Source organism: Pollicipes pollicipes, unplaced genomic scaffold (genome assembly GCF_011947565.3).
Source record: "Pollicipes pollicipes isolate AB1234 unplaced genomic scaffold, Ppol_2.1 Scaffold_6686;HRSCAF=7923_pilon_pilon_pilon, whole genome shotgun sequence".
Lineage (NCBI taxonomy): Eukaryota > Metazoa > Arthropoda > Thecostraca > Pollicipedomorpha > Pollicipedidae > Pollicipes > Pollicipes pollicipes.
This window is the reverse complement of record NW_023596921.1, coordinates 16,089,089-16,160,893: the sequence shown is the minus strand read 5'-3', so window position 1 is coordinate 16,160,893 and position 71,805 is coordinate 16,089,089. Positions and strand designations below refer to the sequence as shown.

The 71,805-nt window shown below is 50.1% G+C and overlaps 3 protein-coding genes across 3 annotated transcripts in view; 2 read left to right on the top strand and 1 right to left on the bottom strand.

Moving 5' to 3' along the window:
* Positions 1 to 26,733: 26,733 nt before the first annotated feature.
* LOC119108531 (uricase) lies at positions 26,734 to 28,124 on the bottom strand. Its single transcript, XM_037232114.1, has one exon. The coding sequence runs from the start codon at positions 28,025 to 28,027 to the stop codon at positions 27,140 to 27,142; it is 888 nt and encodes a 295-aa protein (XP_037088009.1). The 5' UTR covers positions 28,028 to 28,124; the 3' UTR covers positions 26,734 to 27,139.
* Positions 28,125 to 36,318: 8,194 nt separating this feature from the next.
* LOC119107544 (ubiquitin-fold modifier 1) lies at positions 36,319 to 41,660 on the top strand. Its single transcript, XM_037231026.1, has 4 exons — positions 36,319 to 36,449; positions 38,961 to 39,017; positions 39,285 to 39,415; positions 41,303 to 41,660. The coding sequence occupies exons 1-4, from the start codon at positions 36,445 to 36,447 to the stop codon at positions 41,365 to 41,367; spliced, it is 258 nt and encodes an 85-aa protein (XP_037086921.1). The 5' UTR covers positions 36,319 to 36,444; the 3' UTR covers positions 41,368 to 41,660.
* A 17,282-nt stretch (positions 41,661 to 58,942) lies between these two features.
* The window catches only part of LOC119107976 (protein O-mannosyl-transferase Tmtc3), a 146,276-nt gene continuing 133,413 nt past the window's right edge, over positions 58,943 to 71,805 (top strand). The window contains exon 1 of the mRNA XM_037231564.1: positions 58,943 to 59,345. The gene's annotated coding sequence lies outside the window, so the exon portion shown is untranslated. The remainder of the gene's footprint in view (positions 59,346 to 71,805) is intronic.

Below are 71,805 nucleotides of genomic sequence, written 5' to 3'. Positions count from 1 at the left end.
AGTTCAGAAACTGCTTCACAGTGTTCCGAAATTCTTAAGTGCACCGATATCATTAACCTTCAAGTAAACGACACCCAGAGGCAGGTATTAAATGCGTTAACATCATTGAGAACACCTATTTGCACCACACCTTCAGTGAGTTCAGCAGAAGTAGAAACATCGGTGTGACGGGTGTCGGTAGCCAACATCCACCATTCCATGAGATGAGCCCATTGAAACAACAGTCGTAACATCTGCCTCTCGACTGCGCGCTCGGTAGATCTTGGTATCTCGATATTGGTAGATCTCCGTTCCTGCGGCCGCCACCTCCACTTCGACCGAAAATTGCCAGCCATCACTTGCGTGCGTCGTCAGATGACGCCAGGGGTTATGATAAATTCCGGGTTATGGCACAATGGTATGGTATTCCGGGTTATGGTACGGTTTTGGTACAATGCGTTATGATACAGTAAAAGTTGTAGGGCATTAGGAGTTATGAAGCATCAGTTGTTTTGATACATTAGGTGTCGCAGAACATTGGGTGTTTTGTCGCATTAGATGTTGTGGAGCATTAGATGTTGTGATGTCTGGGTTTTATGAAGCAATAAGTGTCTTGCCACGTTGGAAGTTGCGAAACATTGGCTGTTTTAACGCCTTAGAGCATGCGAGGTATTATAGGCCTTGTGACACATTAGGGGCTATGATAGCTTAAAGGGAGGTCCCACCTTTGGGGCATGTTTGAAAACGTACTCTAGTGAAACTTCAGGGCTGATTACCTTTAATAATGGCAATGGATAGTGCCACTGTAACACCGCCAAGGCACAATAAGGATATCAATTTGCATTATTTCCGAGTCCAAATTACTCTGTCAACGCTTTGTAACAGCACCACGCTTCTTTTTAGCAGTCGTGACCACCGTCGTCATGATAACCACCGTCGGCACCTCTACTGATACGAATAAAAACACATTTGTAACTGGTCCAGTCCAGCCAGTGACCTGTTACCGAGACGTCGGTTGGTTGAAATCTGAACCACTGCGTCACATCGATCATGCGATGCCTCCATTCTCTAGTCAAAGTGCGCCTCAAAAAGAGTCACTGTGGTGAACGCCACAGGGGCCAAATCAAAGCCATTGCATAACATTTCGTTGAGTTTGCGGGATAATAGCTTCATGTTTGCACACATTTTTGTCTTAGCAATGTTTCAAGCTCTCGTAACATTAATTTCACAAATATATGGACACATGAGTGTGTCGAGGCATTCGTGAGTGTCGCAAACATTACAGGGCACACACGTTAGAAAAAGTTAGGAAAATGAAATGCGTTGCTTTCATAATGATAGGCATGGATTTAAATTTTAAAAAATCCTGCAAGATAGGCTACTTCCAATCGAAATTATGAGCTATTCAGGAAGATTTCAAGAAAATTGGTATTGCTGATCGAATTGTACACGTCTGATGTAGCAATAAGTACAAAAGTACAAAAAAGGTGCGATGGCCTTTGAGGACCTTTAAAGGCCTTGAACTTAATGCGCTTTTTAAAAAAAGTGCAAAAGTTGTGTAAAAAAGTACAAAAAGGTGGTATGCTCCCTTTAAAGGCCTCGAACTTTATGCGCTATTATAGGTTAGATATTTCAACATTAGGTGCCACAAGCATGAAGGGCTATTACTTCAGAGTTTTCGGTGCATGAAATATTTTGGATATTGAGTGTTATGATACTTTAAGAGTTATGTACCTTAGTGGTTGCGATATACCTCTGCTGGGGTCGCTCCGGGTGCTCGCTATTTGCCCCTGGCACATGGCCTGCAGCCGATGGCGAGGCCACGCTAAAAGGTCAGGTGATGTCAGATGATGAAACAGACCATGCCGAGCGTTGAGGAACGCTAAGCGCTCGCCGCAAAACTGCTTTGATGATAAGATGATGAAACCAGGGCTTACGCAACAAGCGCTGCTTAGGGTGGGCGCTGATTCCAGAAAACCATCCATTCGCAGGGTTCGAGCTAAATCCCAAACAGCGGCTTTCATATTTGTTCTTGGAACGGATGTTCCATGCTGTCCACCGCTGAGGCCATTTGTACGGAGGCTGGCTGATGTGACTTGTGTTTTAAGCTGCTACACTCCTGTGCCCAGCCACATCTGATAAAAGAAATACCTTCAGCTGATGGTTTTCGGGTATTATGAGTTCACAGTGTTGATGTAGTGCTGATGTTGAGATGATGCCCTTCAATTTACCAGGGTATACTCGTTGAGCAGCGTTGTAGTGCATTACAACGATTATATTGACGGTACTCAATATTTAGAGCTGATCATTTTTAAAAGCGGATCAGCACATCATTGACGACTCAGTCAGCCCATCACCCTTAAGAATGTGCTCATCACTCTTGAAGAGAAGCACAGCTCTAAATATTGAGTAGCGTTAATATGATCCTCAGTTGGTCCTATAGCGGCGTTAATCCAGCACATCATAGTGCATTCAAGATTGCTGGCTCAACATGAACACTTTGGACACAGCCATTCTCTGCGCTCAAGACGCTGCCGTCTGCTTTCATCGGCTCGCGGCCGGCCACATTGGCAAGTGAGCGCCGGTCGAGCCGCAAGCCGATGGGCCACGCCGCCCCGGGCCGACTTGGTCCGCACGGAGATCAAAGGTCAGAGAGGTGAGCGTCTCGGGTTCAGATCCAGAGGCGGCAGCCGCAGAACGCGTCACCGATCTCAGCCGTCATCCATCATCAATCCTCTCCTATCGATAACGAAAAGGACATGAGGGAGTCATTCCGGCACTAAATGTCTGCCAAGGTTGGCAGAGAAGTGGCCTTGGGTGACGTTAAGAAAGCTCGAGGATTCCAGAAAGATCTCAGCCGCTGTGTTGAGTACCGCTCCTTACTTTCTTACTGGCATGCTGTCATTTCGTTCGCCTCGGGATTTCAGAGCACCACTTAGTTGGGAAAATAAGGATTCACGTTATTTGCGTAGAGCAATCAGTGATGTATTACATTATGGTACCTATCCATTGGCTATGCCAGCTGATATGTCCCAGAACTGCATTTACAAGGACCCTGCAGATCTCTTTTCAGTTAGAAGTAGCGTCCCTTTTCAACGCAAAGGTTGCATGAAAGCGGTGATGATTTTGGAAGGCGAATAGAACAGGAATGATTATGATGGGCCTGAGGACTGGGATTTTTAGATAATTATTTAAACTTTAAACACATCTCACAAAAGCTGTCAGTTTATTTCCTCGCATTTGCGGGATTATCTCAAACTCTTAACAGACAAGGGAGTGGGTCTTGACCAGGGGCGAGGTTGGAATCTAGCCGGGACTAGGTTTGGCAATCCCACGGTGGAATTCCCATGAGGATGCTCCAGGACATGTATGTGTTGAAGGCACCACAATACGGGTCTTTCAATAATCATTTCAAGTATTGCTGAGCATTTTTTCAATAAAGTGAACCTCAAGACGTGTGTAAGTGCGTCTGCTAGCCATACCCGTGGTTAAAACAGTTGTGGGTAGTCATATACTCCAACACCAGTCCGTATCCCTGCACCATGTCTTGCATCCAATATGGGCGACTTTTGTCATCGTGCGATGAGACCACCGTAACTTGCGGTCCAGGTCGCCCTAACTTCCACTGACCGTTTCGGGCTCACGGTCAGGGACGGTTACGTCCTGTCGGTGAAATGTATAAAAGCACGGCCAGCTCAATGAAAGGGAAATTTTAGAGTGTGCAACCAATACGAAGGCGGCAGCAGTTGAAGAGAGGCACCAGAATTTTTCTGGTCGGATGAAGCATCAAGACAGATGAAATGTTATTTGGATGGTGCCGGCAAGAGCAATGGCTGGAACACTTTTTACCGTATGCATTGGCTCCGAACTAAAACTTTGCAACATTTGTTAAGGGTCCAAATCCAAGTTTTGAGCATCCGTTCTACGCAAAGACATGGACATAACCAACGTTATTTTGTTTGCGATCTTGGGCCGGTGCAGCTACTTCCTTAAAATAACGGTTTTAAGGTTCACCCGTGTGGACTTTCAAATGCAGGTCAAAAAACGACAGCAAGGCTTTGGCAAGTCTTAATGAGTTTTAGGTTTTTTAAGAGACCTTTTAAGAGGTTTTTGCAATTCACTAAGCAAGTGATGGCCTATGGGTTTAAATAAATGGACTTTGAGCGGGGGCAACGGGAGTTCTCCAAAGCTGGGGGGGCGGCACCTGTTTGGGCCATTTCTTTCCAGTCAAAGTCCATAGGAACAAGGCGAGATTTACAGAAAGTTGAAACATCAGCCCCTGCTCTAACAGCTTGATGATGGTTAAGAACAAGATGAAAGACAAAGAAATACTGATATTTCCGACGCAACGCTTTGCCGAGAGAGTACAATAAATGCTTAAGCCCTGAATTTCCATGCAGTACGGTGCGCACTGCATAGCAGCTTATGTACATCAAGGTACACTTTATGTACATCTTTATGTACATGCACATCAATTTACTGCACGGTTTTCATGAAGGCTTGTGGCCGAAAGATCAGTATGTCTATATTTTTCACCTTTCATTTATCCAACAGCGCAACTAAAAGTCAATAGACCTGCTCTCACAGATTGGAGTAGATCATAACCTGCGCCATAATCCGCCCCCAATGTTCCGTCACCAAATGGAAGCAGTTAAACGCGGTCTCCATCTTACATCAGTGCGGTGAGGCGTGGTACCTTGGATTTATATTAATGCTTGAATCAGCTCTGCAGAACTCTGCTAACCTCAGTCAAACCTGTTGACTTGCATAAGTGCGTTCCTTTAATCAGACTTGTTCCTTCGAGATACAACTTGGAAAGACCAGGCTGAAAACCGTGTCCGTTCTTCTTCACTATCACGGTGGCAATCCATGCAGGGCGACACCTCTCCATAGGTGTGATTTTCGTCAGAATAATGCGCTCGGGAATTATGGTTCAGAGCTCGCAGCGATCAGCCCCGGCCGTGGTTCGCCTGGCGTGGACTGATGGTGAGTCGCCGCAAACCCCCTACCGTCTCTCATCTAAGATAGATAGACCCTTCCAGAAAAACTTATTGGCTGGTCTTTATGGGATCTCGTCATTGGTCGTTGTTTTATGCCTCTAGGTTATTAATTCACCCCGGTAGGTCAGATCAAAGGTCAAACTGTCATAACAATTGCACTATGTCAGATTTACGCATCAATAGTTACGAAATCATGCCACAGAACAGCATAGAACTTTCATAGACAGATTCCATGTCTAATTCTGAGCACACCGATATGCTATATTGCTTTTTAGTATATGTTTATGATGAAGGTGTCCGTTAATGCAGCAGGTTCGGCCCACCGCGGGCGACCAGCGGAGTTGCTCGGATGCCCCCTGACGCCCACACCGGCCGTCGATCCCCGTGCAGTGTCCCTAAACAAACGTCCCTTCTCAGAAACCAGAAATTCTAGAGACCATTTTGTGTCAAAACACGTGCAATGAATGCCCTAGAGGATATCGAAAAGTTGGGCGCGATTTTGCGACGTGCCGTAGAGCTACCCTTAGAAAATCTTGGGGCACATGGATCCTTCGAGAAGGTAATTGCTAACTATTCAATAAAAATAACTTTATTCGCCCTGTGGGCAATGCGCTGGGATGGTGGCTGCCTGACCAAAGATCATGTGAGTGTACCGGTAAGCCGGGAGCCGGCCATATGGGATAAAGCACTGCACAAAAGACCAAGATGGCACTAAATAAACACGGCTCGATAAAGCAAAGCGGGGCACAGAGCACGCGGCGCGAAAAAAGATCACTGCGTCATCTCACCTATCAAACAAGTTAAGGCCAAATGGATCCGCCCGACTGGAGTGGTATGAGCTATGAAGGGAAATAAATGGATGAGCAGCAAAGAACCTCTTCTTTCTTTCTGCTTTCTGAAAAAAGCTTTCTGAGCACATTCCCAGTCACCCATGGCTTTCAAAAAGCGTGAGGCGAGATTAAGTTGAAAGCTCAGGCCTTCGGCGAAAAGGCTAAGCTTGCCTTTGAAGCGTGAAGTCCCGGAATAATTATTTACGAAAGTGCTCAGAAAAGCGGAAGTGGGGCGCACAAATTACTCTCTTGCCACTGAATCACAGCACATGGCAGTTCACAGGCGACACGAACAACTGCGGATTTGACAACTAATTTATGACAGCCAGAAACGCAAAATGCACGATTCCCAGATAAAACGGCCGTCAAATAGCTCTCAATCAATGTTTTCCAACGTGCGGTGACATAATCAAACAATGACGTATTGCGGAGCACATTTATACAAGTAATGAACTTGTGTTGTCCGAAGTAGCCATTTTCAGGCAAAAACAAACTAAAAGTTATGCGTGAGCTTATTCCGTTATATCTGATGCTTGCTTCAATATCGTGAGTGGGGAATATTTGCTTTAAAAGTATGTTTACAGGCCACCGTGTTGGTTACGTTTGGGATACTAGGTTGCACCATAAGAGGCCAAACCAGGCGTTTGCTACATATGGTAAACGCATTACTTGCCATCAGATTAAAGCTGGGTCATTTCCGCTTGTATGGTGAGGGGCCATGCCGTAGAGAGCTACCTCGATCGACTGCAAAAGGTGGCCAACTTGGGGTACTAAGTACTAGAACAAGGTACTAAAGAAGGCTACGCAGACGTGACGCCACCATGAGACCAAAGTTTGGTAGCCCGCAGTATGGTTTTTGGCTGATACTACGAAAAGGTTGGTGGATAATAGTCATTCGATTAAACACGGAGATTTCACCATTTCACAGGATGGCAACTCTGTTCTACATCTTTTTTTTAATGTTTTGTGAGTTGATACTGCAATTCTGCATTTTAAACCTTCTAAAGTCAAGTCATAATGCTAGGATCCGATTCCAAACACAAATCCTACTAAACCACGTTTTGTAGTTCCAGCACCCGCGCCATTTACGCCGAGGCCAACGCGCGTGATTATTTTTATGTAATTTAATTTAAAAATAAATCATATATAAATAAATGGATATCATATGAAATGTAAACGTTACATTAATTAATGAGTAATTATTGCGCATAGATCTTCGTGCTGCACTATCCATTTGGAGTGAAATGTGAAAATAAGGTAATGTGAGGGGGGCAGGTGCCAAGAATTTCGCTGTTGCTGTGATATAATGTTCCTAGGTGCTGGTTAAATTGCAGATCTATAGTGTTGGATGGGTCAGATAAAATGGTACGCATAGAATAATATCCCCATCGCCCTAATATATCCCTATTAAGCTATTTTTGAGATGATATATGGGCCTCGACTCTTTGACTGGCAGAAATTGTAAAACTCGCCAGAAATCGGCCATTTTACAGGAAAATTGTGCTATCTTGAACTGAAATGGCGTGCGCTGTATTTACGCCCCACCCCCACCCCCGAGTTCACTACTACTCACCCCGCATCCACCCTGGCAACGCTCCCCCTAAGACTACATGATGTACATTCCAACTTTTCAATGCGCGTCCCAGGGTGCTGCGAGCCTATCTGGCCCGCCGTATCTCATTTCCATCCTACTTTGCTGTTTTTGTTGCATGTTGTACTCTTTTACACAGACTGTTTCCAAGTACATCCGGCTAGAGTTCTTCGGGATAAATCACTGGTGGATGGGTAACCCCATCTGTCTGTCGGGAGCAGGCTGGAAGCACATGTTGGCAACAATTTGGCTCTGGTGCAAACCAACGCCATTTCGCAGCTGGAAATTGTTCATTGGATGCGCAAGGTCCACATAAATTTGGCTCATGGAAATATTTATATTTAAACCAGTCCACAAAGAACAGCGCTTTCACGCTGTCATTGTGTTGGTGCCATATGACTTATTCCCATGAGGACGTCGCGCCATCGCTACCCAAAATGTAAAAATGCGGGGGGCTTGGGGCCAGGGTTGTTTCAAGGGTTCTTCATCACACCTGGCTCTTTTTCCGATACCACATCGGCGCTTGCAGATATCTGAATGACCCCTGGCTCCCCGAGGAATCAGGCCTTGTTTACCGTGTCTCAGCACGCCGCCCCTGTGTTGGTGGGTGGGAGAGAGCTGCAGGGCTCCGGCTTTCCACCTCTCCGTCACGCACTGGCTGTTCTCGTACCGCGCGGCCCTTTCCTGGCATCGCCAGCCCCGGCCAGAACAACCTCTGGTTCTCGGCGAGATTTTATTTCAAGCTAGATGAGACTTTCAGACGACATCGTGAACGTATGGCTGTGCAAGTTTTTGCTATGTAGTTTACTTCTTATCATGTACTTGACTGGAATTGATAGCAACGGACAGCGCTGATAATTCCTAATACACTGAAACTGAGGCAAACGCTTTTGAAGGTTTGCTTGTGGTCATCAGGTTGCGATGCAATGCCATGAACTTTGATGTTATTTGGCGCGGTGTTGATTTATATGCCGTCTTTCCGTATAAGTCTTCTTTCGGACTAGTGCACGCCGGTGCCCGGACGTGCATCATTGGATCGCAGCAGTAGTTAACAGGGAGATATTGAGTTGGCACGCCATTTTCACATTGATTGAAATTATCTGGTTTATTAGAAGGGCGGAAGGTATCCCATTTTTTCAATTGTCTCTAAGGTAAGGCTGTCGTCGTAGTAGCAGCATTAAGAACGAAGTCGAATAGATCAAATAATAATAACTTATCCACAAGATCGTACAAGTGGTGCGCCTTTTCATGCAGGGAAAATGCTGTATTTCTTTTTTATTATATAGCCGTTTTCTCATAGAGGGTAAAGCATGTTACGGCCTCAGAAATCGACTTCCAGAACTTAAAACAATCCGCGGAAAAGGCATAAATTATAGTCGTAACAAGCGTATACAGCATGTTGATGGATGAATGCGCCGTGTCCACTGGCGAGGCTCACTTTAACTCACAAGTGCCGTGGCCATTTACAATCACTCAGTGGCTCGTTCGTGCGCTACTCGTGGCTGAAGTCATGGGGTAATTGACCGGCATGGGGCGTGGTCACGAAAGCGTCGGGGCCACACTCATTGCAGGGTTATGCGCGGCCACCATTGCAGTGCTCGTGTGGCTTATAAAGCATTTTCAAGAGGGCACGTCGCCTTTTTACTTCCCACCTAGTTTGTGCGAGTGTGCGAGAAACAGTATGAACAGGACCTGACGAAGCAAGCAGCGCATCCACTATGACATACATCAGACAATCACTCACACAACACATAACACCACAGCCCGATGTCTACCCGTCCAGCAATGGCTCCTTGGCTACAGTCACGAAGCAATGCAGTGACAAAGGATGGAATTAACAATATAACAGCGGTCAAATCACTAGAGCAGAGTTTTGACCGAACGCATATCATGGATAAAGCAGAGAGTTGTCGGCCTCCTCACCTCCGAAGGCAACTTACATCACCTCTGCAACCAGCAAACGTGCAGTGTGGCAAGCCCTGAACAGCGTGGGACAAGCCAGACTATAACGTGTGGGATTGTCCGCTGTTACATGAAGATGCTGCCAGAAAATAAGCCTATGGCGTCAGACATCTTCTGTAGCTGATATGAATAGGCTTCACTAAGGCGCTGGACAAACTAGCGTTGATAAAAAATTAACAGACTGAGGCCTACTTATGTAAAATGTGCGCGCTTCGTAACAACAGCATTGCTCAAAAAACGGCCGGCTGAAGGGTGACAAGTTTTGTTCAAGAATTCTAGTAAGCTGGAACGGTTTACGGTTTTGGTGACTGTGACCAAACTATTGCGAGCAACTCAATTAGTGTGCATGGACACTTATGGCAATAAACAGAGATAAACATCATCGTACTTATCATGGTCCGATATTTCTCGGCTCAAAAGATATTGTGCAGGTTTTTTCAGAAAATGCAATGCAGTCTTAGATATTAATTTCTACTGAAAAAAATTCAGAGCGCTATTAGGCATACGCCACTGTTCATATCGGAATGTATGTGTATACATCCATTTATTTCTTCATATTGGGCTGCCTTCTCCCTTTGAGTGTATACATGTATAGATGCATACATATATATATATATATATATATATATATATATATATATATATATATATATAAGAAAATGTTGTTTCGAATCTTGGCGTAAATGCATTCAATAAGCTTTTCCTACATATTTTCTAGCTTTCTTATTACGGATTTCTGTACATCATTCAGACTGAAAAGTAGCTCACCAATGTTTGACATCTAATGGTTGGCCTGATGTTTCAGAATTATACATTCCATTTTCAAAGGCACATACATGCAACATACAAGCGATGAATATCTTATCGCATGTTACAGTTAGGTATTACTAGTTCAGTAAAGCAATCAGGTAAAACAAAGTTACTTTTGATCGTCGACTTGGACGAAGTCTAAAATAGGTGGCTGATATTTTTGGGAGCATAAGAATTTAACGGACAACACTGATGCTGAAGAGTAAGACATACCATATATCTATAATGATGGCAACGATTGGTTTTAAATAGGATGAACGGTGAATGAGGGGTTGGTTTGTTTGTTCAGCTCCGGTGATGATGTTTTGATCGTGGCAGCTGCCAGAACACAAAGCTTCCTCCTAATCGATGATAATGTTATGATGCTGGTGTTTCTGGTGAGGTAGTTTTGGGTCATATTTCGGTCGTGCTCTTTTCTCATGCATTCTTTCAGAGCGCCGTCAGCAAAGTGGCCGCCAACTGCCTTGAAAGTGTGGTGGTAGTGACACCAACGAAGGTTAATTTTTTAGTAGTCTGCAATCTCCTACGACACAACAAATCTGCTTAACTACGTTGGTTCTTTTCAGTGGCTCAGATTTGGTCGTGAGGCTATTTCTCATGATGACTTGGGTGACCTCTCTGTTGTCTTGGCCAGCTGGCTTGACTCCAATGCAGTTTTTAGTTCGATCAGTTGGCTTTTGCCTGCGACGTCTACGGAAACGTCGTCCACTTATCGTGCTTGTGGTGGTGGACGGAAGGATACATTTGGAATGACTTTGTATCGCACGGGCACTGTGAACTGGTCGGGCGAAGCGGGTTTCTTGCTTTTGAATTTTGACGTTGCAATAGACGAAGTCTGACAGTATTCTCAAGTAATCTTTTGGAAATGAACACTATCTCTGACTCTATTGGCACAGTTGATCAGTTTGCTTACTTTAGTTTTTAAACTAGATGTGGGGTATTGCTTGCTATGTTCAAACTTAGCGTCATCTGAAAGTATTTCGTTGATCTTTTCATGGCAATCAGACATGTCGACAACTGCGTCTGACGAGGTTTTCTCAGCTCCCCTACCGTGATCACGTCGCTCCTTCTAAGGGTTTTCGCGGCTGCTCCGAGTTCTTTGGTCAGGTTCTTGCTTTTAGAAATGCCTCGTCTGATGGCACTTTCTCCAACGAGGCGACTTTGTAGCTCCGGGTCCACCTCAACTTTACTACTATCGCATTATTTCATAATGTCTTCGTATAATAACTCTAACGCCACTTTTATGTCTGTTGCACTGAAGTTGGGCTGTAGATGACAAGTTAAACCCAAATTTCAGACTCCTTTCTCTTTCTCTGTAAGTTCATGTGTAGGTAGGTTGGAAAGCCTTCCCTTTTCTCTGAAAAAACAAAACTTCACCATACGGGCTGAAATTTACCGCAATCTCAGAATTAAATGTGTGGTAGTTATAAGACAAAGGAGCATATCCTCGACAAAATAACAGCTGGCAATATAAAGCCAGTCAATCAAGATAAGAAGACAACGCTCACCATCCGATACAAGAATGGAAACGTTACCCAACTCATCATGAGACATAACCTCACGACCAAATCTGGCCCCTTGCACCGAGCCAATGTAGCTTATCCCTTCTGTTGACACGTGGGAGGTTGCAGACTCCTAAAACAATCAAACTACGCTGGTGTCACTGCCACCACACTTTCAAGGTGGGTATGTATGCACGTGGTTGACGGCGCTCCAAAAGAGTGCATGGGAAAAGAACACGGCCGGAACATCACCCAAGGCAACCCCCACCAGAAATACCAGCATCAGAATACGGTCGGAACATCACCCGAAGCAACCCCACCAGAAATACCAGCATCAGAATACGGCCGGAACATCACCCGAGGCAACCTCACCAGAAACACCAGCATCAGAATTCGGCCGGAACATCACCCGAGGCAACCCCACCAGAAACACCAGCATCAGAATTCGGCCGGAACATCACCCGAGGCAACCCCACCAGAAATACCATCATCAGAACACGGCCGGAACATCACCCGAGGCAACCCCACCAGAAACACCAGCATCAGAACACGGCCGGAACATCACCCGAGGCAATCCCACCAGAGGTACCAGCATCATAGCATCATCATGAAACAGAAGGTGGCTTTATGTTCTGGAGACTGTCATCATCAAAACATCATCACCGGAACTGAACAAACAGGCCAACCCCTCCGTCACCCTTTACCTCATTTGTAAGCGACCGATACCATCAGTGTAGATGGTATATCTCACTTTTTAGCTCATGTTTTGTCGCTTGAATTTTTATTCCCCCAAAAATAGCACCCATCTTATCTAGGCTCCACCATTTGACGAGCGACCTTTAATTGGTTACACCTAATTGGTATGCTTAACTGGTTATACGTGCCTGTAACATGTTATAATATATTCGTCGCTTGTACGTTGGGTGGGTGTACCTGTGAAAATGGCAAATGTAATCCCCAAACGTCAGGACAACCAATAGATGCCAAACATTGGCGAGTTGCTTTTTAGCCTGAATGATAAACAGAAAACTGTAGCAAGAAACTAGAATAAGTGCAGAAGAAGCTTATTCATTGCACCTACGCCAAGGTCTTTAACAACACTCAAGAAGACAGTTCGCTGCCTACATGTACCAATATACGTATATATATATATATATATATATATATATATATTATTATATATATATATATATATATATATATACATTGTGTTTCTGTTCATTCGTGGTGTAAATGCGTGCGTGCGTGCGTGCGTGCGTATGTGTGTGTGTGTGTGTGTGTGTGTGTGTGTGTGTGTGTGTGTGTGTGTGTGTGTGGTGTGTGTGTGTGTTTGTGTGGTGTGTGTGTGTGTGTGTGTGTGTGTGTGTGTGTGTGGGGTGTGGGTGTGGGTGTGGGTGTGGGGTGTGGGTGTGGGTGTGGGGGTGTGGTGTGGGTGTGGGTGTGTGGGTGTGGGTGTGGGGTGTGGGTGTGTGGTGGGTGTGGGTGTGTGTGGTGTGTGTGTGTGTGTGTGGTGTGTGTGTGTGTGTGTGTGTGTGTGTGTGTGTGTGGGTGTGTGGGTGTGTGTGTGGTGTGGGTGGTGTGTGTGTGTGTGTGTGTGTGTGTGGGTGGGTGTGGGGTGTGGGTGTGTGTGTGTGGGTGGGTGTGGGGTGTGGATGTGGGTGTGGGTGTGTGTGTGGGTGTGGGTGTGGGTGGGTGTGTGTGGTGCGGTGTGTGGGTGTGTGGGTGTGGATGTGTGTGTGTGTGGGGGGGGGGGGGCGGTCGGGTATGTCCAAACCGCCGTCCCGTGACGGGAAGTGAGACGGACGAGGGCGCGTGCCGTGACATGCGATCCTCACACGCGGCTCGGAGCAGCTCTGACACAACACAGAGCCCCGACTGGTCCCGTCAGCCACAGCCGTGCGGCGTCCATTAACTGATGAAACAGCTCCAGGCATCCGGTGGGGTCGGTTCAGCAAAACCTTTCGGTCAATTGCGACACTCGACACTCATTAGATAATGGCTTGTTGTCCAGCGTCCGGGTTCTCTGACCAAACTTTGTCTGGTTTAACGTTTTACTGACAAGGTTCCAATTTTTTTTTAGGTATCATACCGTGTTTGAGAAGCGTTCTTTGGATTTGGTTACCTCATGCAGCCCTGGCGAGCTCATGTGGCTCTGACCTGTCCTTCTCGGGCGCTTTCAAACATTCCCAGTAGATGGCAGCGTCGCGAAAGCTGCACTCAGTTTTTACCTCGGCTTTGTCACGCTGATGAGCCCCAGTATCAGTTCACCCCTTCACAGCAGGTGGGCGAAGGTTTGGTGAGGCGGTTTGTCCGCTGACCAGCCGCCTCCGCCGCCGCTGCCGCCGCCGCCGCCGCCGCCGCCGGCGCGGCGGTGGCGGCGGCGGCGGTGGCGGCGGCGGCGGAGGCGGTCGCGCACGTCTGGCTCGGTCAGGTTCGCCCGGTTGTCGGGGTGACTACCCCACCCCGGGCCGGGCGGATGGCCCGTGGCTGGCTCGGTCAGGGTTGTCAGGATGTCGGGGTGACTACCCCACCCCGGGCCAGACGGATGGCCCGTCGCTGGTTCTCCCAGGCTTGCTTGGTAGGCGTAGTGACTGCCCCACTTGGGGCTGGACGGGTAACCCGTGGCTGGCATGATCTTATGTAGGAAAATAAAATGCCTATATGACAATTAAGATGTCAAAGAGTTTAAATAGCAGCTCGAATAGTTTAATGTACGCGCTTCGTAACAACAGCATTGCTAAAAAACGGCTGACTGAAGGGTGGCAAGTTTTGTTGATGAATTCTAGTAATTCTAGTGGCTGGCATGACCCCATGTAGGAAAATAAAATGCCTATATGACAATACTCACCTTAGCACCTTAACATGGATGTTAAGAGCCTCAACTGGCGTCTTTGCAACGTAGCATTAATGTTAGCATATGGGTGGGACGTTGTCTTGTTGATAGCTTGTGGTGAAATCCAGTCACATGCTCTTAAAACGCTAAAGAAAATAGATAAGACAGTATGGGTAGCCTTATTCATCGCAGAAGAACCAGGATAACACAGCAACACTTTTCTCCATTTAGTAAATATGCTCTGTAGTACATCATTGTTAAATTGCGTTATGGAACGTTTGTGTGACAGCACTCTTGTAGTTCTGTAATCTCCCGAGAGATGACAGCACGGGCTGCTATCGTTATGTGCTCGTGTTTTGGCCGTTTCTCGTGGTGTTCTTGCATGTCTAACCATGGGTTTAAATCTGTTAACTTGCTTTCACATGTTCAGCTTTAGTTCTATTATTAAGTTTCCCGACTATAAGTTTTAGCTGCGTAACAACTTGGGAGAATGCATATAACTTATCTTATATCCTAAACACACTAACGCATGAAATGCACGCCGACGTCGACGACCAAGTGCTACCATTTGGAACTAAATTTGAACTTAGACACCTTCATACCATCCTTTTTTACAACGAATGACAAGCCAGCTACGATCTTAATAGTTCGCAATTACTCCTCGCTCAGCGGCGGCGGGAACCGGGCCGGCGCAGCACAGCCGCCGCCGCAGACGCCACCACTTGCGACGGGACGAAAACATCCGCAGTGCGTGCATGTGTGCGTGCGTGCGTGCGTGCGTGCGTGTGTTTAAGAGAGAGAGAGAGAGAGAGAGAGAGAGAGAGAGAGAGAGAGAGAGGGAGAGAGAGAGAGAGAGAGAGAGAGAGAGAGAGAGAGAGGAGAGAGAGAGAGGAGAGAGAGAGAGAGAGAGAGAGAGAGAGAGAGAGAGAGAGAGAGAGAGAGAGAGAGAGAGAGAGAGAGAGAGAGAGAGAGAGAGAGAGAGAGAGAGAGAGAGAGAGAAGGGGGGAGGGAAATTCCGGAGAGAGGAAAGCAGGTAGCTACGATGAAAAAAGGGATGGGGTATGCAATCCGCATTTGTTCAACAACGGAAATGAGTCGGGTAGGTCGGAGTCGAATGTAATGAACAAGCTATTGAATGAACACAAAATGGTAAAATAGAACCTGGACGCATGGACAGTTTACCGCAGTATATATATATATATATATATATATATATATATATATATATATATATATATATATATATATATTATATATATATATACGTGTGTGTGTGTGTGTGTGTGTGTGTGTGTGTGTGTGTGTGTGTGTGTGTGTGTGGTGTGTGTGTGTGTGTGTGTGTGTGTGTGTGTGTGTGTGTGTGTGTGTGTGTGTGTGTGTGTGTGTGTGTGTGTGTGTGAGAGTGTGTGAGCATCTGTGCACCGAAGGTAACGCGGGCTGCGGTTCACGCATTCCACGTGGTCGGTGTACTGCCGTGGCAGACTGCCCATGTCTGCGAGAGCCAGACGTCCCTGACTGCGGGTCGGCCTTCCCACACAGCAGGCAGCGGGCGGTCGCAGCTGCCGGCCGTTTTTCCCAGCATGAGCCGCTGTTTACGGCCGTTTTTATGAGGTAACTCCCGGTGCGATCCATCGGGCCTCAGTTCCAGACTCGGTGGGGGCTCCCGGCCGGCCTGCACTCCCAACACACGCGGGGGCTAGAGCACGCCCGCCGTTCGGCCCTCCTGGCACGCTAACGGTGTATAGTTTAATATATATATATATATATATATATATATATATATATGCATACATATTATTTTCGACATGGAAGTATCGATATACAGCATACCCTGCACTGTTTTTGCAGGCTACGTTTGTCTGTATACGGCATACCCTGCACTGTTTTATGCCAGGCTACTTTTGTCGGTATACGGCATAACCTGCACTGTTTTATGCCAGACTACGTTTGGCGGTATTTTTCATGTGCGGCGTGGGCGCCAGCGATTGGTGAAAAGTATCGAGAACAGATGCATGCCATTTGGTTTTTGGTGGACACAGATGCGTATTCTGTGTATGGTTGAGGCAAACAAACCTGCCATGCCGCACATGATTGAAAAACATTCACGACAACCACCAGATTCCTATAACGCACCCGTCATCGCTTTAAAGCATGCCTGCAACATGAATAATGAATTGATAAGAGCTTCTCATGCAACACGGTAATGCTACTTAAAAGTAGGAAAGAACAACAGTATAAGGATTATAGAGTAAAACAATGCATATACTGCAGATCATCATGCCGAATGAAATCGGATCGCAATGAACTGAGAAGGCTAATAATGCAGCTCGTGGGCGCTCGACAACTAAGTGCAAAACAAACAGATACAAATCAAGAATCACTGCAAAAGCTGGACGACCGGCGTGTCCAACAGTACAAGGAAGTTGTCACAGTCTTTAGCAGGATGGTCATTTGCGGAGACTACAGAGTGCATGGCATGGCATGCTCTGACTCATGCTTGTAAAACTTGGTACTGTAAACATCTAATGTCCGTTACGTAGTAGTAGTAGTAGTAGTATTGTCTCCGTGTGTAGTAGTATTGTCTCCGAACTTCGGTCAATTTTAGAAGTTCGTATGAACCATTACGTACTTTCACACTCCAAAATAGCGTACGTATGATTTGGCAATAGTTATACTCAAGTGTTTTATGGGGCTCAGTCCCATTTTGGTTACAGTAACGGTCTTTTAACCGCAAATATATGTTACGGGAGATGAAAGTGAGCCATTTTGTTTTGTCTTCGGGCGTGCGTGCGTGGGTACGTGCGTGTGCGTGTGCGCGTGTGTGTATGTTGTGTGTGTGTGTGTGTGTGTGTGTGTGTGTGTGTGTGTGCGTCATTCTAATACCTGTCTATTTACTGCAATTGGTGTTGTGTTCTCGGTGCATTCTGGTATGTCGGCATGCAGAGGAAAACCATAGTGTTTGCATGATTCATAAAACAACTATGCCAGTATATGCGAAGCGGGCAGTGAGCAAACAACTGCGTTGATATCAATGATGCGTACCTGTAAGTTTAAATACCCAGCCAGCGCCTTTAGTGAACTCCTCCTGTATCGATTCAACCGAGTCCGCCCAGTCGGCTTATTCCCGGTCGCTGGCCTACGTACGCTTTCAAGTTTGTAAGCCTCTGATGAGCAGTGAAAATTTCGGCCCAGTACCCCCGAGCGCTGTGTCATGAATACTGCGCCGCAATGGCATTCCGTCTGTTAGATACTATTGTTCAATCAAGCCCATGCTACATTGTTCATACATATGGCAGGACAGATGTGAACTAGCGAACAGTAAGAAACCGTGCGAACCCCCGCAAAAAAATTCATATGTATGAAACCGCGATAGCGTTTCGGTTGACTCAGTGGCCAAATAACTCGACAATCCTGGGTCGATTCACTTCTATCCAGCGCGCGGTGCGCCCTGTTCACGTGGCCTGTCGTCCTAGAGCCTTCCCGCGCACTCACAATCTGCATACCTCGCTCAGCGGGAGACGGCCGCATTCGCGAACTGACGCCCGTGGAGCATCCGGACTAAGCAGTGGTGAAATGCGATGGGTGAATCAACAGAGCCGACCCCGTCTGCATAAATTTACACTCGGGGTATTTGCATAATACGCTCCAAAACAAGATGCAATTTTAGACCAGCCGGCGGCCAGCTGGCGGGGGACGTTTGCATATGGAAAGCGATCTCAACACGGGGCTGAGCTGGCGCGTGCGGGGTGTCGGGTGGCGAGCCACTGCGGAGAAGGTTGGTCAACCGGGATCTTGACGGACGCAGCAAGATAGTGCTGCTAGTGTTCCTGGTGCTGCTGGTGCTGCTGGTGCTGCTAGTGCTCGGTGCTGCTGGTGGTGTCTGTGCTGAGGCGGGTGCTGCTGGTGCTGCTAGTGCTGCTGGTGCTGAGAGGGGTGCTGCTGGCGCTGCTGGTGCTGAGGCGAGTGCTGCTGGTGCTGATGCTAGTGCTGCTGTCGCTTTAGCTGTCGCCGTCGATTTTTGCACACTTTCATCGAGCAAACCTCTAAAAACGAGGGTCGCATATCAGTGGCCTGCAAGGGAATAAATGTAACTTTAAGATCTGGTCGAAAAAGGTGGCAAACACAGCAAGGCTCAGGTTGGGATCATCCACCGAATGGCCCGGGAGATACCCCAGAAAACCGGAGGAGTTTACGTGCCCGTATGTCATACTTTAGCAGATGTCTGTACACCAGCACTCAGAGTCATGCTTTGTTGGGGTGTTAATTATATAGTTGTCCCTGGGAATTCGAGCGAAGCGTGATGCTGCCCCCGGCTACATCAGAGGGTGAGTGAAGGGTTACCCCATTAACACCCTCTTCTCACATGTTTCGTATGCAGTGCGGCCGTCCCCTGGTCTGGTCGGGTGGCTGGTGCGGCTGCCCGGCTCTATCACTTGCCGTGGAGCGCCGGCTCGTCACCGACCGAGCAGCGGCCGACCCGGGCGACAGCTGCCGGCCTGCGCGCACCATTGTGGGGCTCGCTCCCCCGCCGCCGGCCTGGGGCCGCAGAGGGGCGGCGCGCCGCGGGCGTCCGCCGCGCATAAAGACACAGCGGCGCCGACCCGACCGGCGCGATCCAGCGTCGATTCATCGGCGAGATAACCGGCGACTCTGCCGTCACTCGCATGATAATGAGGAGAGCACCGCGCGGCCGGGTGTCACTGACTGATTGCAGCGGCGGCTGGCAGCTCCCGGGGGGCGTCACCCCCAGCGGCCGCCGACGGCCAGCTGCAGCTGCCAGCGACCGCCGACGGCCAGCTGCAGCTGCCAACGACCGCCGACGGCCGGCTACAGCTGCCAGCCACCACCGACGGCCAGCTGCAACTGCTAGCAACCGCCGAGACTTGCTGCAGCTGTCAGCAACCGCTGAGACCAGCTGCAGCTGTCAACAGCCGCCGAAACCAGCTGCAGCTGCCAGCGACCTCCGACGGCTAGCTGCAGCTGCCAGCAACCGCCGATAACCAGCTGCAACTGCCAGCGAGCACCGACGGCCAGCTTCGGCTGCCAGCGACCACCAACGGCCAATTGCAGCTGCCAGCGACCGCCGACGGCCAGTTGCAGCTGCCAGCAACCGCCGACAAGCAGCTACAACTGCCAGCGGCGATGCGGGCGGCAGGCCGCCACTGCATTTCAGAATGATGCGGAGTTCCACAAGGGTCATCCACATGCGTGCGCACATGCAGTGGAGCCACACATTTATATCAAAGGACACTACACCAATGGACCCTTGATTAGCTACTGTTTTGTCGGAGGCCGACGTCATAAAAACTCCATATTCACTAAACCTGATATGACACATCCGCTCTGAAACATAGACCGCACACACTTTGTGCTAATGTGTTTATCTTTCCCCACTCAGCTAAGTAGTTACTTCAGTACATCACTGCATATACTGATTGGTATACAGCACTTGCAATGCGTAATAATGTTTTGCACCATATACATATATATATATATATATATATATATATATATATATATATATATATATATATATATATAGATACATATATACGGTGCCAGTCAAAGGAGGCGGAGAGGCCAAATACGGCAAGGAAGCGATCCTGGCCGTCCCTGACCGAAGCATAGAATTTATCCGCTGGCAGTGCCAGCGGGAGGCGGTACTGCGTAGCACACGTCACGCTGCGTATATATATATATATATATATATATATATATATATATATATATATATATATATGATAGAAGATGAGCATCAGAAGGTTTAAGGACACGATCAGCGTTACCAAGGCCGGCAATTGTGGTCGTGGTTAGTATATGGGGTAGTGTGAAGACCACATTGGGTAATGTCTGGGTCATTTTCACATAACTGCGATCAGCAACGTAACCCTTTCCCTCGCCGCTCTGCCACGTTCGTCCCAGTAGTTCCCGGTGTGGTGACGGCCTCATGTAGCCGCATTCCTCCTGTCGGTCTTAACAGCGTTTGGAAAAGATCAGCTCTGGTGCAAATTGAGCCCTGTCCTCCTCCCAAGAGGTGATGCTGTCCGTCTGGCCGCGAGATAAGGGTCATATAAATATTTTATGCAAGCAATCTGGGCTCAGAGGCCGCGGTGGACCGTCTGCGCCCGTCCAGCGGTCTTTAGGAGACCAATGGAGACGAGGGCAGCCTCGTTTTCGCCATATGTAGCATGCGGTGGCAGTGACAGTGAGCTGCGGCACTTGTCACATACAACTGGGTGTGAACTGATGCTTTTCGGCTCCGACAGCTGTTTTAGTGTAGCGTCGTTGGCGTAGCACGGGAAGCGTGGCGCACGCAAGTGTGGGTCGTTCGACACCATTGGACAAGTGGCGGCAGGCGTGGCTGAGACCGATGTCACAGCTAGAGGGAGACAGTGACAGCATGGGGCACCGGCTTTCGAGCGTCTCCAGCTGGGCTTCGTTCGCCCTAGCCTTGTTCCTGTGGGACTCCCGGAAGACTTTCGGGTCTGCCGGCTGTGGCTTATTAGAATGCTTCATATAGAAAAGCTGCACTCGCTTACTGTTCCTCGCCACCGTTTTCACACCATCTCGGCAAGGTGTCATTAGCGGTCACTGTAGAAGACTGGCACCAGGTGCAGTTGGACCTTCCCGATCCCTGGCGTCCATAGACGGTATTGGCGTCCGCTTCAGTCTCTACAGAAGCTCCACCGACCTCTTCAACTTGAGGCACTCAGGACCCGCCATCGCAGCTAACACAGTCAGGCACTCACCGCTGGCATGGGAAGAGCTACCAATGCTTGCTAAATAGTAACATGTATGCAGGCATGAGCCTGGCTGCTAAAGGAAGATCCAGAAGCCACGTGAAACCCTGGAAGAAGCGTTTCGAATTTCCTTTGCTGAGACAGAAGAGTAGGATTCTTAGCACATGCGTGCTGCCACGCGATGCTTAAGAGGCCTGAGTGGCGTCACCATGAAAGGGATGCAAGCTACCATCCTGCACCCAACTCATGGCTTTCCCCGTCGCAGGCACCGGTTCGCTGGTGTCAACGACACTTTTGTGCGCTGACCTTCCTGGCTTCGGCAAGCTATTCGCGTCTTGTGACCATAGCACATGACCTGGTGACTTTGTTAACCCCTGCCTGTCGTGGAACATCATCTGCCTACCACATGGATAGCGCGAGCCGGTGACCTCTACTGCCCCTGACAGACCATTCGCTGACCTCTGTCGGCCTGCGCCGACCTCGGCGGATCATCTCTTGATCTCTATTACTCAGGCGAGGTCACGTCTGTGCCCCGGGGAACGGCTGCAGGCGCACATTTCTGCCGTGTCGGCGCGGGTAATGTGAGGATTCGGACGTTATCACTCGGCCGGGTCCTCGACGCTCGTTAAGGGGCCGCGCTGAGCCCGATATAGCCGTCCAGGCGACGTCCGGGTCCGACCATGTGGACGGAACTTCGTCACAGGTGGGGTGGAAATCCAGCCGCGGCTGGCGGAATACGCAGTAAATGTAGTCCCGCGCCGCTCCGGAATTGTCAAGAAGCGCTTGATTGGTGCGAGGCGGGCCGCGCTGTCTCCCTGAGATCTCTCGACAGACTGCGGCTGCGTGGAGGCCCAAAGCCTTAGGCGGTCTCCACTGTTCCCTTACGGACTGTCGGTGGAGTGAGCCTGGGTGGAAGGTCGCAAGATGGCATCATTACCGGGAAGCATTGGAGGCGAAGCGAACGGCAGACAGACACATATCAACTTGCTGAACGGAAGTGTTTATAACATCCACTAGCCGAAGGAGAGGGAGAGGCCCAACAAGGCAAGGAAGCGATCCTGGATGTTCCTGACCCGAGGACAGAAAGTTTTCCGCTGGCGGTGTTAACGAGAAGCGGTACTGTGCAGCCTATGCCACGCTGCGTGACGTGCCGACGATTGTCCATTAGTGGATGGCGTCCGTGATAACAAGCAGGTGGCCAGAATGGTCAAGTACGAAGCAGCGGGGTAGGCGGAGAATCACGATAGTTGCATTCTGTGACCTGTAAAAACGTGAAGCACAGTTGTATTTTCTAGTGTTACTTTTAACTTTTCAAGCGAAAGTAGGGTCTAGTTTGAAAAGCTTAGAACTACCGTGATATCTTCTCAACGAGGGTCTCACAAGATGATAGATCCGCCGTTTTCTGGGTGGGAATGCAATCCGATGAATTATGTGATAAATGAAAAGCGACGCAATAAAAGGCGTAAAAATATTTTCAATAAAACACAAGTTTTATCTTATGCTAACAACTCGCTCAACAATATACGATCGTCTTCAGAGAAAGCAGCTTTGCAGCCGTCGTTTTTTCCCGTAGCAGGCACTTTTCTGCCTGTGAATAATACAGTAATACAGTATAATACAGTTCAGGAGAAATGCCGTGTGAGTGCGCTTGAAGGAACAGCCGGCCCGCAGAAAACGGGGATAGCTGGACCGTGGATTCTGGCATCAGTGGATATTTTGTCCACAGCCTGCGTCTTAGACGAGAAATAGCTGGTAATTACCAATCGCCAATCAACGAGACCTATCGCGGCCCAAGAAGGAACTGTATGACGTAAACACCAACGGATTGGGTCTGTCGACCAGGCAGGGGCGCTGCCGGTTCAAGGCATGGTGCTCTGTGAGTATGGTCATCGGGTCGACTTTTAACGCTTTGTCGGAAGTGATCGGCAGTGAAAAAAACGGAAAAATAAAGGTAAAATGCATCGCACTCTCATGGCGGCGCCACTGTTTGCGCATCAATGGTAAGAACTCGTGACAGGCTGGGCTCCGTCTAAATCTAAAACATGAAAATAAAATAAAACCTGGTGTATGCAGCGCCTTGCTTGGATCTGTAAGGTAGGCTGAACCACATCAACTTGCCTCGCCAGCATGACAAATTCTTATCAAGAACAATAAGCATGCGCATAAAAAATGTGTGCATTAATTTACATGCTTCTCTCATACACTCCACCTACGACCCATGGTTAATGCACACTACCATTGCAACTTACGTTTCTTATACACGGAGGGTCTCTGGCATGATTGTAGACATTTTAATGAGGGCAAAATTGATCGACCGTGAGTCAGTTATTACATTTTGAATATAGGAAACAAGTCTGAATAAGCAGTGAGCTTTCGACCTTCAGTCAGCCACAACCCTGAATCAGGCAGCAGCATGGCAAGAGGCATACACCGCGCAGTCTCTTCGTGCGTCTATACACGTGACTCCGTCCAAACAAGTCCAAACTATTTTCCACCCACCATTCAACGTGCTACTCTCCGTCCACGCCTATCAGACCCTTTTTTGTAGCATGAGTGTCACGAGAGAGAGCCGGGCTAAATCACTCATTTCCCGATGAATTGAAGCGTCGGTGAAGCGAGGGAGCTGATCAATGATAAGGTCTGCCTCGTTCTAGTAGCTTCTCTCTCTTTTTTATGCATTGAAGTGGTGCGGGGTGTGAGCCCCAGGCTCGGCCCGTTGTTTTGCCCTACTGTCGAAGAAAGGTCTCCTGGCCCTGACCAAACGCGCTCAAACTGGCCCCGGCCGACCGTGATGGAGTTTTGCACGGCTCGTAAATCTCACGCTGTCCGGTCTGGCAGCAAGCTGATAGGACAGGCACAGTCCCTACACTGTGAAAGGCCTTCGCTGAATCATCCATGCATGTGTCCACTCTGTCATGGACGGTGCCAGCGGCGTAGAGCGGCTCCCACCCGGCGAGCAGCGAACTAAGCTGGAGCGTGTCCCCTTCGACGCGCCTCCGCGGTCGTGAGGTGGTGACGGCTGGCCGCCGGCCCGCCCTGGGGACGGGAACGCAGAGCGGCGCCATTGCCGCGGCTCAGCGCCTTGCGTGCGCTGATGAACGTGCTCGGGCGGAACAGTGTCGTGACGTGCCAGAATGCTGGCCTGCCGCGACAACCATTCACGGGCTGAGCCAGTGACCAACTGTATTAACGACCTTATGGCCACCAATAATGCATGAGTAGCTGAGTGACGTTTATTACCGCGTGATCAGGAACAACCTAAACGTTTCGTCGAGGCGTGTGCCATGCAAGTGATACTGCTCCCTTCGTCAGCGCCCTTTACACTTGTGGTCGTAGATTTCCAAGTGATATTTACGCAGATATTCGCACTTCGGTAACCTGTGTGGACCATTGCACCCCGGTGGTGTTCTGCGTTCTTCTGGGCGCATTTTTTTTCACGCAATTGACACGTGCCACGGGCGTAACGCCGCAAAATGAGTGGGTGGCTGAGCATTGGAAAATTACGCAAACCACCCGACAATGCCTTAACCAAGTGGCTTCAACCCGAATTCGGCCCTTTTCATTCTCTAAATTAGGGTGGGCCGAAGCTCCCTCTAATTCAATGGCGAACTACGCACCTGACCTACACGGTAAGCCCTAACCCCAGACGGACATTCCGTAGTCTCTAGGGCTGATAGAACTGGCATGGACTTAAGACTAGCGCCGCCAGTCCACACTTTTCTCAGACCGTGTAAGCCACTGGAGGGAACGGCAACATTCACCTGTTTGTGCAGCTTGCCACTCATAAACTAGAGTTTGACGCACAGACAATTTGTTTGCTCCACCAGTATGTAACTTCAACGCGATCCTAATGCATTGTTAAATAGGAGCGTGCGTTAGATTTTACAGTTGGACGGGGAGAACAACAATTCCAGCGGAGCCGAAAAGAAAGTCGAGGCAAGCGCACCGCAAACACGCGCAATTTTACGTGCGTCGCAAAACACCGTTCTGATCTAGATTTTTTGAATCAGAGATCGTGCTAAGCAGCACTAAGTTGTTGTGTGATCCCTGACCCTTACCAGTCAAGCGTAAAATCTCTGGTTAACGGCAAAATTTTGTGGCAAAAGTAAATAACCGCAATGCCCGGCATGGTTTGCTATACCCTCTGAATTGACAAGATCCTTAACGCGGCCACTGCCCCCGGCCGCAGGCGATATCTGCCGGGGAATAACAGGAATCGCCTAAAGCGACTCGAACCCACCCCGCACGAGCGGGTGAAAGGAAGGCAGGTGTTGTAGCCAGCTGATCTGTCGGGAAGGACCTGAGCTATCGGAACGGACGTCTGATTTTCCACGGATCATCTTGCCTGATCATGTCTCCCTTAGCTTTTGCTCTTGCTTTTATCTAGCTGATCTTCTTGGATCTTCCAGAGTATTGCATCACAGATAGGATATTAAGGAACGAAATCGAGTCAGTTGTGTTGTGGTATTTGAGAGGGAAAACAACTTTTTGGTGCGGTATGAATTAGTTTTTGCGAAGAGACCTGAAATCTGAAATCTCAAAACGTAACAGAGAACCTCAAGAAAGACAGCAAAGATATAAATGCCTTTAGCTGCTACTGCCTGCGGGGGGGGGGCATGATACTTTTTTCGGATGTACCTAGAGCTCGGACCGCCCCTTGACAAAAACCCTTTGTGCTCTCTTGAGGCGTGTTTGGTCCAGTAAAAACTCTTTAACGTATCATTCTCTGTCTAATATGCATCCACGGAGATTTGCGTTCGGCACGCCCAGGACTTATCCGCCCATCACGTCCCTGTTCACGGCACTAGAATGAGGCAACGAACCACCAATTTCGCAAGTGGGTTGAAAATGAGCATGCGTGTTTAGAAAGCTGCGTTTATGTGTGAGGAGGCGTGTGCTGTCACCAGTTTGAACAGCTGGAATACCTCTGTTGTTTCAGTACCATGTCCGCCCGCTGCGCCTCCGGCCCGTCTGGCACTGGTCGGCCAAGTGCGACGTCGAACAGCGGCGCCTGCTTACCAACGCGCTGTGCGAGCCGACACCCCTCCCCCTTCCTCCTCTGCGCTTTGGCGCGGCTGGTGCGCCCCACCGGCTTGTTTGGGTTCGCTTGCGCTGGCTACGTCGCGGTCAGGCCGCAGGGGCCAAGGCGTGCGCCCTCCCCCCTCCCCCCCCCCCCGCCAGCTGCGTCATGCTGAAGCGCTGGAGAGAGCCCTAGGCATAACGCCAGTTAGAGTTAACCCTGATGAAGCTGACAATTACACCGACGGATTCGGAACATCAGGAAGCTCTGCAAGCAAATGCAATGGCAATCGAAGGGGTGGGAGTGTCCACACGTCGTGGGAAGTACCACTCAAATGAAGTATTGAGTATTTTGTCATAGGTGAGCAAACATGATTACTTACGTTTTCGCAGCCCGACGTGAAATGTGATACTCATCGGTGACAAAGTCAAAGCCCGGTAGATCTGCCGCCTCAGAACGATTAACATCAAATGATTCATATATATTTGATTTCTAGATCATGCAGGAAAGGTTCTCATCACTAAAAAGGTGACATGGTTCTCAATGGGCTCGCGCGCGATGTCCTTTTTTGCATTCGTCCCACCGGCAGGCAAGTACAAACATGTCATCTAAGGAACACGATTAAAATAGACATGGGCCCATGTGTATATTGGGATCTGATTCTATCGTCGTTTAATGTAACGGATAGAAAGCTAGACATGTTTGACATTTGTGCAACGAATGTTTGCATGTGCGAAGATGACCAGTTCCGTCATGCATCCTTGTCATTCAAATATCTTAACCGACCTTATTTCCATGCAAACGTCTCCCTTGGCGGATAAACTGCACTGGCAGACCCGGTATCAGTCTGATCGATCGCCGTGCCTCCTGGCTCAGAGTCTGGCGCGGGACCTGGCCAGCACGGCGCGAATGTTGCCCGACGGCTTGTCGACCGGCAGGAACACCTCGTTGTTGGTTGCGCTGCCCACGCCTGGGAATTTGGACAAATCCACTGCGAAGTAGTGCTTGTTGGGCATCACCATCTCCACTTCGCCGACGGCGGGCAGCTGGTTCAGGATCTTCACCTGCGCCAGGTACAGTGTATTCTGCACGGAGGGCGAGAACACGCCGCCCTTGGCCGGTCCGGCGAACAGGTCCAGCACGATCTCCCGCACCGTGGCCCAGCTGGCGTCGTAGTCGACGTCCCGCAGCGCGTCGTACCGCCAATTGGCCCCCACCACCGTCGAAAAGACGCGGTCGGCCATGTCTGGCAGCGAGCGGTATTCGTCGCGCACGAAGTTGACGAACGCCGACTGCGTTGTCTTCAGCACCTGCAGACCCTTGAGTCCGGCCCACACGACCGGCAGTGCGCCGCGCTCCTGGCGCACCTGGCACGTTCGCACGGCCTCTCGACAGGTCACGAAGGCATGCTCGTGCGGCTGACCCCCTGCCTCGATGCGCCGCCATGGGTGCACTTCCACCAGGATGTTGACCCGATTCGCGTGCGAGTACTTGGCGAGGAAGTGCGAGCAGAGCAGGAGGCCGAACGCCTCGGGCGTGGTCAGGCCATGGTTCTTGGCCAGCAGATAGATGGTGTTCTTCTGCGAATCGGTGGCAACAATGTCCGAGTTGTCTCCGTTGATATAGTCCTTTTTGGAGTCGAGAGTCAGCTCACTGCACACCTCCCACTCGCGGATCGTGTGCACGGACCCCTGCCGGTGCACGTGCAGCAGCTTCACCCAGTTCTTGCCGTAGTTGCTGTCCACGATCTCGTAGGCCATGGCGGCGGCGGTCGGTCGGCGCTATCGCACTGCTGGTGGGACTTCGTTTGTGACTGTCCTGTGAGCCGCGTTGTGAGGTCTGGCCTCTGTCGCCAGGCGGCCAGATGTCCCCGTCCGGGGACGGGGGACCAGATGTTTATCGAAGCCTCCGGGCCAGGGGTGACGTGGGCGAAGCAGGGCGCCAGGCATAACTGGTTGTATAATGCGCGGCCCAGATTGTCTCCCTCTCACCAAATTATCACGCTTGTCCATCGAGGAAAATTGGCATTTCATTTCGTGTTATCGTCGTACGAGTGAGAAAGTGATGTAACGAACCGAAGCTAGCGAACGGTGTAACGAGCCGAAAAGTCACCGCGTGGATGGCTTCCGAGCAAACAAATACAAATGCAAATACCTGAATGAGATTTCACCGGGCTTGTTTACGATTTTACGCTGTTTTTGTTTCTGCACCCAGCTGCGTTGGTCTAGCTGTATTTCGGCCTACACGGTTTCTCAGACGGCAGACAGTCTACCTTCAAACAAAAATCACTATGAGGGTATTAAAAAAGTTTTGGAGAATTGCGATATGGGCCCACTAAGGCTTTCTTGTTTCGTCTTTCTTACGCCTCGATGTATAGTTAAAGTAACATGGTTTGTGGGCTAAGAGATCACGTTTAGAATCGTGTGCAGATAGAAAACTGATGGAGGGCCAGCTAGTTCAATACACGGGGAAAACTAACGGCACCGACGATTGCAGCACCGTCCAATACGTCTTGAGATGACAATGTTCGAGATGATACCAAGATGTACTGTATTTTTGCCAAGATGGAGGTGGCACAGGGGGCTTCGTGACGCAGGACATGGCAAAACGCTGAAGAGGATTTCGCGCCGGACAGCAGGCAGTCTCGCATCACGTCTCCTCAGATCCAGTTCGATTTGGACGCCTGCCAAGGCCAAAGCTGGGAAACGCGGAAACAGCCAAGATCTGGTCTGGTTGTGAGATTCATCATCACTGATGACACGAACTGCCGCTCTTGTGTCGATCTTACGACCCTCCCATACCATGATGCATCAAGAACGGCCAATGAAATTGTGGCACTCTTGAAACTGAAAGGGCAGCTGAGGTAGCGCACGTCATCTGCCTTGAAGCTATGGAGCGTTTTTGTTTTGTCGGTGTTGTAAACTGTTAACTGTAGATTGTTGATTAACACGCGTTCGGGTGGGGAGGGGGTCAACTTGACCCTCCCAAAGGTTTTCTAGAATCGTTTCCGAACGGCGCGGCGCAGCCGCACCAAATTTTGCAAAGCTATATATAATTTAATAGCGGATCGTTTGACATCAAAACGTTAGACGTACCTTGTTAGGTTGCTGACCTATGGCAGGTCAAAGTTAGCGTAGCCATGGTTTTAGCGTAGGCAATATCTAGGGAATCCTTCAATTTGATCCAACAACGGAGTGTTAGACGAAGCCATACATCTCTGAGATGCTTTCTCAGGCAACACAACAGTTGAATGAGCAAATTGCATCGACCTAAGTTCAGGTATAAAGGTCATACCAAGGTCAAAACCAACCTGTTCTGTTGCTCCAGGGCTTGCTGCACGGGATAGTTTCTGGTGCTCATTTCGAGTTTATTGATAGCAGGAACCGCATTATACATCTTCCATGGACCTGTTAGAGGTCAGAATAAGTAACTGACCTAAAATAACCCAGGTAAACATTTTGTTTTAGGAACAAGCTGCCTAGCGTAATCTTTGTCGAGTTGTCAAATGCCAAACTTAAAGCAATCTTGTATGATTTTGGACACCTTGACCTTCAAAATGTCAAAAAAAGGTCACTGACCTTGAATAAGAATGTGAACTTTTGCTTAGAAACGGTTATCTAGGTGCTGGGTGCACTTTGGAGACCAACCTGATACTTGGCCTTGTTTGACCTTTTTTGACCCAAAGGTCATGACCTAGGAACCTGAAAATTTTACCCAAGTACTTTCACGTACAGGTTAACATACCCTGTAAATTTGGTGTATCTGACTTTCTTAGTTCCCGAGATCTCAAGGGGGTCAATTTGACCCCCCACCCGAACGAAGGATATCTAGCCGGTCACCCGGGCGCGTGTTAAACGACCAAACAAGTTACACACATGTGAAAGGCTTTGAAACTCTCCACGGACGATGTATTCACTCCCAGCCTCAGAGAGCGCTGCAATTATATCGTATGCTTGGTGTCGTGTGAGCCATTTCATCCTGGTTTAATGACCAAAATACAACATCAGTCAAATGGCCCAAAACTACCGGGCCTCTGAGCCTCCCGACCCTACTGGGGATTACTCCCGCGGTGGAAGGCGGCTTACGCATAGCTAAGCTGCTTGCCAATGCATATATACAATACGAAAAGGGGAAACAGTGAACGTCACTAATTTTGTCCCTCAGGAATTTATCAATGTGTTTATGCACAAAGCCTCCCTGCGGCAACCGAGGTGAGGTCGCCATGTTTCATCATTGGCTGGTCGACGTCAGGTTCTCTGAGTTTGGTGTGTGTCCCTACATCCAACCCGTTGGACGTTACAACTGAACGCGCTACCCCTTGGTGGTCTGCGGCTCTGTAGCAAAGGCAGCATACACCGGCCTGCTGCAGCTGGGCAGTCAGCTATACATTCAGCAGGCAGGTCCCTTGGTGGTCTGCGGCTCTGTAGCAAAGGCAGCATACACCGGCCTGCTGCAGCCGGGCAGTCAGCTGTGCGTTCAGCAGGCAGGTCACGTGGTTGGCATCGGAAGGTGCTCAGGTACGGCGCGGAGTCGTCCTCGGTCGGGCTGCGCTCACCTTCGGGGGTTGTTGGTGCTAACCCAAGAGCCTTCAGCATGTCCTCCGTTTGCAGCAGCCTCATCACAGGCGAGGCGGCAGGCAGGCGTACCCGAGGAGGGCAGCGATATGACGGCTCGTGGAACGGCCGCTCAAGGTCGGTGGTGGCCCGATGTTATGTTGCGAGCTTCATTCGCACTAAAACAACAGGCTGGAAATGACTCCAGCCTAAAAACAACCGTAGCTGGCCTTGAACACGCCCTGGCTGGTTACTTCATGCAGTCATAGTGAAACCAAGTCTCCCTTTAAATCGCTTGATTTGATGTAAGTTCGTGTCCTCCGAAAATTACAATATGCTCGAGTAATGCGCCAAACAGCTCTTGATTTACGCCGCCGGAACGAGAGACGTTCGGTTCAAGTTGTTGATGCCTCCAGCACTTGTTTTTGCAAACATAGTATTTTGCTTGTGTTTGCGATGCACCCTTGCCAGAGGCCTAGTGACAACTTACAAAATGAATTCAACATATTTCCACGAAACTGAGCTTTCCTTCTGATCTCCAGAAAAGCACAGAAAGTGTTCTACAGAGGATTCGGGTTGCCTGCCGTTTTAAATTTGTTGGCGTTTGTTGTCGCTGCTCAGCTTGCATGCAGACGAGCCCAGCCTGGCAGCGGAGCAGCCCAGCAGACGAGCCCCGCCTGGCAGGCGGAGCACCAGCAGACGAGCACAGGCCGGCAGGCGGAGCAGCCCAGCAGCCGAGCCCGGGCCGGCAGGCGGAGCAGCCCAGCAGACGAGCACAGCCGGCAGGCGGAGCAGCCAGCCATGTAGACGACCCGAACCGGCAGGCGGAGCAGCCCCGCAGGCGGAGCACCAGCCGAGTCCTGGCCGGTAGGCGGAGCAGCCATGCAGACGAGCCCAGCTTGGCGGGCGGAGCAACCCAGCAGATGGCTCAAAACACGGCCGACGTGTTGCCGCCTCGCCGTGAAATGCAAATCCAGCGAATTCAATTTACTAATGGACAAGGCTGCAACCTGCGGCAAACATTCGCTTGGAAATCGGAATTTACATTCTGCCGTCTCTTGGAGCGTCATTCTGCCGTCACTGGGAGCGGCATTCTGCCGTCACTGGGAGTGTCATTCTGCCGTCACTGGGAGCGGCACTCCGCCGTCACTGGGAGTGTCATTCTGCCGTCACTGGGAGCGGCACTCCGCCGTCACTGGGAGCGTCATTCTGCCGTCACTGGGAGCGGCATTCTGCCGTCACTGGGAGCGGCATTCTGCCGTCACTGGGAGTGTCATACTGCCGTCACTGGGAGTGTTATTCCGCCATCACTGGGAGCGGCACTTTCCCGTCAATGGGAGTGTCATTCCGCCGTCACTGGGAGCGGCATTCTTTGAAGTTGGCCGTTCTGAATAACGTCATCACGGCGGGGTGTCGCACCGAGCGCTGGATCATTGCGGGGCGTCGCACCGGGCTCTGGATGAGAAATCAGTGGGCAAATGGTGCCTGCTTCAGTTCTAATAACACCTGTTTCTTCCCACAGATCACAGTTAGGTCCGGAATGTAAATGAGCATACAACAGTCGTAGACGTACGAAGATATCAAATCTAGAAGCATGTCCACGGAGAAGCTGACATTGATAACGTTAATGCTTGCATTTCAACGTGCAGTTTCTGAAGCCGAAGAAATGAAGGTATCTGTAAGGGGCTTCATATGTAAAATTACAACAACCGACCCTAACAAGCATAATGTTTGTGTTGGTACCGTACCCAAGTGTTATGGTGTCGTAGTCGGAAACGGAAAGGACTCAACAAGATCAGTATTTCGAGCTCAGCATACACGTGTCCTGAATTATAATCACTTTAGTATGATCTCTCCAGGAACAGGGAGATGATTTATGTTGGTGTAGTTACCATGCGCCCAGATATAGCTTGGTTGCACTTAATGCCGGCTTTTTGTATCCTGACTTGTACAGGTTGCATCGGCAGGCTGCATTACACTCTGCGGGCTGAGTGTGGTGTGCGGATTGTGCCGGATTTGTACATGTGTTGTACGTTGATTGTGTACTTTTCGGATTGCTTGAACTGTAGCTTGTTAGCCGAACCCGCACCTCACTTTGCTTACCGGAAGCGGTCTGAGTTCTTGAGTAGGTACTACATTTGTGCCTGGTGCCTCACATTCACGGCTGGGCACAGCACCCTCACCCGCGTGGCTCTCTCATGCAAATCAGCGTTGTATGTCGTTAGTTTGTAAGCCGTCTCGGTGCCAGACATTTCAATTTTGGCCCACACAAAGTCGTCAGAAGTTGCAGTGCTGTCTCAGACCCAAGACGCGTGACCCAGTAACCTCGACGCTTTTCACCAGGGTCTCTTGCGCCGTGACTGGAGTGCTGTTTATTGATCTGGACGTGTCGACACGACGTGATCCTGCCGGGCAGCGTCACTGTGTTGCTGTCAGGCTCTCTAACAGATAGCGCCAGCTATCTAAGGGAGGGGGTTGGGGGAAGGGAGCGGATAATGAGTCGTGCCGACGCGAAGTGTGGCATTGCGCACATGGTGGGCCCACGCGGACCGTGGCCAGAGAGTCAAAATATCCGGCACACCATAAACGGCAATAATCCGATTGTTGTGTGGCCGCGCCTGCCAGCTTTGATATCTTGGAAGCTATTCTTTATAAAGGTTTAATGGTGGCGGATGATGAGGTAGCTATACGACCTAGCGAATTTACCTGTTCGACTGTCTCGTGTTTGGAACTGTGCATTCTAAGTCATCCGCGTCGACTCCGATGGTCTGTGCACCAAGTTTTCAAAAATGTTCTCATTCCATCGGTTTCATACTTTTACGCATCGTTAGCACGCGTCGTACGGGGGAGGGAGAAGGGCTTAAAGACCCCACTAAGGTGTTTTTGGAATACATCCGGAATAGTCAGGTCATTGAACCTCAAGCTAGATCAAACCGCGACGCTTGTGGTCAGGTATAATTATTTACAGCGTATAATATTGAAATCATGATTGTGGAGTACAGAACAACGGCACATTTTAAAGCGTCGGTGTTGAGACAGTCTTGATGCGCATCTGTCATCAAGAGCATTTTTAGTCCAGGTTGCTGAATTTTTCAAGAGTTGAGGATTCCGGCGAATATGTGCTGCGTAAGTGAAATTGCACGACAGAAAGGGTAAGAGGCCGTCCATATGTTACTCTGCGCATTTTGGGCATTTTCAACGCTACTTCCCTCCCCCCTGGTTATGGAATCGGGGTATTAACACGCGCATTATCAACTTTTATTCCAGACAATATTAGTCCTTTGACTTTTTGTATTCGTCTTTGTTCATTCGACTTTTTGTCCGAACACCGTCCTTACCCACGCGTGCTTGCACAGGTGGCCACCGCCTGCCCATATTCCCCATGTCGCTCTGCCCTGCCCATATCATGTGCGCGCGAATGATGTCTTAGGCATCCTCGGCTGTGCAGCCGTGGTACTGCGCAGACACCACTTCAGTTATTCGCACTGTGTCTGAACACGCATGAACTTATCAAAATGGTGTCTTTAGGTATCCTCGGTTGTGCAGCCGTGGTACTGCACAGACACCACTTCAGTTATTCGCACTGTGCCTGAACACGCACGGACATATACAAATGGAAGTTTGTGCTATTCGTTCACTACAACAATATTCGATTGCCTCAGCTAAGTCGAGAAGAGAGCTGTAACTTCTGCATCTTCGGTGTGGTTTGGCCCAGCCTACCCCAGTCACGCTATTCCTGGGCGTATATGTTTTTTTCAGTAATTAACTGTGCTGCTGAGCGTTTGTCAGCAAAACTCAACACAGTTCCTTGGAAGCCATTCTCAAACATGCCCAAGGAATTAAATGCGAGGTGGGGCTGAGCTTAATAATTTGATGAAAATGCACTTAAGCATACATTTTCCGTGACGCTGAAACATCACCAGATGTATGCTTCACCCGTTCGATTATATTGTAGGCATGGGCTATTTATCCGCAAAAGGCGATGTGAAATGAAGCTCAGTCTTATGAGACCCAAAGTAGTAACGGAGCAAAATCAATTCTGATTGACGAGCCAGGAAACAGTAAATCGTAGCGGCAGAGACGGGCAACGACATGGCGGCCAGTTACGTGTCACTGACGAACAAGCATGGAGTTATTGAGCGCTCGAGGACATGCGGCTTATGTGAAAGGTTTCATGATTTCATGTGAAGCATGCCGCATCGTGCAGGCAAATGCACCGTTCAGGAACCAAGAAGTTAGCTCAGCACGTTCCGACCCCATAGCCATATCAACAATCGGCTGGGAAGCAAACCGTATCGTCATTCTTAGAGCTGGCTTCGAATGCAGTGTTTCCCGGCTTAAGCAGGGAGATTGGTCGCGCGAGAGGTGTACGCGACCAGCTTTCGGCCATACAGCTCATATGTTTATTTTTGGCCACTTTGCGTTTTTGATGTCATTTGATTAATCTTTTCAAATTGAATTATTTTATGTTCACCACTAGTTAAAATTTTTGCAAGCTTTTAGCTAAAGAAAGGGTTGATAGTTTTGAAAATTTCAACCGATAGCTTAGATCTACGAATGACTTATGGCTTAAAAGTAAAAAATAGGAATGACCGAACTTTTGGGAAAGCAGCTGGAAGAGAGCTCAGTTGTGAGCTTAAGCTGGCTTCCATGCCATTGCGAATGCAATCCAGCAGTGGAGCGGGTTCTCTCACATATATGCTCGGATTGGCCCAAGAACAGGTCGGAGTTAGTCCAAATACAAGTCCGAGCTATCTTAACCGCGCAACGTGGATTAACAGCAGCAAACCAAGTGCGAGATCAGATCATTTAAACGTACGTCATTTGCTACACTTTCTCGCCATAGCCCGAAGGTTGGCACGGATTATCACTGTCGGCCTCTTTGGGCTTGCCCATGGGAAGCCTGCACGGATTAATATTTTCTTGAGCAATACAATCTGCTCAGCACTGGTGTGGTTTCGCAAATATGGTGGAGGTTGCAATAAAAATGACGAAATCTTCTCCCAAAGTACGCCAACAAACAGCTTTCTCCGCAAGTCGGCTTCTGTCTTCTGTTTTCTTTTTTTAGGGGAGAGGCGGCTGGATTCAAAGAAGTACGTGCCTGCTGCTTAGGCATCCCGGGAGCACCGATTCCAAAAAGCCCACGAGGAAGCACTACCAGAGTACTCCTTTGCTTAGATCAGGAAGACGCACAAATCATATTTGTATCCGTAACGTGTCATTAAAACCTTGCCCTGCATATGACATTGGTTCCGCGTACAGCCTATTGTCCATCATCCACACTTGGTTTTTGGAATACCACGCGTAGGTGTGTGGTTCGCAGTTAACAGGCTGACGCGCGTACTTCATGGGTACGACACGTGCACGTGGTGTCCTCGCAGAGGAAGAAGTATTACCTTGATATGGTAGCATCCTACCGATTTGTTGTCCAGGACATACATGACGCAGCTCGGACGATCTTGACGCTATTCATTTGACTGCTTAAGGCTTTCCAACACTGCGCATGGTGCAGGGTGTTAGGTTGGGCCGGGAGTATTGCACGCATATAGTGTTGATATTCCCGGCGTTTAGTGACTTGACTGTCATCGCTTGTTTTTAAATCTTAGCGTTTTGTGAAAAAAGATATGAGGTAAGTTCTCAACAGTCCTTCAATTTCCTGAGTGCAGTCATAACGTAGATGGCTGAAACGTGTTGACCATATGGTCCAGTGCTAGGTGGCCACCCAATTGACCGGTCGTATGCTTTCAAATGGCTTTCTCACTATTAGGTTACCCTCATGCTGGCTTATACCTATGCTCGTAATTTGTTATATGCATTATTTTCAATATTTGAGTAGTTGTCAAAGTGGGATCTGGGAATGAAGGTTGCTCCTGAAACTGCTCCCAGGATGCGTGTGTAAAAGTTGACTTTCAAGAAGTCAGTAGTGATAAGCAGTACATACCATTGCTGTGCAGTTGGTTATATAGTGTATCATGCAATGCTATTAAAGATAGATTGCCTGTTTCTATCATCTTAATTTGTAAAACATCTGCCACCTTAGTTTTTCAAAATTTAAACATGTGGTACATTTTCTCTATGCTTCATTGAACAGTATTGTGAAACAACATTGCAGACAAGTGATAGTGTTCCTCTGAGAGGGGCATCATACTATTATTTGTCTGGTAACCACAGAACATTGTCAGGGCTGATGGTCAATGTGTTTGCAGAAATCTTGGGCTATTATGTTCAGAATAGCATCAACTCACAAAGAAGCAGCCCAATTTCTATTTCATAACAGGTATAAGGAGACCATATGTAACACATTGGCTTTTGGACACAAATATGAGCATCATATGAAAACACAGTTGATGCCAATTTTAAATGGTAGCATTATAATTCCAGTACACAAAATAGACTGGAGATGCTGTGCTAGTTCTTTGATTTGGCCTATTGCCACAAGCTGTATTGCAAGTATTATATATATATATATATATATATATATATATATATATATATATATATAAGCTGTATATAGTGATAAGACATATAATAATATGTATATTAAGTATATAAGCTGTATTGCAACCTGTAGTATTGGCATATTGTTGTTGATGCCATCCCTGTATGAAGGGAATGATAACATGTGATTATTAAGCAATAATACTGTACTTATGTTGCTTTGTGGTACATAGGCTTGTTTGTGTGGTATAAAACTTTGTATAAAACCTCCCTTTTAGAAGTTAATTCTTGTGTAATATTGAGCCAACAAATATTGTTTTTTGTTTAATCATCAGTCCTTTTCAGTATCATGTGCAGGAAGTTACATCATGGCTTTTGTGATAAGTGTGTGCACTCTTGAGAATGACTGTCTTTTTGAGAACTTTACTCCTAGGATGAACATCAAGGCACTTCAGCAACACTCTGTGCTCATTGAGTTGTCATTTCCATATGTTTTTCATTGGATCAAAGATTATCCATGTTGAGTTCCCTTGCATAATATTCTTCTATCACCTGAGTTGCCTGGTAAAATGTGTAGTGCGTAGGAAATATTACCAGTAGCTGAATGACAAGTTCTGCTTGGAAATTTGCTGAACTTTCCATTGAAGTGATCATCTGGATTATTACCATGTTCCTGTATCAGTATATCTATGCACTAGATTTGCAATCACAGTGAACAGGTTATTTTTATTTATTGGACATCTTCTAATGCCAATGGTGTATGTACACCAAAGGTCGATGGTGTATACACAGTGGATGAGGATGCCTTTTTAGCTGCCAATCAAAGATCAGTGGCATTGCAATCATAGGTATTGATTTTGTCCTCAAAATAATGATGTTTGCATTGCCTTGCCAGAAGTCCTGAATGTATTAGAAAACTGAAGTAAAAGAAGCATGCTTTCTGGCTTCATTGCTGAAGTTTTCAAAGCTACTTGAAGTAAGGAGGTAACTGCATACAATTACCATTACCTGATTGCCTACCAATGTAAGAGGAATCAGACTTGCTCCCCCCCCCCCCAAATCAGTCCAGAATTGCATGCAAAGAAAATGGGTATGCTCACCTTATTTTGATGGCCTTCAGTTTTGCTTTTTGCTGTGCATCACCATGATTGAATTTGTACTTTAACATGGACCTAGTGAGGAGTGAGAGCCTCCTTGTCATGCTTCCATTGTGGCGATGGCGGTCTGAGTTTGCACTGTTATGGCTGCAGACAAAACTCAGAAGTGGCATATTTCAAAGCACTCCATACAAGCTGCAGTTTAAAACATTTTGTTGAATATGAATTATTGCATATGAACATCATTTTCACATTGCATTCATGCTACAGGCACTTTGCATTACACCAGGCACACTGTGTGACAATATAGGCAGCATGGGCACACATTGTATGGCAGTGTAGGCTGTGTATGGCAGTCAATGCAAATGATCAGCTGAGAGCCATGCTATAGAGAATAAGGGGGTGGGGGCGTTAGGGTTAGTGTTGGCCAATTGATGTACTGAACTGCAAACCTTATTCATAAATAGTTGAATATCCATTAAAAGAGGTTGAGCCTTTTATTTACAACTTCTAATTTTCTTTTCAGCAGCTTGTTGGTAGGGGTGTTATTTTCGTGGGTTATGCCATCTGAGCTCAAACCTTTTCTAACCTTTTCTCCTTTTCAGCTCGAAGGTGTCCTTCAAGATTACCCTTACTTCAGATCCGAAGCTGCCGTACAAAGTGTAGGTTGCATTCAAAATGCTATTGGTGTTTATGTTTATCTGGCATTGCTTAGCTTTAAGTGAACTGATGGATGAATGCAGCCAACCTAATCCATGAATGAATCAACTATGAATCAACCTAAAACTCGAGTAAACACAAGTGCTTTGTTTACAAGTGTTTATAAGTGTATCACGGCACTTCACACTTGGAGGCCATGTGTACGAGTGACCGTGCTGGACGCTCTGATGCTGTGCACGCCTTGGTCAGCACTGCCTTGTGTCCTGCAGCCTCAGCGTGCCGGAGAGCACGCCGTTCACGGCCGTGCTTAAGTTCGCCGCCGAGGAGTTCAAGGTGCCTCCGGCCACGTCCGCCATAATCACCGACGATGGCGTGGGCATCAACCCCCAGCAGACGGCAGGTGTGTAGGGTAACACTGTCCTCATCAACCCGCAAGCGGCAGGTTGTGGGTACACTGTCCTCATCAACCCCCCAGCAGACAGCAGGTGTGTGGATAACATGTCCCCATCAGTCACGCCCCAGCCAAGCATTTGGGGTAGGTAACATGTCCTCATCAACCCCCAGATTCCAGGTGCAGTGTGTGGTAACACTGTCCTCATCAACCCCCAGCAGCGCAGGTGTGTGGGTAACACTGTCATCAACCCCCCAGCGGCGGTGCATGGGTAACAGTTCATCACCCAGCAACGGCAGTTGTATGGGTAACATGTCTTCATCAACCCCCAGCACAGGGCAGGTGGCTGGGTAACACTGTCCGCATTAACCCCCAGCAGACAGCGGGTGCGTAGGTAGCACTGTCCCCATCAACCCCCAGCAGATGGCAAGTGAGTAGGTAACGTCCTCGTCAACCCCCAGTAGCTGACAGGTGCGTGGATAACACTATCCTCAATGGCGAGAGAGGGGAGCATATCTGAAAAACTAAATAGAGCAATGCCGCAGGTCATCGGTTCAGGAGCGGTCTGACTCGTCCTGTGCCATGTTTTTTATATACCGTTGCCCAGGAACAGGTAGCCAGGAATGTCCCTTCCTCTATCCCAGCGACGCAATAAACAGTGCGTTAACACTAGAACACATTAAATCAAGTCGCAGCACTCCCAGCTGAGAAAAAAAAGCAGGCGAAAAGGTGGTGCAGACCCAGCGGTTTTGGTGTCATGCAATAGCTAAGGACAAATCAAACATTAGAAGGCTTGAAATAGCCATAGCCAAAGTCATCTGATGACAGCCCGCTGAAACCACTCAATAAACTACTAGCACTCATTCACAATGCTGCTAAAGGTGATCTGTCACACAAGTCGGAGGGCCATTATCTGGTCACTGTCATGCTGGGTCTTGGGGTGGATCTCCAGGGAGTCCACTCAGCTATGTGGAGCCCGTCACTGAGAGAACTCCTGTAGTCAGCGTCTTGAATTTGGCTGCAAGTGCATGCACACGGATAAATAATAATGTGACCATGAAACATGAGGGGGGTGAAGTGGGCAGCGAGTTACATACCTACAGGGCAAAGCCAATCAATCACTGCAATGGCTCCAAAGGTGTTCGTTATGTTAAAGGGAATGTTTCACATTTGAAGACATTGAAGCAAACAGATATGATGGAACAAGCTCACTTATAACCAGTGCTATGCATGCGGGGTGGAAAAGACTGCTCTGGACAGCACAATTCTCTGTTTAATAAATATTTTCCTCAACATTGATTGAGAGCCAATTGACGGCCGTTAAATGTGGAAATCGTGCTCACGGACGCCAGATATGAACGCCTGAATATTTATTATATGTTTGTTGGCCTTGATCGCCACGTGGCGTACGGAATGGCAGGATTTGAATGACATTATCATGACGTCGTGAATGCCAAGGTAACTTTGAAATACTCTTCCCGATATACCTTTTCTCATTTTCGTGGACGTATGGCTCAGAAGCCAGAGGGGCTTTGGTCTCAAGAAATGCATGTTTGTGAACGGCAATAAAAGGTCTTTAAGGTTGCTATTTTGGTTCAAAATTCCGTATGAATGTGGAACATTCCCTTTAATATATAGTGGCGAAAAGCTTGCAGATGGTGTTTTCAACGATGATTTTTTATCCACGGATATCAGCTATTCGTGGAAAATGTGAAATCGTAACAGCGTTCCACAGCTTAGGGGCAATGAAATATTTTGTAAGTAGCCTATAATTACGCCTTGAGAATGTTAAACCATGTCGCCCCGTATGCTTTGGTGGTGCGCCGACCTCTGGAGCAGTGTGAAATAGTGCCGCGCCTGTGCCACTCCTCACCGAGCCCGGCCCCCTCTCGACAGGCACGGTGTTCCTGAAGCACGGCTCGGAGCTGCGCCTCATACCGCGCGACCGCGTGGGATGCTGACCCCGTACCTGTCGGGCGGTGTCGAGCTGGCGGCGGCCGGACAGCGTCCAGCGGGCGGCGGCGCCGACAGCACCGCCGCTCTCTGGTGGCAGCGCTGCCGACACTCTGTCAGACGTTCGTGCTGTCGACACCATTCCCCAATGAACGTGACTCGCTTGTGTTTTGTGGTGGCTGCTGTTGAATTTTCATTATTTTACTAGCATAAATAAGCGGTCGCACCGAGCGCTGTAGCATGTACGTACCGGTGCGAACCCGTTTGCCCACTTTTCCAAATTAATAAACGGATTTTGTAGCGGGGTCTTTTTGGTCCGCGGGTAACAGGAGCGGTGTGGGGGGAGGGGAGGGGGAGTAGCTCCGATGCGGGCAGTGGACGGCCGTCGGTCGACTGGTAATGGTGCGTCGGCCACCCGGACAGCGGCCGCGGCACGGCACGGTGCCGCCGGCCTACAATGGCCGGCGGCACGGCAGCGCGTGATTTATGGTAATGGGTGCAGAGCGGGCCGGCGGTGACACGGCCTGGCTGCCGGACCACTCCGTAGACCGAGATTGAAACAAGCGGCGCCGCCGGTCCGCCCGCCCCGGAGCGACGCGTGACGCTAACGCGGCTAGACGGCGGCGCACGGACACGTGATATACTTGGAGCAAGCAAGCGGACGGGCGGGTCATTGGGCACCAGGTGGCGCACGAGCAGGTGGTACATCGGGGAAGAGGTGGCGCACGAGCAGGTGGTACGTCGGGAAGAGTGGCGCACGAGCAGGTGGTACATCGGGAAGAGGTGGCGCACGACCAGGTGGTACATCGGGCAAGAAGTGGCGCACGAGCAGGTGGTACATCGGGCAAGAAGTGGTGGACGAGCAGGTGGTACATCGGGGAAGAGGTGGCGCACGAGCAGGTGGTACATCGGGGAAGAGGTGGCGCACGAACAGGTGGTACATTAGGGGAGAAGTGGCGCGTGAAGAGGTGGCACATCGGGGAGAGAGGTGACGTGTGACCTGAAACAGGTCACGTATCGACCACAATGCACTGCAGCCATTTTTCTATGATTAGTCGTCTACGTAATGCAGTAGTATCAAACTTTGGACGCGTGCGAAGTGGCCTTTCTACGAAAGTGTTGCCAATTTTCTGCGTAAATGATCCAAATGACGACTTGGCGCACACTTGTATGGCTCGAAAGTAGCCCGTGGAGTCGCAGTTCCTTTCAACACGAACGACGCGCGACCAGGGATATGCGGACATGGTCGGGTTTATGTAAGGTGCTAACGAGCGAACCTGGTAAATGTGGATGTGTCTTGATATGTGATGAGTGCTAAAAGAAAGGCCATGTAAATCTTCAGTAGGGGGCGCAGCCAGTGACTAAGGCGGAGGAAGGCGGGGGGGGGACTAAAACTATTTGCGAGGGGATAATTTTTTCGAACGAGTCCCAGCTCCTTCGACAGTGCCTGCGCATTGCGAACAGACCAACAGATACCACAGGCGCTAAAAGGTACAGTGTCTAGCACATGAATGGGCTACCGATATTGGGTTGCTCTGGTGCCCAAACAATCGCTTCAGCGTCGTACCGTCCATGTTCGCTTGGCTTTCCTCTAGTCTTGTTGCTAAATGACGGCTGTTGGCCTCTACATGTTGCTGTCCACGGTGCTGGCTGTAATATTTATACCCAATACAGCTTTGCTGATCACCGAATCGCGCAATTATGCCCAGCGGTGCCTAGATGAAAACGGCACTCGAGCCTGACGGGGAAGCAAAAGGCCCATGAGCTGCACTGTCGCTTCGCAGGACCAGCAAAGTCGGGGAAGTTTTGAAGTTTCGAAGAAGAAGTTTCGGCCTTTCTTATCTCCGATAAGGAAGGCCGAAAAGGCATCATCGAGCAAACAGATAATAGTATGTCTCCAGTTTGCATTGGTACTCCGGACTCCACAGAGCATTTGATGTTACCTTATTTTACAACCCACCTGACAGACTGGAGCTGTCTATTGAACACAAATCCAAAGGCGTGTTGTGTTTTTCTTTCCGTGCATACCAGATGAGCAATCCGTCTCGCTACATCGGGACAGTAGACTGCCTCACGGCTGAAGCGCGGAGAGAAAAACACCACGTGCGTACAAAATCCGGCTGAGGAATTTTTGAATGCTCAGTTCCCACCGCGCCCGCCCGTCCTCGTTTATGTCGTAGATCCAGCAACCGTGGTTTGTGTCCGCCGACCGCCGGGGGCGTGGACGGCAGCGGATGGTAAAAACCACGGCATAACCGTGTGTAGTTAGGGTTAGCCTCCGCCGGTCGTGATCGACGGACATCAGCTGCCTTCGGATTCCACAAACGTAAACGAACATATTCGGGTGCGATGGGGACCCGGCTTCAGTCCTGCTGAGCCATTCGTTACTGGAGCCCTGGTTTCAATCACCTGTGAAAATCAAAGCACTCCTGCACGTTAACAAGTAAAGCATTGTCGGCAGCAGTGTGAAACAATAACGTTGGTCTCGCCGGGAATTGTCCCATCCTGAGTTTAATCCCAGGAGTGGTAGAATACTATGTGTAAAACCCACCAGCGAAATCAAAAGATGCTAACTTAAGGTAGTTGGAGAAGTTCAACATTTGCATCGAATGCTCCGATGAAATTCACCAGGTCCAAGAACAGCGATGTATAGCCTACTGTGAATGATATATGCCTACGCTTTCTCGTCGATTCGTCATGAATGCAAATGGCTTGTTTGCGGTTTGCTGCTCCAGAGACTTATTACGCTTCTGTGGGAATAATTGCGCAGCGGGAGAAACGCCAGATACCTGGCACTGTTCGCGTGGGTTCCGGTTCAACATTGTTCCAAGTGCGCACGAGAACTCGCCTCCTATAAAAATGTAAATTTGCCGCCATCCAATCTGCTAATGGAATACTCCGTGGTAGCCGTGGATTGAATATTCTTCATTTGCATCCTGACCATAGCCACGCGCCTATCCCGCGGGATGGTCCCAAACACGGCAGCGACGGCCGCGCTCGACGCGAGGGCCCTGTAATTGTCATTACAGACGGATCCGAATATCCCAGGAGCTTTTCGTGATGCCATGCGGGCGTCGTTTGTTTGCCGCAAACGCTGGATTACCCGCACGGCTGAGGCTTTCGTAATTGCCGCTGGACCAGCCTATGCCGTACAATGCAACGTTCATCCTCGAAATGGAGGACTATTTATGCAGGAGGATGACGTCCTTGGTTCATATATCCGCGTATATATATATATATATATATATATATATATATATATATATATATATATAATATATTATTAAATATATCTGGGCCCAGCCATTGTGTGCGGTTTCCACGGTTATCATGCGATTCACCTGAAGACCACGTAAATGACCAATCAATGTTGATAAGCTGTGCTTTGTGTTCCCCAACATTGTGGGGTAAATTTTCCAGTGAGCCTTGCTACTTATTTGAGTCACGTTCGTTAACCTAATGGTGGACGTTTGCGCTCACATTGATGCGATGTGCTTTTTTAAAATGCAAGATTTCGCACAAAGGTGAAGCAATGCGTTTCTTCGCTTCTAAACAAAAAAGCAAGATTATACTGAAAGCATGAATGGTTGGATGCGAGAGGAAGGTGTTCATTATAAATAATTTGTTTTCTCATAAATTTGATCCGAACCCTTTGAATGAATGGATTTCTGGGATCAGTGCCCACGCTAAGCAGTGCTTGTTGTGTGAGCTCTGACCCCTACCATCCGATCGCGCAATCCCAGGCAACGGCAGAATTTAGTGGCGAAAGCTTAACGTGCCGCAATGCTCGGCACGGTCCGTCCTGCCCTCTGACGTCAACTGACCTTTAGCGCGACCGCTGCCACCGGCCGCAGGCCATACCTGTCAAGGGCAAATAGCGAGCGCCCTAAAGCGACTCGAACCCGGCCTACCACGGGTGGGTGGATCGGAAGGCAGGCGCTCTAACCAACTGAGCCAATGGGACGGACATATATAATGGATAATGACATTATATATCATACGTTTGCCACTGGATCTGTCCAAATCTTTTGATGTGATGAGTCATGTTAAGCCTCTTGAAAAACTGTTGCTTCATGGTGTTGACCCTGACTGGTTTGAAAACTATCTTCGCAACCACAGGCAGAAAGCAACGTTCACCTGTAAACATCTTATTGAAATCACGACCGCTTGAAAATCCAATAGGGAATTGTCAGTGTAGCGCTCCCGGTCCGTTCATATACAATACTTTGTCAAGTGACGTCACCCTCCATGTGGAAGACGGTGTCCATGTAGTCCAGTGCGCGGACGACGCGCAAATAATCGCAACCGGCAGAAAGCTGACTTGGCTGACTGAACTGAACTTACAGCGAAAATGGAACAAGCAGTCTCCACACTATACCAATGGTTTGGACAGCACGCTATGAAGCTGAATGATGGCAAAACCCAGCTTATCGTCACCGAAGCTCAGCTAATGGTGCGGCACGAGACTCCCGTCTAAATCCACGTCCTAGGCAGCGCGATTGAGGAGAGCGGCACGACACTTAACCTTGGGTTGACCTTCGACCGATCGCACACATTCCCAAAGCACATTGTCAGCATGCAAGTAAGCTACAATGGCTGCTTGTGGCCCTGTGTCATTTAAGGCATATCATGCCCAGTGCGCATATCAGCGCAATAGTATGGAGTTTAGTCATCTCTAGAGTTGGCTACTGTATATCTATGTACGCCAGCGCAAGCCAGTCAAACTTCAGAAAGGTCCAGTCAATCATAAATTTTTGCGCGAGGGTCACGTCGCCGGAATTTCAGCCATGTTTCTGGCGTGGTAAACCCAAACCCAGCCCTGAATGAGAGACGGCTGGCATATTACCACAACGTAGTATTTCTTTCTAAGATCATAGTCAACAGGACAACCATCAGCATTGGCGAAATATTCTCAGCACAAACATCGACACGACAGGAAGACGCGCCCACCAGCCACACATCAGGCTGACTACGGCGCATGCGCACAGTTGCAAACGGCTGGTTATCAGACCCCTGTCGACTACAAGCTCCTGCTACACTGCGTTAGGGCCCTAAATCACTCGTGCTTTGCTGGCACAGTCAGAGTTCCTACATGCCATCGGGGCGTAAGCGCGCGTTTGTAATAGATGTAAGGTTATGTGCCTTTTGTTGATTGAGTGAGCGTTACTGTGCCCGGAAATGTTTTAAGACATGACATAGCGCACCAATAACCAAGCGTGCATTTTACCTGCTTGTGGAATGCATGATATAGTGGAATGTGTTGCAACGTGTTGTGTGTTGTAACACATGCATACACATGTCCGAGCCACTTCCAGGATTAAAGCCTTTGACCAAGCATATTTTGTCACGTCATCGTCGTTGCCAGCTTTCAGGCCTTGGTTCCCAGATCATGCACCCATTAAGAATATTGCCGATTACTAGTTTCCTGGTAAGATATGCTGGTACGTATATCTTATCAAAGACCAGGCATCAAGGATCGGTGATTACACAGGAGCCCATTCGATCCAGCATCCAGAACCAGGGAGCGGTGTTTCTGGAAAAACCAGCTTAAAACGGGATTCGGGGCCTCTTTTTCACGAAGCGGAAGTGGGGGCTACGAACTAACGTTGGGGACCGGGGGCGTGTCTCCTGAGGGGTCTGACCGTATAGAGGCGGCTAGACATCGATATGGCGAAGCACATCTGGACCATGAAACGCTCGCCTATGTCGCGAGCTTTGTGGCATGCCGCTGTCGTCACCTTGACCCGGCGCTAGAGGCGGCTAGGACATCGATATGGCGAAGCACATCTGGACCATGAAACGCTCGCCTATGTCGCGAGCTTTGTGGCATGCCGCTGTCGTCACCTTGACCCGGCGCTAGGGGTTCAATGCAGAAAGCTCCACCTAGCTCGGTGCCACCCAGCTGACTTCGGAGGGTTTTGCCTTGCTTCGCCGTTTTTATAATGAGGATTGATGGGCGGGGAGGGAGGGGGGGGGGATCAGCGCGACCCCTCTTTCGTCGTGGCGTTTCCACACTAATTAAGATAGAGCTTTGACAAAAACACCATTGGATTGTTCTCAACGAGATCTTGCGATTGATAAAAGTTTGTATGTCGTCAGATCGATAATTGCTCCCATTATTCCAGGTTAAAAGGTCAAATTTTCCAGGAAATCCCACTTTTCCAGGAAATCCCACTTTTCAGCTCCACATCATACATAAGAGACCATACCTCGTGGTGATGCAAAGTCTGAGCAGTCATGTTTCTTGGTTGAATTCTGAGTACAATGGTGCATATTTGTATGTGTTCTGAGGATAATTTTACTATTTTTGTCTCCGCTGATGTAACAATGTCGCCCCGCCGCGTGCGTTCCGCGGTATCGTCAGTTACCGCCCGCGCTGGGCGCAGACCCCCGTGCAGTGTTCCTCAAAAACCGTCGGTGCTCTGGAACCAGAAAAGTTAAGAGCACGTTTTTGGTTCCAAAACACGCGCAATGGATGCCCCATGGCCTTCGGAAAGATTGGGTGCGAATGCACAACACGCCTGATTATCAACAATCGTCAATAATCCTCAGGGGAGGTCAGCATAGTCCGCCTTCCGACAGAGCTACGCGTGGAGAAGCAGTCCATCTTGCACGAGCGAACTGCGCGCAAGCTAATGACCACTCAGCTGCTTCTCGGGATCAGGTGTCGTAACCGAGCGGAGGTGGAGGCTGCACACATGATTTCGCCGTCAAGCGAGGAAAACCTCGCCGCTTCGTTGGTCTGGAAAGCTGCCGAACTTGCGGCGGCGTGCGCTGGTGAAAGACTTCGGCGCCATCTACAGAGGTCTCCATTCCTCACTAGCTTCTTCTCAGCGTCTTTGAAGCCATCGGCGCCGGTTTTGGGCCCCACAGCTTCCACTGGGGCCGGTGCCAGCCGCGTGGCTGTAGGGGCAGAGCCCCGCATTGTTGAGGCCATTCTAGCATATCAGTATCATCTCAATGCCGTTGCGCCGCGCCCGGAGAATAGTGACTTATCGGCTCCTGCTGTTCTTAATGACTGCATAAGCAGGACACTGATGAATGACAAACGTGTGGCGTTGGGCTCACCAACGGCCAGGCATGACCAGTTGTGCACCCAATGCGCTTTTGGCGTAATATTCCAATCACTTCGTAGCTGAGCAATACTCGCATTTCAAACGTGGAGAAATACAGCATTAGTGCATTGCGGAAAAAAGTGCCGTAGGTCATGGAAGACCTGACAGAAATCGCGTGCGACACACGTGAGCACTTAAGATGTTCTCCTCTGGCTGTTCAGCAGGTAATGTAAAATTTCGTGGGCACACAGTGCTGACATCACGTAATGGAGGCGTGTTATAAATGACTCATAAAGTGAGCCTTAAAACACGCATCGTGTTTCGCATTCAGCCTGAAAATAATTTAATACGCCTAAGTAGCGCGACCTTACAGGCGATCACATCCAACAACGCATGCGCGAGGTTAACCAGTATATGCTATAGGCACTGCAACTCTTCTACAGCTGTCATAACGCGTAACAGTACAGAAGAAATGAGACTCATTTTTGCGTGTTTTGGACTGCAGATGGCCAAATATTTTGCTATATACGGACCAGTCACGCGAATTAGAGTGAGTTTCGAGAAACTATGGCCTTTTGCCGGCATTGCAGCCTTACCGACGACCTGTGGGTCGGCCGCAAATCGACGTGTTCTGTCCACGCGTGGGTCTGACCCTGGGTCTGACCCTGGGTCTGACTCTGGGTCTGGTCACACTCGGCCCGAACTCACGGATTTGTGAAACTGAGTGTTCAAACAGCTCGGTTTCTCACTCACGTTTCGGCTTTACAGCATGTTTACAGATAACGCTTAGGCAGCAAAACAAATTTCGGGCGTGGCAGGGTCGCCCCTTCACCAGGTAAAAGGTCAGGTGCGAGTCTGACGATGGCCAGGGGTGCGTGCACAGAACGCGTTCTGCTGATGTCTGCAGCAGGAATTTTAAAAGGAACTGGCTGTCCTTTTCAGCCATTTGTCGCAACTATTTCCTCGGCATCTTTTTACGATGTTTATCGACATCATTCATCTGCCGAAAGCTGCTACGTCATTATGTTGCGACGTTCATAGTGGAGGGGAAGAAGACATACCGTATAGACGCTTGGGTCATGTATTACGTAGACGCGACACAGTTAGCCTCGCTTTGTTGGAAAAGATTCTAGTCATGCCTTTTTAATCAGAGTCACGTGATATGCGACCGTTTCCCATCGCTAGTCCAGTGCAGTGATGTGAACTACAAACACGTTTCAAGGGCCCTAATGCCACCTCCGTAAACATAACATCCAAAGGGCCGCAGTGCACTGGTGTGAACGCGGCACTGGTACTAAACAAATTTGACATGAGCGCAAAACATTCTGGCGTCATATTTATGGGAAACCGTGAATTTTCTCACCATCATATTATGAAACGAAAGTCACTGATGAAGTAACATTTGAGCAGTATGTGGTTGTTATAAGCAAATATCAAGCATTGGTATGCAAGTATTTTGAACCTACAGGTGAAATGATCAAGCATATTCAACTTTATCGTTGCTCACGGCAAATTTTGCCGTGATGCAAATGTGGCAAACATGCCATTTGTATGCTGCTATAACGAGTTGCGCTGACAGCGCACGCGATAACGGGTCAGGCAATAATGAATGTGAGCAGCTGGAACACTCCTCGTATGCAGGCTCTCATTCCATTATGCATGACTGCAATGACCAGCAAGCCGTAAACAAAGTACAGGTAGAGGCGCGGCCGACCTTGAAGGGACGAAATGGAATAAGAAGGCTGGAGATCTTGCAGGCAAGTTTTCGCGTCTTGTACAGCGTCTGGTCGGAAGCGCGGTAGGCTGAGGTCCTAATGAACCGGGCGAGCCGAGTACGCCGAGCCGAGTGAGCCGTCCGAGTGAACCGAGTGAGTGAACCATCCGAGTGAACCGGGAGCATTTGACGGCACACCTGACCGGACTGGGCCAAATGGTCAAGCATTAAACCATACCAAATGACATTTTAAGGTACGGAATGCTCAGCCAGGAAATTTCTCTAAAGGATTCTAACCTTCTCATCCCGTCTTATGTCGTCTCCATTACCAGACACGCCTCTACGTATATCTACTGCATTTAGGGCTGACTGGTCACTGCGATAGTTACGTAACAGTAGACTGGTTACTAGCGCGGGCTCCAGCACATTCGAAGCTGTGTAATAGGTTCGTACCTTTTCAGACCTTGGTACCAACGGGACACTGGGTTAGAAGAGAGGGTGGCTTTTTTAGGAGTGGAATGCAGCTGTCTTTAGATATGCTGCGCCTGTAAGCAGTCCGGTCTGGAATGATCACCGATGAGCTGCTCCTGTAAGCAGTCCGGTCGGGAATACTCACCGAGCAGCTGCTCCTGTAAGCAGTCCGGTCGGGAATACTCACCGAGGAGCTGCTCCTGTAGGCAGTCCGGTCGGGAATACTCACCGAGGAGCTGCTCCGGTAGGCGGTCCGGTCGAGAGTGCTCACCGATGAGCCGCACCTGTAGGCAGTCCGGTCGGGAATGCTTACCGAGGAGCTGCTCAGTTAGGCGGTCCGGTCGGGAATGCTCACCGAGGAGCTGCTTCTGTAGGCGGTCCGGTCGGGAAAGCACACCGAGGAGCTGCTCCTGTAGGCAGTCCGGTCGGGAAGCACACCGAGGAGCTGCTCCTGTAGGCAGTCCGGTCGGGAAGCACACCGAGAAGCTGCTCCTGCAAGCAGTCCGGTCGGGAAAGCACACCGAGGAGCTGCTCCTGTAGGCAGTCCGGTCGGGAATGCACACCGAGGAGCTGCTCCTGTAGTCCGGTCGGGAATGCACACCGAGGAGCTGCTCCTGTAGGCATTCCGGTCGGGAAAGCACACCGAGGAGCTGCTGCTGTAGGCGGTCCGGTCGGGAATGCACACCGATGAGCTGCTGCTGTAGGCAGTCCGGTCGGGAATGCTCACCGATGAGCCGCACCTGTAGGCAGTCCGGCCGGGAATACTCACCGAGGAATGCTCCTGTAGGCAGTCCGGTCGGGAATGCACACCGATGAGCTGCTCCTGTAGGCGTCCGGTCACATGACTGGATAGCTCTGCTGTGGACTTGCAGTCCATGCACCGAGAGCGTCATTCTGTAGGCAGTCCGGTCACCATTGAGCTGCACCGCAATACAGGGAGTGGATGCAAGTTCAGGCTTGTGGATAGCTTGCAGTCCAGCCCCGTCATTCTTCCAAGGGCAGAGAAGGCAAAGGAAAATATAGCTGAGCATTTGTTCGTGTAAGTCGCGGGAGCAAGCGCTCCATGTCACCGAACACGCTCATGCGACACAAAATTATGCACGCGGACATGACACACACCAGCGGATGAGACGGCTACAGCGGCTGGAGAGTTACCTTATGTTCAAGTGCCACCATATTTACGGTACACGTTTTTGGTATCAAACGTGCCAAGCTTTTGGCATGGCGCGCTGTGCATTTAGTCATGGGCTTAGGTGAGTCATTTTGTCTTGTTTTGGGAGGTTTGGCGGCCTTTGTATTTGTCATAGTTTTATATTGTTTACTTTTGTCCCGTAGTCTGTGCACAGTGTGGTGTCTGTGTAAAACGCGGCCTGTCCGTACCATTCTGAAAAAGTTGAAAATGCGTCCACACGGCACCCCCGATCACGCCATGGTGCTGCTCGGGTGGAGCCCCTCGGACGCACGAACAAATGGAAAATGGCCCAAAAATGCATTTTGTAGCCCCAGCGACTTTTGGAAAAGATGACCGTTGGTTGGGCTGCCTTTTGCCACAGAGAAGTCGTTTGGCATCCATGTAGAAAAGTCGGCTTCTTTTATAGGAAGTTGCCTTTTGGCGTTTGATGTCTAAGATGGTGGTATTTGGCCAGATCGCTGCTTGTGCTGTTTTGGTGATGCTGTTCCGGCATACGATCTTATAACGCTCCTGCTGGCAAGTGCACAGCAAAGCGTTCTAACAGGCTGTGATTATTAACAAAAAGATCACGTATCTTGCCAAACCGTACCTATCGACTTATCCGAACCCTGAGGAGATGAAACGAAAAGAAAGCATTGCGAACCAGCTATACCCTGCTCGTCAACAAATCCTGAATGCTCCAACTACATCCCGTTTTTGCCAGATGTTCATTGCTCACCACTGATGCTGTATGGTCTGGTGATTGGAGTCCTGTCATGGCGCCACAAACAACGTCTTTGCCTTCCCAGTCGTGATTGCAGATAAAGAAATGGAAAACAGGCGTGCCGTCGATGATGAATCAGCGGTGCTCTCATGCCGCTGCAGCGTTTTGTTAACAAACACGCCGTGTTTGCCGCCGCTATTTCCGCTGCCAGGACGGTCCTGGCGCCCTTTGTTTGTCGCCGGTTTGTGGGTTCGATTGTGCAAACTGGGGCCCGCCGGTGGCGTTAGGAAAATAAGGTGAAAATGCGTCGCCATCGTCTGCGCCCCGACTCGGCGTCGTGGCACCACGCCCGCGGAGCGCGTGGTACGACGGGCGCGGCTCGCGTGGCACAACGGCCACGGCTCGCGTGGTACAACGGCCGCGACTCGCGTGGCACAATGGCCGCGGTTTGCGTGGCACGGTGAAACCGCTCGGCCTCCTCTCGGTGTGAACCACTCGGCCTCCTTTAGGTGCGGGCCGCTCGGCATCCTCTCGGTGCGGACCGCCTGGCCCCCTCTCGGTGTGGACCGCTCGGCCCCCTCTCGGTGTGAACCACTCGGCCTCCTCTCGGTGCGGACCGCTCGGCCTCCTCTAGGTGTGGACCGCTCGCCCTCCTCGCGGTGCGAACCGCTCGCCCTCCTCGCGGTGCGAACCGCTCGCCCTCCTCTCAGTGTGAACCACTCGCCCTCCTCTCAGTGTGAACCGCATAGCTGTGCACTATTCGGTCGTTGGAGGATTGCATGTATCTATTGCCCATCGTGAATTATGCTCATTGCTTGCATGCATCGCCACATCCGATGCTCATTCAGTCAGGCTCATAAGCTTGACTTAATGAAGATATGCAAATCATTAAGCGATTGCAACACTGTCTGGCCCATGACCGCGCTCCGGTGATAAGTGGCGCAGCACCAGGAACCGGCCAATGTCACCTTTTTAAACCGGCCTCAAATACAACACGCAGGTGGCCTAAATGGGGACAGATCGGGCCGTGCAAACCACTGTAGAGGCTTCTTCAGGTTTATTGGTACCCATACTCATCCAGAAAACAAGAATTTTGTTCTGATACGTGCGTAACTGTCACCAACGATGTCACCTGTTTCAAATTCGTGTACTGCGTCGATTAAGATCACCACACCTTGGCAAACTGAAAACCAACCAACATTACAGTGGCATCATTTGTGAATGTATGAGAACACTAAACATTAGAGCAGCTCAGCCGTCTAAAGTCATGAAAAGAGGAATACTCCAACGCATTGGTAGGCCATGTCTGTATGGTTTCCAAAACGCAGCGGAATTCATTCGCTCACGTCTAGGCATCATGTACATGGGGACAACAATCTCATCTTTATCGCCCTGCTGGTCCCACTCAGCGAAAGTTTGCTGTTTGCACCAGTGTTGTTGTTGTTGCGTACACCACTGCTGTTCCAGTGTTAGGCCCACCAATCATCTCTGAAGTATTTCGCAATTTTTCCAGACTACCACCAGGTGAAGGTCAGAAGAATGACGCAGCGTATATGCCTGGCTAGATAATCATCGATAAAGCGTAACGTCGTGAGAGCTCGAGCCAACTGTGTTGTAATCAAGCTTGTGGGGGATTGCCCCCCCCCCCCCGTTTTTGGCACGGTCTCGCCACGTGTGCTGAGCCTGTCACAGCAGCAGGTGTGGGTGGTATGCACTGGCTGAAAGCATACGTCTATGCACGCTGCATTGTCTACTGTCTTGGTTCAAGGAGCATATCAAAGCTTTTAACACGCGCGTGCGTGGGGGTCAATTTGACCCTCCACCCCAGGCTTTTACCAAAATCATTTCCGACCAGCCTGGCGCTGCCACGCCTAGCATTGCGAGCCGTTGATCTTGTTGTACTTTATTTGATATAAGATTAATGAAAGGTACCTCAACATTTCGTCGAATGAACTCACATGGAATTCTAGTGCTTTGTGAATTTTGTGTCTCTAACTCTCTAGTTGTTTCATAATAAGAAGGTCAAATTACCCCCCTCCTCCCCGATATGTCCAAGCGCGTTGCATTGGACCGACCGACCAGGCGCGCGTTCAGAATTGTTCGCCCAGAACATATTTTTTACTTGTGCATGCTGCGAAGAATTGAACAGCGTTTCGTAAATACTTCTGTGATTATGCCCGTTAATGATCGTTCTCCTATAACCATGTCCAAAAATAAAAAAATTGTATTGCGTATAGGAACTTTTGACATTAAATTTCATAATAGGGTGCAAGATAAAACACAGCAATGCTCATCGAGCGCCATGTGTCTGATGTGTAGACACGTTGTGTCCATATACCCATGCGTATCGCGTGTAGACACGTTGTGTCCATATGCCCATGTGTCTGGCGTGCAGACATCTTATGTCCATACACCCAAACTGTATCACTTTATCGCATATGACTGTTCGGTCACGGTTACGTTGCTGGTAGAAAAATGTCTTCCAATGAACTGATGAAGATCATAGCAATGACTGTGGCCACACAGTTTCCCACATCGATGCCTGGTGTTTGACGATGATATTGTGCACTGAGACCCATGAGGCTTTCTACAAGGCGTCGGTAGAACAAGGGTTCGAAATTCGATATATGTCCAGGACAGGCGCAACGCGTTTACTGTTGGGCCAACAGTGCATTGTTCTGCTAATGTTAGGAACTTCATCCTCCCGGTAACCTATTCATAACTTGATGCTAAAATGTACCATACGATGAGATGGAAAGTTGTAAAAAAAAGATGGGTAACCCGTCCAGGGCCATAAGCAGCCCTTTTCTGGTCACAACATCTATTTCAATCGCGCCTTGCATCCGGCGTGTGGAGGTTTGTCTGCGTCAGTTCGTTCCGCTGTAGTTTTAGCGTCGGTGAAAGATCGTCCAACATCTTCGCGGTAGAAAATCGGGATCGAACACTGAATAGAGAACTTTACATTGACGTCACGTCAAAAGATCGTTAGCTGTGTTATTTTACCTTTCCATGATATACGATGTGATCTGACCAAAGTCGTCTATAAGGCGAGCAAGCACGCCCGGGCCACGTTACTTCATGGCGAAATCTCCTCATTAACACCGCAGTAGAAAATAAATTATGGGTAATTATTCTCTTAATTGGTGGCCCATGTGCGACACCATCATTATACAAGTGGACTCAACCGCGTGCAGCAACGTCAACAGAGATCGAGGCAGACCACACATACCAGACCCCATGCTGGCTGGGTCAATAATGTACTCCGCTGTTTTCAGACTGCAGTGCTCTATCACGACAGAAAATAATGGTGCGACACTACTTCGATGCTCCGCTTAGCACGTATGAGGCATCATGCTGAGGGCTGCGTCGGTCGTATGACTCGGCATCTCCGTGGCCCCATCATGCGTCCTTTCTGTTGATGAGATAGTCTAATACGGGGCTGGGATTGTTACATAATACTGCTTGAATATTATTTTGATAGCGTTTAGTACGACCTTCCCGCTTCAGGCGGCAAGTGATGCGTAACCTAACATTTTTGGGTAGCAAATACAAGATATATGTTACACAGGGTGACAGCAACGACATAAAATATACATAAATATAAGGTTTCCACCTAACTGTGGGCTCGCTTTGCGGATTTGTGGAGTTATCTTACGTACGACCTTACACATTCCCCCACGTCAACACACGCGTTAATTTCGTACATTGTAACTCGAATTCAGCTCGCGTATAAAACTACAAGTGTGGGTAAATCTGCGCTTAAACCACGAGCCTGGGCCACGGGCTTAATGGAGATTTACAGGCAGGACCGGCTTACTTGCTTTTTGTCTCACCCTAGAGGATCTAGTTGTAACTAACTCATTCACTTCTTAATATATATGGAGAAGCGCAAGTGGTAAGCCATATATTATTTATCGAATATTGAAACCCACATGCAGCCAGTGTTTAGCATTTCTGCAACCTGCAGCCTGCAAGTGTCAACAATTAAGCTCAAACGCATGGTTGTTGAGTACTCGTTCATCTCCACGATCTAAAACAGAAGTCGACTCGAATAATTTCACATGTTCGACGGCTTGAAATTTAACAAGGCCTTGTCAGAGGTCCACTGAAGTCGGGTCCTTCTGCACCATCTCCAGCAGTCGAAGCAGGTCTTTTCTGCACTGGCGCGTCTGTCTTGCTGCCAGCCTTTCTCAATTACTTTCTCCATCTTGCCAAGCGAGTTGACAGCTAAAGGCGGCTTTGATATAAAGTGCCGTGCGAGAGCACAGACATCTGGCTCATTTTACAACATAGCAAAGTAATGCAGCGCAGGATCTGACATAGGATTGCTCGCAAAATGCATTTTCCCTTCGACTCACTAGGACGCTGGCTGCTTGAAATGCATGCTGAAGAGAAACACAAATACTGGCCAGCGAATGGCATTCACGTTTCAGGTTAAAATATTTTTATCGATCATTCTTTAGCCCTCCTGCGATGATCATTACTGAAAAAATGTAGCACGCGGTCCTAAACGCACGGAAGCAAAATAGACGTTGCAGTTTCCAAGATTATTGCTGCTTGTCGCTAATGAATGAGTGCTTCTCACAACTGAATGCATGCTATGCATTTCGATGCGATCTGAACATGGCCCACCCAGAGCAGGAAATCCGGAACTGCAGGTAAGAAGCTTTGGGTGAATGTCTTTTTCATGCCTGTCAACACTTGGAAACAAAAGCACGCTTCGAGTTGAAAGCATAAGTGCACTTCATGCCATCCACAGCATTGGGGCCAATAAATTGTCCACTGGATCACGTGAGTCGTGTCGCAATAAAAACTTCAAACCTATGTCACCACAAACCATGGCCCACACAGCTCAGACAGGATGTTTTGCATTGTTAAATACCCGTAAAGCACAATCTCGGTTTCTCCCGACAGGCACACATGGAGCAATCGAACGATGGGTACTGCAAAGTCTTTCCAAGTAGGCATTGAAATAGCCTGCAAGTATACCAGAGTTTGGGATTAAGACTAGACTTGCGATGTGATATCAAACGTTGGCAGCGCTAAGCTGAGCATCTCCAATGTGGCTATGACGACCAAGTGCGAAATAGGGATTTACGTGATCAGTCGTAGAGCGTTTGAGCGCTTGTGGGAGTTATAAGAATGCGTTGTTTCTTTAGTAATTCGATGTCCATGTAGCTAGCTGATATATCTTGGGCTGTGACCACTCATATTATGAATATATTTGCGCATTACGACTCCCATAATGACTCAACCATCACTCATTAAGTCACCTATGAATGGTTTGGCATAGCTTATGCACTGCTACTGGCTGGTGAGTGCCGCATGATAAGCGGTTGGTCGAGAGGTACTAAGCGGTATGCACGCTAGAGCTGAGGGCTTGGTTGTATTTTGATGAGTACTTGGATAGTCGCTGTTTAATTGGTGTTTGAGTATTGCACATACGTAAGCATAGCGCTACTCTCTTATGTGCACAGATGTTGCCACCCGTGAACGAAGCTAAGTGACAATTATCATTATTCAGCTAGGCTAGAAGATTATATGTGCTGCATGGTCGCATAGAATCTTTCCATTATGAAATAAATAACAAAATCAGTTAACTGAGATCTTAACACACCTGTAACGATAATTATCCAGAGGAACCATGTATTTACCTGCGCTCTGTTTGAAGGAGGTCACCTGACACCAAATATGGTTCAGTCGTCCAAGGATAATTAATTCTGCTTGAAATATTCAACTTCTGTGCCCTCCAGACCAGGGTTGCTAATTTGTGTTTATCATTGGGGAGGGGAGGGGGGGGGTGGAGGATACATGACATAACTGCTCGAGACGGCCCGTTGCTCGCGCACATGCTGCTTTAGCCAAAGAATTTTCGAGCACATGGTCTTGGAGGCATCACCGGGTCATGGGATGGATTTTCTGGTATCCTGATCAGACTCACTTCAGACATTTTCAGCCGTATAAGCGCATGGTTTTCGTTACTCCGGTCTGGCATTTAGAGCAGCTGTCAAAACTGTGAGACATTGCTGACCGTTAAACATATCACAGACGAATGCTCTCGTTCTTCTGAGAGCTTTTGCTGCGCCTCGCCCTAAGAGGATTGGCCTCCGCCCGCCCGGACGCAGAACCCTTTGACTTTTCCGAGGAGGGGTGACATAAGCTCCCTCTCTGCAGCGAGCTCCTTTAAAATCTCATCTCCTGACCATTATCCCCGCTGCCGGCTTATGTTCTGCGACGATGGGAGTGAGGCGGCCACTCGGCGCTCCGCCGACGCCGAGCCCCGCATCGAAGGCAACTTGTTGATCCGCCAGCTTGCAACGCCACCCGCTAGGGGCGCTGGCGACGGCTCGCCGTTGTACCAGATCGGCCGCCGAGCTAGACGTCCAGTTGCCGCGCGCGAGCGCCGATGAGTGGTGCTGGTGGGGGGCGGCGGTGTGGGAGTGCAGATACAGTCACGATGCCGAAGGATGCGTGTGGATAGATGCGCTTGGAGTTCGTATCAGCTGATTGGGTGCTGACAGGCGGTGCACGAGCGGATGTCAGCGACCTGAACGATCACAGCGCGCTGGTGAACTGGTGACGCCGCCAGGGTGGTGCTTCTGCAGTGCGTGCAGTGCATGACAAAATCGTCGGGTGGGATGCGAACTGGATACCTTCCGGTGGAGGTAACTCAGGTGGCGTGAGCACAGTCTGGCCGAAATATTATCTCGTGTTCCGACTGGATTGCAATAGGTCCAGTGAACTGCTATCGAGGATCTGCTGTTAAAAGGGCCTAGCACGAGTGTCCTAAGAAAATCCGGAAGTCTATATGAAGAAGATCTTCAGACAACCGGCGATCTAGGAATCTTTAGGTGAGCATGCATGGCCTGGAAAGTCAGTGGTGCCAAACTATACGTCTGAATAAGTTACAATCATTAAATAACACCGTAAGCTATATTATGCTCAAATGACCGATGACATTTGCAACTGCCACACGATAAACTTCTGTGAGAATCAAAAGCCAATTGTTTAAAACAACGTAGGATGAAAGGAATTCAACGCAGGACGACCAAATTTTTGCCCTTCGGGAGCTCGAACGGTAACTGTGAACGTAGCTCAGGTGATGGCCAAAACGTCAGTTATGACCTTGCCTCGCAACATTGTGCACGTCCTTCCAAGAGCAGCTTTGGTTGGAGTCTCACCACCTGCAGATACCTGCAAATCAACACGTTCACGCACACATCTTCGTAAAGTTTTACGTACGACGTGCCTCAATAATCGAACCAAGTTGTTTGGACACCGCTACGCATCGGGATGCAACATGCTTGAATACTCGGAGCAGATTGCTTTAGCACATCGCTGCGTATCGGGAAACAGTACGCTTGAACGCTCCAATCGAATTGTTTGGTTTGAGCACACCGCCGCGCATCGTGCTACAATATCCTTGAATACTCGAATCAAGTTGTTTAAACGCGCCGCTGCGCATCGGGTTAGGATTCAGGCCTGGTAATGCAAGCGTGCAGAGTGAGGTAGCGCTGGGGGTAGAGCGAAGACATGGTGTGGCCTTGCGTTGTTATGGGTGACGTGCGGGTGTGGTGCGCGACATGCGCGTCTCTGGCGGTTTGAGAGCCTCGCTCTGGGTACACCCCGGCTCCTACACTATTTCACCTACTCCTGCCGGGAAGCCCGCATCCTCAGCCGAGCATTTTCATTCTCTGCAACCTTGAACACGCGACGCACGTATCAGCAATGCTTCTCTGAAAAGCGATGGGATTCTATGTCATTCGTGGGTGCTCGGATGGGTGCTGTTCCCAAGTGTCTGACGGCTGGGACGCAACGTTCCAAACAGTGGCAACGCTCCCTCGAAAGCCAGCTGTTGTGTATCTCAGTACATTTCCTGAATGACTCCACGACAAGCCACGGCTAGGCGTGTTCTAACACCCATGTATAACATTTTGATCCACATCATATTTCCTTGAGAGCCATGGTTGTTAGGCATATGCGGCAGCGTGATCTGACGACTTGACCTATCTTCAGGGAGGTACTTATGTCGCGGTCGCGGGTTTTAATCCACGCGCCCAGGGAGACTGTTTATTGTTGCAACTGAGCCCGCGGGAGGAGTCTGACAATCATTACGGCGGTGGTAACGGGTCTCATCAGGTGGTGGTCATGCACCTCCGTGTATACGAGATGCAAAAAGCATGCAGATTCGTAGAATGAGAAGCAGGGCTGGAACTTCAGCGACTCATGGTTCAGGAACTCATCAACTAATCCGTAAGCCGGAGCAATACATCCACAACGACCTTAACGGAATTACCCCTGTTTGAAGAGCTCCAGCTGAATGGAATTATTCAACCAAGACTGTCGGCTGGTTGGCGGGCGGTTCCTAAGAAGCGTCTCCGCTGCGGGCTCCTCGTCGCAGACGTCAGCGGCTTGAAGATTCGAGTACGATGTTTGGCACAGCTCGGATAAGTCTGCGGGGACGGTGGCTTGATCTCGCCGGGGTTCGGCCGCGGCTGTCATGCCGGGGTTCCGGCGTCGACCGCCAGCCGTGCGGCGGCGCCGGCCGGCCGCGCCCCGGCGTCGGCCGGCCGCCGCGGCGCCGTCCGGCCGTACCCCGGCGCCGCCGCCGGCCGTGTCCCGGCGCCGCCGCCGGCCGCGCTCCGGCGCCGGCCGGCCGTGCCGCGGCTCAAAGTTTGCCGCCGCCGCGCCGCGCTCCGTCGCGGCCAGCCGGCCGACAGCTCGTGTTTTGACTCGTCAGACCGGCGCAGAGATATTCGCAGCCGTTCCCAGAATCACCGGGTTATTCGACCAGATCAGAAAACGCGGGCTGCCGAAGCCCAAAACAAGAACTCGACCGCGTCGGAGAGACCTGTTTTCGGTGACAACGTAGTCGTTGAAATGGTGAAAGATACCTCCCTGTTTAAACAATATGTGACAATATTTTTGCAGAGGCGATTAGATCACAAAGCCTTGCTTAGGTCGTCCCGGCTTTGCCGTGCTCCCTCGTCGTTTACTATTCGTTCGATGCATCGTTCCCTTCGTCTCGCAACTGCTATTCTTCCCGCGTCTTTCAATGGTGACAATTATACTTTTGCTGTCCCTGGTGTGAGAACTCGTATACATCGGACAATTAAGAGTATTCTGAGGGACTGTGCAGTGTACATGGTGTACCAAAGGCAGTGGTGAAGATAATACATGGTGAATATTCATTTAGATCATACTACATTGCTGAACCAAGCCCTCACTGGCAGTATTATTGTATGCTTATAATTAGGTTTTTGAAAGCAAGTAAAAAAAACTGATAACTTTCTGAAATATACATCGCTTCTTTCACTTCGAGGTGGCGAAGCATGTGGTTTGTTCTTGACTAGTCTCATTAAGGTTTTAACGTGGCCGAGTCAAGGCCGAATCCTACTACTATTTGCAACAAATAAATACTACCTTAAAAGTTTTCAACTAGATCGAACAGATTCTAAGTGATTTGAGTGCCACCTACCGATATATTCTGTAGTCGAGCAAACGGTCGTCCTCATTCCGCTTATTGTCTCACTGATTCTCGTTGATTCTTGTTGATTTCATACGGCTCCTCGCACTGCTTTTTCCTGCACAGTTTCCTCCACTCCTCCATTTTACTGCACAGTTTCTCAGTTTTCTCTACTTGTCCTCGCATTCAACCGTCTGTTGTTGCCCCCTGCTGGTCCTCGTGCTATTCCCTTCTCGCTTTCCTTCCAGTGCCGCAGGCAGGGAGGAATGGGGGAGGGAGACCCACCAGGCCGCCGGTCCGAAAAAATGTGAGGGGTTTCATAAGTGTCAATAAAATAGCGGTCAAAATGAGGTATCAAAGAGAGATGAAGGTAAAAGAAAAAGCAAAATAAATGAGATCAAAAGGAAAAAGACAAATTATGTTTCCTGAGGAACGTTCACCACTTGCATAATCGAGTAGTGACACAAATTATACAAAATGATGTTTAAGCCTGCGCGTGTTTGCAACTTTACGAGCAAAAACAGCTATGGCTGTGGTTGCAGTTCCCGTAAAACTGAACCGCGTTAGCCCCTGCAGATAATACTAGGCGTCGGGAGTTGAGCGCGCAAAAACAACCGCCGTAGAATCATGCTTATGATGGTCTTTTAAGTCGTACAAAGGTCTTTTTAAATCAATTATTACCGTACAAAGATGTGGCGGGGGCGTTTATTTTACCTTTGTGATTCTGAGGTTATCCTCTGTGCAGATTTACAGTTGCAGCAGCAACACAACAAATCGAGATTCTGCGTGTACTCTTCCAGTTCCACGACCACATTCCAGCACCAGATCACGAGTGCTGTGAATGCTTATCCGTTTCTGTGAGCAATCTGTATGTGGACGAACCTGTCGCACAGGTGAAATGTGCACCCGAGATGTCTACTAAACGTACGAGTTGATGCCCTAAAGCGCCGACGCCGCGCCGCCCATGGAGACTGCAACGCCGGTCACCGGGCTGTTTGTTTCGAAGACATTCAACAGCACAGTTTTCAAAGCATGTCACATAATTTTTCTCGTTATTTGACTTTGACTGAAGGTTGAACATTCCTACATGGACGAATGCTGGCCGTGTTAAGCGGGGTGTCGCACCATTGGGGCATATTTGAAAAGCTCACTGGTAAAACCACGGGAGCATTTACGTAGAATAGTAGCACTGGGTAGTGCCAATCCAGCGCCATCAAGATAGGACGAGAAGATTAGCTTTAACTATGCTCGAGTCCAAAGAACGTGGTCAACGTTCTCGTTTTGCAGCACTAAACGTCCTTCTTGGAACCCCCCGCATGGTAGCCCGAGTCTGCGACAACGCTAGTTGTCGAGGTTACCTTCGGCATGGCGTCGTTTGAGATGTTTTAACCCGCACATTGTTGGCCTGTGGTTCAAAAGTGGTATCTCTGCCGATGTGGATGACGTCAGTACAAATGAACATTTGTGAATTGCACAGGCGGCGATAGGCCAGTTACCCAGAAATGCGCTGGTTGAAGCTTGAACCAATGCGTCACTGAAGATCATGTGATGCTTTGTCTTCCAAAGTCAAAGTGCGCTTCGAAAAGAGCCACTGCGTTAACGCCGTAGGGGAAAAATCAAAGCCATAGTATAAGGCTGCGTTGAATTCGCGGAAGAATAGTATAATGTTTGCATATATTACGTACCAAATAGAGGGATTTCAAGCTTTCGTAGCATTTAATGCAAAACAATCTTGACCAATTAGTGTATTCCCGACATCACAGAACGCATGCTGGACAAGCGATGCAAATTAGATGTATTGCTTTTATGGTGGTGATCAGGGAATCCAGAAATATTTCTGTCACAAGGATCGGCCTTTTGAAATACAAATTCTGAGCTTTTCAGGAAGGCTGCCGAGACAACTGCATTATAAACTAAACGGGAAAGGTCTGATATAACTATAAATGAACTGTCACAAAAACGGTTGCATTTTACCTGTAATACAAAATATTTGCCCAGCTTCAGGATACGCTCTACGTTCACAGGGTTCTCAATATCTCTGGGAGCCCACCAATATTTTGGCAAGGGCTCTCCGTACTATGGGCTTAGGAAAGGGTCCACTGGACCATTATAAAATAGAAATCGCCGGTGATGTATTCCATGGAGTCATTTAACCCTCGCGTCCTCCAGGTTATTGACTTCAAAATGGAAACATAGTTGCATATTCCGTTAGCTTCTGGCTTCTGGTCCAGTTAAGATAAGTGGTCGAAGTGAAGTAAAACGAAGCAAATTGTGCCCCCGCGAAATAAATTTGTTCACTAACTGGTGAATTATTATTTTTGGGAAGGAGTGTTTCACCATGACCTTTGTCAAATCTGTGCGCTCTGTCCTTACAATGACTCTGGCCGCGCCTCTGAGTCATCCGCTCGTCCTTCGTCTGGAATGTTTCTCCCGCATTTGTCCCCGCCCTGTCCTACTCCTGGCCGCTCCCCTCCTCGTGTCCCCGCTCCCCTCCTCGTCTTCCCGCTCTCCAGCTCTCGTGGGCTGTGAGTTCTCATGCTGCCAACGCCCGAGTACATCATCCATCGGACAGCCAGTAGGCCGATGCAGTCACGTCCATCACGGTCAGGCCGGACGGTGCGGTAAGGCACGTCACGGTCAGGCCAGGACGGTGCGGTAGGCTCCGTCACGGTCAGGCCAGGACGGTGCGGTAAGGCACGTCACGGTCAATCCAGGACGGTGCGGTAAGGCACGTCACAGTCAGACCAGGGCAGTGCAGTTGGGTTCGTCACGGTCAGGCCAGGCCGGTGCGGTTACGTACGTCACGGTCAGGCCAGGACGGTGCAGTAGGGTCCAGGACAGGCGCGGCGATCGACCGGCGTGCGCGTGCCGCCGGCGACAGCTGTATCGGCCGACGACAGCTGTATCGGCCGACGATAGCTGTATCGGCCGTCGACAGCTGTATCGACCTCAGCAGCACCATTGACCGTCGACAGCTGTATCGGCCGTCGACAGCACCATCGGCCGACGACAGCTATATCGGCCGTCGATAGCTATATCGGTGGTCGGGAGCACCATCGGCCGTCGACAGCACCATCGGCCGACGGCAGCACCATCGGCCGGCGGCAGTTTTATCGGCCGTCGACAGCTATTTCGGTCGTCGGGAGCACCATCGCCGTCGACAGCACCATCGGCCAGCGGCAGTACCATCGGCCGACGCCAGCTATATCGGCCGTCGATAACTATATCAGACCTCGACGGCTGTCGGCCGCCGACAGCTGGTATAATTGGCGGCGGCGGCGGAGGCGGGACGCGTCCGCTCCCCGACGCCCGGTCGTGGACGTCTTCCCGAGTGTTTGTCGCCGAGTGTGATTGGACGATGCCGCCGTCGACGACGTGTTTGGTCGGCTTAGGCGGCTTGAAACCCCAGTATTGGCTGTCAGACCGAGGGACTGGAGCAAGGTAGAGGCTTTCGGAGGATGAAGGCGTCACTCGCTTGCTGCGGAGCTTCGCGTGCGGGTTTATTGGTGCGCTAAGATCGGGCGCGTACGAAATCGAGGCAGAACTTCCAAACAATTTATGACAGAACTGATCGCCACGACACCCTGATGAAAGCGTGTCGCATAATTCCTCTGTACTTAATGCCGCGCTCTATAACTTGGCCACATAATACGTCAGTGCCCCCTCCCCACTGCAATGACATGAAATCTAGTCAAACAAGGAGGTATGGCTTCATGTTGATGCTATATGTAGGTGTTAATAGCAAGATGTAAATACAGATATAGCATGGCCAAATCTGCATCGCGTCCTGTGAAAGACAGGCTGATACCATACGTTACGTATGCCCATGCCGCTTGATTTATCATTATATTGCCAAAGAACGCAGGTTTTTCCATGTACTTCTGTTAGCAATTTTCGACACCACTTGCACTATTTTTGTTAATTAACATGTCGCACTTTCATTATTCCTTCCGCGCAATGACGTTTAAGAGAATTTGACTTATTAAAAGATCGTCTGGAGTTGATGATGTGAAGTTGATGATGCTGTGGCTCGTGGCTTATACAACTTATCGGGCTGCACCCCTGATTCATTTGGATTGCTTGTTTTCCTAAAAGTGTACTATTTACTTTGCAGTCATTCTGCGAAGTATTGGCAGAAGGTTTGCTGGGTTGAGTTGAGCACCGCTTACTGGGTGGGATTGTGTGCCACTTCGCATCACTTTAATGACGGCAGCGTTAGGTTGCGATGCGGGGCCGACACGAAATTTAGTCCACAACATTACAACCTAAAACGAAACGAAAAAGGATGGCCATATCTCAGATTCTGCGGACTCATTGGTGTTAGGAACTAATTAGCGGGATTAATTAATTTGGCTTCGTTAGGATTATGATTAGGTTATTTAGAACCCCTCAGTCTTTGCATGTTTCTGGCATTTTTGTTTTGTGTGTTCACGACTCGTGGTATCTGTCAACTGGTCTCAACCGGCCAAAATTGGCCGACATAGTCTATCGTGACCGGTGTCTGGTCTGATGAAGGTATTTTCATACAACGCGTATAATGAAAGAATGATAGCGGAATTGAGTGTTCATGGCTGTGCTGTATCATAAAACTTTTGACCATCGGTTGACGCATAGCAAACATTTCCATGAGTTTTGCAGGGCCAATTTGCGTGTGCCCAGCAGTCATTTGCCGGCTTTATGCTTCGCCATTATATGGTTGCTGGCGTCAGAGCGCGTCTCACCCGTCCCATTTGTATTTCAAAATATTTGCAAGGAAACCGCCGTTCCGAAAAAAACAACCAAAGATAACCTGAAGTCAAAGGCTATAGAAACACCAAAGCGAGTCCGCTAACGGCGTGGCGGCCACAAACCGACTGCTCCGCCGTCGCCTCAACAGGGTAATTTTCTCACCATGCAAAGTGTTGTTGTCACTCTTGCAGGCTGTTGGCTGTGAATGCTCCACTAATCGCCACGGCCGATAGTGCCTCCCTGGTAACGGCTGGTGCCGTTCGACCGGGCGTTTGTATTGCTTGTTGAGCAAAGAAAGGCTTGGCAGGACAAAACGGTCTTTGATGAACCTTTTGTTGGTGACTGGAGTGGTGCGGAAATGGAACAAAGGCTGGCATCGTTGCAATCAATAGCTATACAATCTTCTTGAATGCCTCTCGCATTGAGCAGGCCCCAGTGTGCTCTGACGTCTCCCTCCCTTCTCATCTCCCACTCATTTACTTCCTGATTCGCTCCTCGCCCCGATCGTCTCCCTTCCTGAGTCGCTCCTCACCCTAATGGTCCCCCTGAGTCGCTCCTCACCCTGATCGTCTCCCTTCCTGAGTCGCTCCTTACCCTAATGGTCCCCCTGAGTCGCTCCTCACCCTGATCGTCTCCCTTCCTGAGTCGCTCCTCACCCTGATCGTCTCCCCTCCTGAGTCGTTCCTTACCCTGATGGTCCACCTGAGTTGCTCCTCACCTTGATCGTTTTCCGTCCTGAGTCGCTCCTTACCCTGATAGCCTCCCTGAGTCGCTCCTCACCCTGATGGTCTCCCTGAGTCGTTCCTCACCCTGATCGTCTCCCTTCCTGAGTCGCTCCTCACCTTGACCGTCTCCTTTCCTGATATCGGGTTTGACTGGCATGCTTCTCCTGCGCGGTGCCCTCTTCAGATAATCAAAAGGAGGCCATTTCTTCACACGTCCCTCGTGTAGCTCGTGCCTGGAATACGTAACGACATTTTTTTGTTTGATCACGGTCGAGATAAACTTGTCTGTTGTGGCGTTTGGTGCCCACAATCGTAGATTTTAACCGCTGACAGTCAGTGCTTTTTTGTCTCTGCCCACATGCATGAACGATAACCCCACGAATAAAACCTATCCTTGCCCTTCTACCCTTGGGAAACTTTGACCAGTCGTATACCAGTTACCACCCAGCCCAATTTGATTGCGGTTCAAGGTGTCCCGAAGGTAATTCACACGCTGACCTTTCAAAGTCGAAAGCAGACAAGAAACGTGTCGCTTTTGTTTCACCTCGGTGTCATGCGGCAACATTTTCCTCATCGCGGTGCCGAAGAAGGATTTGTCCAGTTAGCTGCGTTTGTGTTTTGTTGTAAAAAGGGAGGGGTCACAGGCCACCTTTCCGCCAACTGCCGCCTTAGTGGTTGGCGACGTGGGCGAGCGTGAGCATGCTCGTGTATCTTCGCGGCGTCGCGTCGCCATAGTCACTGCATGGTCGTTTTCTTGAAAATGTGCATGTCTGGGCTTTCCGTTTGGCAATATTGCGGTGTACAATAAGTATCGATAAACAGTAAGCAGGATTCTAGCGTCAGAATCTCTTTAACCGATTTCACTCAGCCTGGGCACTAGTCTCTACTTTCTTTTCTCTCCCTCCCCCCTCCCCCCCACACACACTTTCCCTGTCTCCTAATCGCCTTCCATCCCAGCTTTGCCTTCATGAACCTGCTCCGTTCTCACGGAAGGCATTCCGTTTTATCAGCCCAATGCATCCCTAATCCGACGCGCAGCGCGTGCGCTGCATCCCAGCGGTGCCTGCTGACGGCTCACCTGCGCCTCGCCTGACCGGAGCATGCCACCCTAACTCTCTCCGTCGTAGACGGCGACTAGGCCCGACCGTCGGGCGGCTTGTGCCGGCGGGGCTGACCGTCGGGCGGCCTGTGCCGGCGGGGCCTGACCGTCGGGCGGCCTGTGCCGGCGCGGCTCGACCGTCGGGCGGCCTGTGCCGGGGGGCCTGGCCGTCGGCGGCCTGTGGGGGGGGCCTGGCCGTCGGGCGGCCTGTGCCGGCGGGGCCTGGCCGTCGGGCGGCCTGTGCCGGCGGGGCCTGGCCGTCGGGCGGCCTGTGCCGGCGGGGCCTGACCGTCGGGCGGCCTGTGCCGGCGGGGCCTGGCCGTCGGGCGGCCTGTGCCGGCGGGGCCTGGCCGTAGGGCTGTCTGTGTCGGCGCGGCGCGGCCGACTCCGCTCGGCCCCGGGCCGTGACTGATGGCGTCAGGCCGCGTCTAATGCGCCCCGCCGCCGGCCACAGCGCCGTCCATTCGTTACCGCCCCACTCCAACAGGTGCGGGCACGGTGGCGGCGCTGTGAGGCGCCGATCAGGAGGCCGCTGGGCAGGGCCTCCGCTCCGGGCCTGATCGTCCGCTTCCGGCGTCGTGGGTCGGTCCCCGGAGTGGCGGTCCCGCCCCGTGACCCTGTCTGCAGCGGTGTGACGCGCCATCGGCTGATGGCTGATCGGGGTCGAGTGTCGGCAGCGGCCGTGGGGCCTGTCGCACCACCACGTCGACGGTATTGACCGGGCTGGGGATAAATTCGGCGTGCTCACGGGTCAAAGATCGCACGCCGTCGCCGCGCGTCACCGGAAAGATACTGCGCTGGCTCTTAACGCCTCCTCGCGTAACGAACTTTGACCGATTCCGCGAAAGTTGACAGGCTTATCGAGTCAGGCCGGCACTAAGGACGGAGATTTAGAAGACCTGAAAGGCATGCCTTCGTAGCCGTGCATTTCGTGAGGCGTGCAGATGTACTGTGGGCGTTATCGTCAAAATGCTGACGGTCACGGAAACCGACAGCCCAGCGAGCTCTCCATCCGTAAGATACAGCTCTCCATCCGTGAGATACAGCTCTCCATCCGTGAGGTACAGCTCTCCATCCGTGAGGTACAGCTCTCCATCCGTGAGGTACAGCTCTCCATCCGTGAGATGCAGGTCTCCATCCGTGAGATACAGCTCTCCATCCGTGAGATACAGCTCTCCATCCGTGAGATACAGCTCTCCATCCGTGAGATACAGCTCTCCATCCGTGAGATACAGCGATGACAAAGAGATCGACGCGCCGCCACAGGTCTGAGCACGTTTCCAGCCATGTCGCGGTCCGGCCGCGCGGGTACAAGTCTTCGCCGTCGGTACCACATCCATGTCGCGGCCGTCTATTGAGAGCGTGCGCTTGCGTCACCTCGCCCTGTAGGCCGGTCGCCTCGCCCCGCCACCGACTGCGGCCGTGGCGTCCGCCGGTGGGTCAGAGGCAGGCCGACGCCGCTAGGGCGTGGCTAGGTGATCAGCTATCAGCGCATCGCAACATATCTGGGGATCCCTGCAGTGCGCTTGTGTTGTTCCACACCATCACAAACGTAGCTTTGCGTGTTGTGCGGCTGGCTCTTTCATGGGCTTCCCCTGGCGGCGGGGATGACCAGTCTGGTCAGGAGCCGGAGCCTGGCCAAGACGTGGTGTCCCAGGTTTAAGCCGAAACATGCCCATGATGAGTCATCCCCAATCGTGAAAGCTTTTGCGACAGCTCATCCCGTCGGCTCGAAACATTTTTTCGTGACATTTCACCGCCTCATCCAGGACATAAACCGCCGTGACGACCTACTAGCGTGGCCATCCTTGAAAGTGGTCAGCGAAAGCTTAGTCGTGAGCGCCTCACACGCGACAGACTCTCGTGACCGAGCGCCATGAATTTTGGGGAGGAGACAGCAACGGTCGCTTTATCTGTGATCATGCCCGTGACGGGAACGTGGTCCGCTTTTATTACGATGCGGAGATCTTTTTGCTGCGTAACTTTTAACGGTCATTTTGATCTTATGTTGTGTGGGCCTGGTCTCGTCGGTAGGCTTCCGGATGACCGGTTGTGATATTCTCAGATGTCGCTTGATCTCACCTGCGTCCCCTCCGAGAGGGGAGGGGGCACTGTAGCATTCCCTGATGCAGGCCTGATCGCATGTGTCCTTCCGGGTGACCCGCTGCGGTCCTCCCGATGGTCTAACCTGTATCCCTCCTGGTGATCCGCTGCGGTCGCTCCCGATGGTCCAACCTGTATCCCTCCTGGTGACCCGCTGCGGTCCTCCCGATGGTCTGACCTGTATCCCTCCGGGTGACCCGCTGCGGTCCTCCCGATGGTCTAACCTGTATCCCTCCTGGTGACCCGCTGCGGTCGCTCCCGATGGTCCAACCTATATCCCTCCTGGTGACCCGCTGCGGTTCCTTCCGACGCGGGTATGATCTCACCTACCTCGTCGGTCGGCCCTCTTTATCCGGCTCCACAGGCTTCTAGTGGGACGGCAGGCGGCCGTTGCATTTTCAGAGGTTAATCTTGATGATCCGGCTCGGGCCGGTTTAGCGTTGTCACCGCCAGCCGGCTCCGAGGGACAGACCATGGCGATCGCTGCTCGGCTCCAAGGGACAGACCACGGCGCTCGCCGCTCGGCTCCGAGGGGCAGACCACGGCGGTCTCCGCTCAGCTCCGAGGGGCAGACCACTGCGGTGGCCGCTCGGCTCCGAGGGGCAGACCACGGCGATCGCTGCTCGGCTCTGAGGGACAGACCACAGCGGTCACCGCTCAGCTCCGAGGGACAGACCACGGTGGTCTCCGCTCAGCTCCGAGGGACAGACCACGGCGGTGGCCGCTCGGCTCCGAGAGACAGACCACGGCGGTGGCTGCTCGGCTCCGAGGGACAAGCCACGGCGGTGGCCGCTCAGCTCCGAGGCTCGGATCTCGCCAGTCCCGCCGGTCTCGGCTAGTTGGACCGCACCGCTTGCCAATCTGAGTCAAGCTCTGAGAGCCCGCCGCGTCACGACGTTTGACATGACGTCCGAGATCAGCCCTGGGCATCGCCACTCTCTTTAGCAGCATCAGCAGCCGCCCGGCCCGCTGGCGCGCGCTCGCCGCGCACAATCCTGCGCCTCGGAGCGGCTTTCTTCAGCCAATCTACCTCGTTGCGGGGGTCGCATCGCTCGCCCACGCCCCCTGCCGCGCCGGTTCAGTCACCTGGCTCCGGCTGGGTCGCGGCGGGGCGCCGCCTCTGTTGTCGTGCTGACCTTGCGCGAGTCAGCGGGGCGTCGCCGCCGAGCCAGGCGGCCGATCCTCGCCGG

What these genes read in the sequence shown, in the direction of transcription:
- LOC119108531 (XM_037232114.1), bottom strand. Translation starts at nt 28,027, where the DNA reads ATGGCCTACGAGATCGTGGACAGCAACTACGGCAAGAACTGGGTGAAG.
- LOC119107544 (XM_037231026.1), top strand. An exon ending in CCGAAGCTGCCGTACAAAGT is followed by an intron (nt 39,018 to 39,284) that starts GTAGGTTGCATT and finishes TGTGTCCTGCAG; the next exon opens with CCTCAGCGTGCCGGAGAGCA. An exon ending in CAACCCCCAGCAGACGGCAG is followed by an intron (nt 39,416 to 41,302) that starts GTGTGTAGGGTA and finishes CCCTCTCGACAG; the next exon opens with GCACGGTGTTCCTGAAGCAC.